This window comes from Pecten maximus, chromosome 4, assembly GCF_902652985.1.
Source record: "Pecten maximus chromosome 4, xPecMax1.1, whole genome shotgun sequence".
Classification (NCBI taxonomy): Eukaryota; Metazoa; Mollusca; class Bivalvia; order Pectinida; family Pectinidae; genus Pecten; species Pecten maximus.
In genome coordinates, this window is record NC_047018.1 from 31,130,388 (window position 1) to 31,202,476 (window position 72,089).

The following is a 72,089-nucleotide window of genomic DNA, read 5'->3' on the forward strand; positions in this document are numbered from 1 at the left end:
TCACTTAAGTTTTTCTGCCGCATACCTTTTCAAACCTTCCTTTTTAAGTGTCACAGATTTTGACTTCAAAGGCTTACTCCAAGTGACAGATATCACCTAATGTTTACTCACTGTCTGATTTGTTTTTGTGCTCTATTGATGAAAACCTTTTAATCTTTGTTTACATATAACTGGATACGTTATCCGTGAAAGTATCTTCCGTGTAGGTGACTGATGTTATAGTGGTGATATGGGTAAATTGTTTATCTATGTGGATGTTTGTGATGTATATTTCTGAAAGCTTAATGGCGTACGTGATGTCCACATGCCATTGAAGGCTATGGTTTCTTTCTGGTGTTATTCGATTGAATACATAAACATTGATATCTAACTTGGACAAAAATATTGAAGCTAGCCTTTTCAGTAAAGGGTGTAACATTCAGTGTTGTCGGTCACATCCTTTTCAAAAACTGTCTGTAAAGGCTTTCCTTATATAGCAAAATGTTAATAAAGACAATCTCATTGTACAGTAAAGTTACCTCTATATAAAAAAAAACATATCAATATCTGTCCTCAATTAATTTTGGCATGTGTTAGGTACATTTTGTATCAAAGCTTATCATACTATCTCAAACGTACTAGAGACGTGTTTGCAATATACTGTAGGACCTCTCTAGTTATTCCAGACTGTGACCTCTTTACCGTCTGGAGACGGCTAAAACAGACATTGTAGGTAAGATACGCATATTTATGTTGTTTGCATGTCAAGACCAGATATTAAATATACTTGAATGATGTACAAGAATACACGAACAAACATTAAAAATACATGAATGATTTACAAAATTACAAGATAATTTTGATGAATACAATAATAAAAGCTATAGTTAAATTTTAACGAATCTAAGTCTGCACGTTTTGTATCTTCATATGTACAACATCGATACAAATGAATATGATTTGCTACTTCGTTCTTCGACAAGCTTTTCCTTGCCAATGGCTGGTCAGCATGATCAGTACTTCATAAACAAGGAAATCCTCACTCGCCTTCCTCAGTCATTTAAGGTTTGGATTAGTACAGATTACACCCAACAAGTACATGCATATATATTCTATTTGATATTAACAGTGAAAACGTTTATATATACCATTATGCATGTTGACATGTTGTGAGCTACATATGTATATTATATTTTTAATAGTTATCACTGACATTTCCTAAAGACAATTACAAACATGAGCGTACTATATGATAGATTCTGCTAACAAACAACTAAATCACACATTGCCTATTACTGTGATATGAACAGTACTCTACATCAACAGGTTATAATTTATATTTTAAAGGGTCGAACAAAAGACACATGAATAGTTAAATATCATTTTACGGATTCATTTTATGTGGCAAAATACAAAATGTAATATATGTGTTTTCTTTTAGAACTTTTAAATTTTAATTGTTAAAATCCAGATTAGAAATCGGTACAATCAGAAACACAACAGATGTTCAAATACATCAAGGGAGATTATTAACTGTGAAAATTCATAACCTTGATCAAAACTTCTCACTTCATATATCACTGAGTTACTACATGTATAAACAAGCATTTTATTATCACTAGTGTTGACATAATGTTAGTTTTTTATCAACGGTGCTTTCTAATCACACCACTGAAATCTGGCTATATTTCGTTTCACATCCAATTGAGGCAAAAAACATAATAGGTAGATTCTTACCTGTACTTGATACAAGATAGTTTTGAACAAAGTACTCGCTGGACAAGATCTTTGTTTGGAAAAAAAGGTGAAATGTGTCAGAGTACGTCAGAAGATTTTACACAAATCATGCGGAGTACCTGCAAACCATGTAGATATAAAGTCACCAGTAGAGTTTATCCCAAAACAACCTCAAAGGATTTCACAAAAGACGAATGAGTGAGCAATAAGCCCTTAAGACATGTATTTGCTATATATAATGCATTAGTCTATAATATGAGTATTTATGCTATTTCAATAATCATATTCAAACTTGCGCATTTTACAGTAAAGCCATAAAAAAAATATTTCGGGAGACCCGCCAATTAAGAATTGGCTAAGGAAGTATCCATTATTATAACCCCAAAATACTAATATCAAATAGGGTTGGGTATCGCTTTAATGACATAACGTATATCTGAAATGTAGTCCCATCTTCACATAATATACATGTACCCGTATCAATTTTTCAGATTATCTTTAAAGCCCGTGACATCTGGTCCACTAACAAGGAAGTAGCTATTGATATGCGCAAACTGTAACATCAAGATAAATCAACATTTGCTTATAGATAACATATTTGACAACATATTTGACATTACATCCCGATCCAGCAGTATATAAATTGATTGCGGGCGCATTTTCCGATAGTGCGGCCCTTATAGACGGAAATGGAGAAAATACTAACATTCATCATCGTTTACAGCAGCATTAGGTTTTGGTATTTGCTATGGGTATGTTTTGTTTCTTATAAATTAGTATTCAGTCCAATATTTATAAATCAATTGTTTCACTCTTTTTTTTCTTTTCTTTTTCAAACAACGTTTAATAATATATTCTGTATGTCTAAATTCCTTTCTTTTGTGATTAATAATACTTATTTCATTTATTTGTTTTCACTTGTAAGTCTTTTTTCCTCTTTCGCTTTTTGTTTTACATACTTATTTCATATACAGCATGGTATTCTTACTTACGTATACACGCTGTACATGAGTAAAGCTTAATTGATGGCTTGATGTGGTATGTGTCGTACATACATACATGTATATCACTAAACTTCTTATATACGTAGAAACTAATTATGTTAGCATGAGATATACAAAAAAAAAGAATTATTGTCATTTTCAATAAGCAATAATTTAACAATACGGGTGGTATGAGATACCCGCTGTAATGTATATGACTTTTCTGTATATGACTTTTCTACGTTTACTTTTAATGATTTATGATCTACTTGAAAAATATTCCAGAATACACAGTCATGGTTAACATCTCTTTATACAGGAAGTTATCGGGAAGAAAGGACATGCGTACGTGCGTGCGTGTATCATTTCGTTTATTTATAGAAGTACCCAATGGTACCAAGATATCATAAGTGTTTGTATGATGTATTAACGGTGTTTTACAGGGATGAAATGCAGGTACACCATCAGGGAAAGCTATGGTGTAAAAATATGTAGCTCACATTGGGGAATTTGGTAAGTAACTTACCTAATATAATGTTATCATATCACACCCTTACAAAACTGCCCTACAGGTAGGGCGTAAGAATTGTACCTGCTGTCCCAATTGCATGATCGTAAGAGGCGAGTAAATTTAGGATATTATCTTTTCTCTTCTTTCTTATCAGCTTTCTTTTCCCTAATGTCTCCCTTGGCAATGCCTCACTTTTGGCCTTTAGTTGAGCGTTCGCCCCTGTGAGGAGGGCTTTGGGTTTTGTTTCCTGGCCGAGACATACCAGAGTCTTTAAAAATGGTAGTTGCTACTCCTACTAAGCGCTCAGCATATTAGGAGTCGGACGACTGGTTCGCTCGTTGACAGTATAATGTGACCGGGTTGGGTGTCCTGTTAGGTGTCTTCGGCAGTATGCTTCAGTGAGGTAGCACTACAAATCGGCAAAAGTTCCGGCCTATCACAAGGAGACTTAACACGAACATAACACAGCCTCTCAAAACACACATACACACTCACCATACGCATGCATGTCGCACGCACGGGACGTTAAACAAAGTTAACCAAACCAAACCAGACCCTTACAAAACATTATATAATAATTCTTATATACATGCCTGGAACGAAGCTAGTGACTCAATTAGAAATAGGTTGTGTTGGAGTTTTTAAAATCATATACCTACAGCATTACCTCACAAAAAGGTAAGCTTTATCCAACCGTAAGTTTTTTTTATATCTGATCTGATCTACAACTAGTCAGAAGTTTTAATTACCAAGCATTCTTTTTATGATATTCATTCAATTCAATGATATAAAAGTATAGTTTCCAAAATCTTGTTTCTTGTAGTTAATAGACAAATGTCATTGCCAATTTTCTATTACCCTGATATGTGTGATATGCAAGTATTCACTATTTAATTACATTTTTAGGGTCGATAATTTTAAGTTACATTTTCTGATGATACTATATTTACTACATTGTTATACAGTTATCTAAAACTTGTGTCGTGCTTGTATATGAAATAGATACAGGGACATATTGTAAAGCAGACATTGTCTAATTTAAAAAGGATATTATTATAATTACTATTATTATTAAAATCACAACATCAATACAGTCAATGATAGCTTAATACAGCCGGTCGCTGCCAGATCATAACGCCTTTGTCATTATATCGTGTCAATCAATTTCTTATACTTTTGAATCTTAGAAAGACAAATAACTGTATGTAGCAAAAGGAGTTATCCATACTCTATCTATCCCCAGGATACTTACCTTACTAAGGTACTCTGTACACAACAGCAGATTCTTGTTACTGACACTCACCAGATATGCATTTCAGAGTGAAAATACGGAGATAACCAACGTCATAACAAAACCGTTATATTCTAACTTAAACAAGAGGCCCAATGGGTCTGTATCGCTCACCTGGCTCTACAGCAAATTTGAAGTTGATTGAGGTCATTTCTACAGATACTATGCTGATAACCACTTTATAAATACATTTTCTAGTCCTTCATTCCAGCATACTATTGGCCTAATATCACGTCTTTGTGACACTTGGCTATCGCATAATCATAGTTAAAAGATTTTAGCCTATTTGAAATTTGTGACCTTGAATGAAAGTCAAGGTCATTCATTTGACAAACTTTGTAGCCTTTCACCCTAGCATGCTACAGGCCCAATACCAAGTCCCTCGACCTCTTGGTTATTGGGAAGAAATCGTTTTAAGGTCATAGCCTATTTGACCCATGTGACCTTGAATGAAAGTCAAGGTCATTTATTATTAGTTTACACTGATATTTGAATAAAGTTGCAATCAGCATAGTATCTGTAGAAATGACCTCAAATCAACTTCAGATTTGCTGTAGAGCCAGGTGATACAGGTCCATTGAGCCTCTTGTTTAGAAGAAGTTGTTTAAATGAAAAAGTTGACGCCGGACGGACGGACGGACGGACGGATGACGGATGCCGCATCACGGCATAAGCTCACTTGCCCTTCTGGCAGGTGAGCTAAAAAGATAAAACGAAGCCAAAATTTAATAAAAAAAAAAAACTGTCGGCTTGACAGTTTGGTTTGGTTTGGTTTGGTTTGGTTTGGTTTATTTTGTTTAACGTCCTATTAACAACTAAGGTCATTTAAGGACGGCCTTCCGTGCGTGGGACATGTATGCGTGTGGTGAGTGCGTATGTGTGTTCTGGGAGGCTGCGGTATGTTCGTGTTAAGTCTCCTTGTGATAGGCCGGAACTTTTGCCGATTTATAGTGCTTCCTCACTGAAGCATACTGCCGAAGACACCCAGCATCACACCCCACCCGGTCACATTATACTGACAACGGGCGAACCAGTCGTTCCACTCCAAATATGCTGAGCGCTAAGCAGGAGTAGCAACTACCATTTTAAAGACTCTGGTATGTCTCGGTCGGGAGACAGAACCCAAAGCCTTCCTCACAGGGGCGAACGCTCAACTAAAGTAAAAAAGTGAGGCATTGTCAAGGGAGATATTAGGGAAAAGAAAGCCGATAAGAAAGAAGAGAAAAGATAAGATCCTAAGTTAAGTCGCCTCTTACGATCATGCAATGTGGGCAGCAGATACTATTCTTACGCCCTACCTGCAGGGTTACGGCGTGGCAGTACTTTTACTTTGTCTTGATTCTTTCGAAATACAATATGGTCATATAAATGCATGGATCAAATTAAAACATAAATCAAGCAAGAAATGTAAGCATACGAGTTATGTTTTATGCGTCAGTAAGTAAAAAATAGTTTTCTTTATAAAAGGACTGATTTACAAACTTTCTTCTTTCAGTTGGAAACACAGATGGGTGACCAGGTATAGACAAGAGTATAAGTACCGCTGTTGTATTGGGTACACTGGATCCGGTTGTAATACCCGTATGTATACATTAAAACATTATAAATTAATGGACGGGTGTAATTCCATTTGTAAACTATCACATTTTACATTTTATATCGAAGATTGTTTGTCTTAAGTATCAATCATACCGTCTATATCCTAAAATATTAATTTATGTTTTCTTATCTACAACCATTTGAAAAATTTGAATCTGCAATCGTTGAATTGTTTGAAGGTTCGTTTCCATACCATATGCTTGGTGTTGATATAAACAACAAATCTAGCTAAGGAATTCAGATATCCTTCACATCATTAGATCATTGTTTGGTTTTCTGTGTCTGCCAAGACATTCTTTTCTATGCTGGATGCAGAAACTAATATATACCAATGCATACATATAAGTATATATTCGTTTATTTGAAGAAAATATTTATTGTGATATATTTGGTACATGCTTAACTTTTATATTTGTTGTGTATCCTATCTCTTCGAAATCTACTATCTACAATACCCGAAATTATATTAATAAATGTGTATCAAAAATAGAAATGATTCATTCCATAACAGTTCAATTCTAAATAACAACAGTTATAATCGTCTTGCTTCGTTTTTGTAGACCAAAGTTGTCTGAATAGTATTGCTGAGTCACTTAAGAATTACAATACTAAACTTCCATTCGATAAATTTGATGAAATTTGAATAGTATGATCGTGTTTTAGCCATCTGCTCACCTCCATGTGTTAACCAGGGACAATGTGTGTCTCCCAACCAATGCAAATGTCTTCATGGTACTATCGGAAATACCTGTTCGCAAAGTAAGTAGTTTGAGTGTAAAGATATGTCTACCACAATGCGTTGTGTTTTCCGCTCTTTGATTATTGTATAAACATGTTGACTATTAGATAAACATATCGATACATATATATGCGGTGGTACTGTGGTAAATATTATGGAACAGGCATACTATGAACAGGCATACTGGATGTTGCTAAAGAAAGTAAGAGTGACCTCGACCTTATCAAAAACACCACTGGAACTCCAATTTGTTTACCATTGTGTTAAGTTCAAAACTAATTTCTAAAGGGACGATGTCGATAACGGGCTTCCAACGGTATGGGAGCTAATACGATGAATAACATTTTAAGCTCTGGTTCGATACCGAACTGTTTTAAAAGGAATGTGACCCTTTTTTCGATCGATATTATGATGTATAGAGCTAAGTTCAACCAATATCGACCTAGGGCGGATAAGGTGGTTATCTGAGCTATTAATTATCGAGCTCAGATTGTACATTATCCTGAAACAAGATCAATGACATGGTCGTATGAGTACAGTTTTATGAAATATGAAATTGCTTTCTTTTCAGTGAAATAGATTAGTCATTGTTGTTTATTTCATACACCATATAGAAAAGTTCTATTGTAGTATATGTATGTCCTCTATATTCTCCTGCATACCCTATTTCAGAACAACACAACCACTATGTGCATTTGAGCCGAGCGGACGATAGAGCCGGCGTTTAATCAATCAAAACATTCCAAATATATACAACACAATTTCATGTATACAAACCATCGGTAAATTCTTAACTCTCTCACGCACTCCATTTACTAATAATACAATATGAAAAACCAAGCGAGCCACCCAACCTTAAAACCGTTATTTTTTTCTTTTAACGGAGAAAGGAGGTGCACCAGCTCTTATGCTTCAGGTTTCTTAATAAATGCTGGGATTTCTAACAAAACAAAATGCCTGGTATTATAATGCAAAACAAACTACGAAACGATATTACTCTTCCGTAACAATATATACAACAATATTGAATGAAAGTTTGTCACGACCTAGAAGTCTGCGGCTAGAATGACTATACAACGATATACTTCGCCCGAGCGCCTGTGTACCCTCACGTGACTATCTTACACGTACTCAGCCTCTGATTGGCTGCCCTACCTAGCACACTTTACACGCGCTAAATATCGCGCGCGAAAGACATAGCACAGTAAATTCCCGCTATTCTGCGAAACGCGGGAATTTTAAAGTCCTCTATAATCTCCTGCATACCCTATTTCAGAACAACACAACCACTATGTGCATTTGAGCCGAGCGGACGATACGATAGATTGAAAAGAACGGGAAAACGAGGCTTAACGCTATTAATATTGATTTAATACTCAAAATCTTACGTCAACGAAATTGCCTATCTATAAACCTAACTGCTGAGTAACTTGTAACCTGCGAGTCAACGAGTCTGCCACGTAACCGTCCTTAGACATATCACCCCTCCAGCGGCCATGCCTCTTCCAGCATCTCTCATTGACGTCATTATTCGCTGCTTCAGAAGCGCCACCTGCCCTGAGCGAATGCAAACCTAGATTGAGACCGCCTGCAACTTCCTTAAGCCTCTTAACTATGCATTCCCGAGCCCGCGTATAACTCAGCGCTTTATTCTTATATATTAATTTACACGTAGATTTCCCGCGCACTAAGGGCCGAAACAAAAAATAATCTGGACCGGCGTTTCCTGATAATAGCAAGTATCTCTGCGTTAGCGTAAACGGACATGCCTCTGTCACACCTTTAGCTATCACCAACTCGTTTCCAAACCTATATTGATCCGTTTTGCTTTTTCTGATCATGAGCCTAATATGAGTATCATGAAAGGAAACATCACACTCTCTCAACGCACTCAACTCGTCGTACCTTAAAAAACCTGAGAATGCAAGCACAATCATAACCAAGTCTCTAATAACCGAAAGATCGTTATTGTCCTTGTGAATCCTACAGAGCTCTATAATGTGGGTAGACGTAACACAGTCTTTCTTTACGCGCGGTGGACGTTCCTGTCGTTTTGACGCTTCTATCAGACTTTTCACGTAACCGTTCTCCGTTGGATCCGACACCCCGCTTATACTATGTGCCCATTTGATGGCATACAGGGCTGCAGCCAAAACACTGTACGAACTCCCGGCTTCCAAAAGATGTGTTAAATACAGTGACACATGTATAGGCTGTGCGGGAAGCGCACAACCCCCCCTCATGGGCAATGAAACGTTGCCATCTTGGAAAAGCACTGTAATACTTAGCCACAGTCTTATCCGCTCTAGAGTGCAGAACAAATCCCGCCATGGTCTTAGCCAGCTGCTCCATATTTTGGGAAACCGGCCCTACCGCCCGCATCTCATCCTCTATCCGGGTTTGAAGTCCTAAACCTGTGGAATGGAAACAGCCAAATATAGACCTCTAGTCAAAATCAATTTTCAATGCCAGCATACGTAAAACTTTACTTCCTCCAAAAACCCCATTATTTCCCTTTCCTTTCACCACCGATTCGTACCCTAGGAAACGATAATCGATAATGAAACGAGCGAAGCGACCCCTACTGGGTGAAACCACTGGCCAAAAGGGAGCGGAAACCCAATGTGGGATAAACAGAGTCGCCCGTGCGCGTTCATCCAAAAGTTTATTGACTACTTTAGGTATCAGCCGTGGAGGTGGCACTAACCAATTGTTATACCCTGACCACACCTGGCTTAAACCGTCTACACCCGCCGTGCCAGGGCACCACCAACAAGAATTGAACATCTCGCACTTCGCATTATACGCCGAAGCGAACCTATCAAAAGTGAACGGCCCCCATATCTCGTTCATTTCTACAAATACTTCATCACGAATACCCGTCATCGCTATCTCCTGCCTTGCTATACCGATATGCCAACTGATTCTCAGCCCGGGGTATCCACGAAGTGACCAATTCAAATCCCCCATCAACACATATGTCACGGATCTGTCTAGCTTTCACCTGTAGCTCGCTCACCCTGCTGCCATTTCGTATAATGCTTGCCACATTTTGGCTATCTGTGAACCATAATATCTTACGCCCTTCCAGGCATGGCCCTACCAGGCCTTGCATAAAATGCCTCAGCATTCTCACTACAGCCTCCAATTCCCGCCATGTGGAGCTCTCCTTTGTCTCGCTTTCTGACCATACACCAACAACCTCACTTTCATTTATCTGTAATACATAGCCACCGTAACCAATAGCCGAAGCATCGCTATAAACAGCTAAGTCATGATTGTATTTTTGACCGATCTGCCTGCCGTTCAAACTCCGGGCATTTCCGGACCAAAATCTCAACTCGTCTAGAGCCTCCTTACTGATATATATCACTGTATCCCAACCCGCTCTTGCCAACACACATGTATACATATACCTGGTCATCAAACGGACAATAGACCCCATGGCCACGTTCATAGAAATAATCTGACCCACAACGCCAGCCAGAACTCTCGCCGACACGCCTAACCTGCCTACCGATACAGAGTCTATAATTGCATGTAGTGAAACCTCCAACTTCGTCAACCTTTTCTCCGTTATGTAAACAACGCCTTCTGTCATATCCCAAAGTAAACCAAGCCACGTAGCCTCCTGAATCGGATCCCAAGAACATTTCTCTTCCGCTATCAAAAAGCCAAACCTGCTTAAATCCCTACGAATGCCAGCACTAATCAACGATGCCTGTGCTTTGTCACTGTGACCTCCCAGTCCGTCGTCCAAATACATAATGACCTTATGACCTCCTGATCGCCAGTGCTTTACAATCTCTCTTAGTACCTTTGAGAAAACGTACCCCGCCGTCGACAACTCGAACGGCAATACACGGAATACGAAATACCTCAATCTCCCGTCAAAAAACCAAGAAAACCCTAGATAAGTTTGATGTTCCGGAAAATCTCCACATGATGATACGCAGATTTCAAATCAAAAGTGAATAGGAAATCTCCTTTACCAAACATGTCCCACGCAACTGAAGCGTCCTCATATCTAAATGCGAATTTATATAAACACGGATTGACATGCCGACAGTCCAAAACCAGGCGTAACTTTTCCTTATTGCCAGCTACCGTAAGTGGATTAACAACAACTGGTTTAACATATACCTCTCGAATACAACCTTTCCTCAGCAAACTCTCTATTTCCTCCTCAACAAACTTTTTGTTATCCCTAGCTGACTTGCTATTAGATATAAAAACATCGCTAGGCAAAGAGTGTAACGGTAGGGTGTACCCTGACCTTATAATGTCTACTACAACCGGACACGCACCAATGCCTTCCCATTCATGAATCGCCTTCCTCAACCTTCCTAATGGTGACCTAACCTTTGACCCCGCAACCTCGTCCGTTGAAAGCACGTGGCTATTATGCGAACTAAGCTGCAAACAAACTGAGCTACATGCATTATCACCTGTAATATCATCGTCAACATTTACGCTTGCACTTATCTTATTATCAAGTCCTTGTGCCGACTGCAACCTCGGACATTCGGCCCTCCAGTGTCCTGGCTTCCCACAGCCGAAACACAGTCCTGGTCTCTGGAGAAGCGTAGCTTGTTTTGTCACGTGTACGTCCCGCTGCTCCGTCGCCTGCTGTCGCGGGGCTCCATACGGGTGAAAACGTCTTCCTCTGACGTTTCGCTGATTTTTTGCCTTGCGCTGTGCCCTGTTCTCCGCGCGAATAATCTTTTATCATCCTCGGAGTCTGACGCGAGCGCGTTCGACTCGTACTCCTCCACTACCTTCCAGCCCGTTTCGGAGGAATCCGCCAGCTTAATCAGCTTTTGCCTGTGACTTAAAAGCTCCATACCTTCAGATATCTTCTCTGTTGCCCGCTGTGTGAAACTATTTGAATTTGGGTTGTCCTGCAAGGCTCTCTGACCCTCTTGAAGTTTAAAAGTTACTTTAGAGTTCAACTTGTATTGCTCCTCGTTACCCTTCCGCTTGAAATTGTGTGCGTCAGTGCTCATTTCCGCTATTTTCGAAAGCTGAGCTTCCGAAAAATCAAGCTGGCTGTCCTGTAATTCCTGACGAAGGCAGCTAAACTTCGAAGAAAGCATTGCTTCCAGTTGTGACAGCATGGTCTGCTGTTGGCTTACCGGCTCCATGTCACGACCTAGAAGTCCGCGGCTAGAATAACTACACAACGATATACTTCGCCCGAGCGCCTGTGTACCCTCACGTGACTATCTTACACGTACTCAGCCTCTGATTGGCTGCCCTACCTAGCACACCTTACACGCGCTAAATATCGCGCGCGAAAGACATAGGACAGTAAATTCTCGCTATTCTGCGAAACGCGGGAATTTTAAATTAAAAGAAGAATAGTATATTTCGCCAAATATTGAAGCTTGGCCACATCAGAATTGAGTTCCTGCAGCATTGCTTTATTATGGTGCAGTGTTTTGTGAGGATTACGTCAATATAATAATTCTCAGTAATTGTTGTAGGTCAGTTAACCAATCTTTTTGAATTATGATTTGTAAATAATCAATGAGGATGTGAGGTTTGCTAAGTGGTTAGCATATCAACATTGCCCTCACCAGTGATCAAAATATCTAGATTTGCAATGGAGAATGAAATTTTAAGCCAAAGTGTCTGAGTTTTCGTTTGAACATAGAATATAGAAGTTTAATCCTGATTCAATGATATCAATTACAATATAGTTATACTGTTGTGTAAAGGTCGTGACTCACATAACTACTGACACTACATTTTGCATGGTGTTGGTACTAGTTTTCTATCTGTTTCCATAAGTTGCAAATTTGCATGACCAATGTTACGACTTACAAGCCAGTATTTTATTGTTTAATGTACTATTAACAGCTTTGACCATTTAAGGGAAGCTTTCCCTGCCATAAGGAAGGAAAGTTGTTTGGAAATAAACACGAAGTCAACTGACGAACGATCTAAGTCCCTGAGTCAAAGGGCATGGTCATTTGTGCCCAAAGATCAACAAACGAATGCATGTTCAAACCTTTTTTTTGAACGACTAATATTTATGTGACAGAAATAAGTTCCACCACATGTATTTTATATGTGTAGTATTAATTTCAAACGTCGCTTTAGCTTTTAACTAGAGTGAAATTAATAGCATGTGCATTAACCACTCGATGTATAGTAACTGTTTACACAGTCACTACTGAGATATCGCACACTGTTTTACCTTACAATTGGTAGTAGGTTTTTACGACAAGACCATTATTCAAATATCATTTTTTCAGAATGTTAAAGTACGCAAATGGCATTAAGAATAGTTCTGATTCGTTTCTTGTTCAAAAACGTTTTCTTACATATGCGTATATGTCCTCGATCATTTCTGTTGTAGTTACCTGCTCGTATTTGAAACCTTGTTTTCCTGGAATATGTCACAGCCCGTCTAACTGTCAATGTCAGAATGGATTTAGCGGAGGAACTTGCCTAACAAGTAAATGTCATTAAACAGGGTGCATTTTATATATTGCTCATCTATTTTCCGATAAACTTGATCAATCTTAATTTAATATCTAACATAAACATAGAAATTTGCACTTATCTAAACATTAATGCGATCATGAGTAATTTTACTTAAAGCCACATACTCCCAAACAACCTAAAATTCTACATGTAGTTGCACGCATGTATTAATGGCAATCTATGATACTCATTCACGTTATTCTAACATTAATATGACCACTGGTCTGGACGCTTCTTGAGACATCAGTGTATAACAATAACTGCATTTATATTTATCGCGAGATTTGTCACGGAGCCGAGAACGAGGCTATAACAACGTGCACTGCACATAAACCAAACATGGCCGTTGTTTACATATTTTTAATTTTAAAATGTAGCAATATGCATACAACAAAACATCGATAGAATTTTAGATCGGTGAAGTTGACAATGTTCAAAAGCTAACCAGCAATCCAATAGACGTCCGGCAAAATTGGAATTCGAGTCTATTCCCTTTTCTTCTCTCGCTAAGTTCCAACGAATCATTTCCTTTTTCCTAGGGAAATACTCGGGTTTTGCCGATTCCACTCACATTTGCGTCTTTTTTTTGGCAAATTCTGTCTGCGCTTTCGCAGGTCCACACTTTCGGCGTTCCGCCATTTTGTATGGACTGTTACCCCCACCGCTGCATGGTGGGACTTATTTTCAGAGAAACTTGCTCCGGCAGCCATAGTTATTATTTTTTGGAGTTCCTCGCATACTTTCAGAAATACACATTTTCTTTCAGTTTCTGATTCATGATAAACTGTGAGATATCTATCAAGTCCTAAAACTGTAAAAAGCTAAAAATGTTAACATTGATATATATTTCGTCGGGAGTATGTGGCTTTAAGAATTATCAATACATTATTTTTACATTGAAGTTGTAAATTTGAATAAGATGTTGACATTAGGTGGAATAGTATGTGATAAATAATCGACAAATCATCTGATTTGTTTTCTACATATCATAACATGTGTTACGCTATTACAACCATTCATCAGTTTGATAATTACCTCTTATTTCATCGATTAATAATTAATAGCATCACAAAGAAATAATATCGTGCTACGGCTCCACATTTTGTTGTTTTGGTGTATTTATAGCGATAATGTTTGGGGCCCTCTTATTTGTATTTTTATTTGTTTGTGTTATTTAGATATGCTTGCATAAAATTGATTGCATTTGTATGCACTTTAGTGACTATACCTTTATACGCTGTCAGGAGTGTAGCATCTTTAACTAACAGAATTTCCAAAATGTCATTTCAAGTGTAATATTATGCGCGCTAAAGGTATTCTGATTTACAAGCCGCTTCTTAATCGAATGCACGTATTTCACTAACCTTCACAGTTTTATTGCAGTGCAAGCGTCACCTACAATGTTAAGATGCAGTGCCTTTCTTCTTATGAAGGAAAGGTCTTCCGGAAAGGAAATGTACCGTTTCATGACAGACTCTTCGTCCCCAGATAACCACATGATAGATTTGATCTGGGTAAATCAGCATGACTACAACATCATAAATATCTACTTCGAAGCTGACTTCTCGCCATATATACACAACTTGCCCGATAGCCGTTATATCCAGGACTATGCATTTGGTATTGTGGATGCTAACGCACAGTTGAACTTAAACAAAATTACACGGCCAGGTAAACTAACTACGTCACTCATATTTATTTATTTAAGTAGCACCTGACCAGGTCAACGTAAATGTTGTGCACGTTACCATTAGAGCAATTGTTTTTTAAGTTATGTGAAAACAGCGATTGACGGTTTTGAATCATAATGGCAAGTAAATGAAAAAAAGTTTCAATTATTTATCAATAATTATTTTATAATACATGGGCTAGGTCAATATCAAGATAAGAATTCAAAGCATGCACTGCTTCCAAAAGTCCTGTTACAATTATTACGTAGAATACAGCGAAGTTAATCTCGAAGTCTTTATTACAATTTGTTAGAATCATAACTTCTTTGGATATTTTTTTCATGATTTCAAATGTTCATGTTCATTTTGCAACAGTGCATATGTTTTGTTACAATGTTCTGGAAATGTTCCTCTTGTTAATATCAATTTCAAACAATTACTTTTATTTGTGTCAGTAAACAAAACCCATATTATTTATTCATTTTTGAACATTATGGAAATTAGGACCCTCCATTCCCTCTACCTGCAACTTCAAAGAAGTGGGGTATTTATCAAATAATTTGCCATCGTCACTTACAAATGGACTATCTTACTGTTATTACATTTTTTTGGCTAGTCATTCGATATAAACGTTCCAAGTGTATCAGAACTTTTTGAGGGCAGTGTATATCATAAGCAAACCTGTTAATCAAGGTAATTTGTGAGAAAGAACCTTGTGTATAGTTACTTTGAAGTTTAAAACAAAAAGGTGCGTTCTTGTGAGATAGAACCTTGTTGTATTAACAATGTCAAAATTATTTACTGATACTGTGACTAATCTTAGCTTTCATTAAGGAATTGGGTACAAATTTATGTTATCATTTTTCTGCTTGGTAAAACCGAATATAGTCTTAGTCACTAGCATGTCAGTATTTAACGAGTTTTGACCAATTTGTTTGATTGTCTCGGCTTTATCAACATTGCCTTTTATTCATTTCAGTATTTGAATCTTGTCCAAGGGTCGTTCTCATACATGTTTAAGTTGAATCTTGTCTGGATATCTGCTCCAACATTTCTCAAGCAACCTCTCTAAAACTTAGTAGGCTTCATCTTCTAAAAGGCATTATCATTCAACTATTGTTGCAAAACTGTGAAACAATTTATTTCAAACATCAAATTGTACTTTGTTAGGGGCATTTTGTATGTTAATAGAACTAAGGCTTGTTTCTAATTGCCATGGCAATAAAAGTTGTCAACTAACTTGGGTTATGAACTGGAGTGTTTTTCTTTGCGCTATCTATATAAAGCTCAACGAAAAGAATCAGGGTCACGATTCAAAAACCTTTTGGTATATTCTTCTAGATGATTTTGCTTCAATTGCATGCAATAGGCCACTAGCCATGAACTTGTTCCTATGTTGTCCTCCACAAGTATCAGTATATAGTAGGTAACTTCTTTCACTGAATTATCCCAGCAACAGAGTATGTCCTTTAAGAAACAGTTAATATACCTATTTTACGAGATCTACTGACACCTAGCAATTCGTCCCAAATAAAGGATGTTCCTGTATGTAGGAAATGAAGAGAATTGAATCTTTAGCCTCTTTGTTTTCTTGAAGTTGTTCATTTCTTACAAAGAAGGGAAGACTAGTATAACAAAATAGGAAGGCCGAGTTTGGTGAACTCTTAGGGTCCTTTTCCATGTAAATCATATCTGTCTGTCTCGATTGATTTCGTAAATATCGAATGTTTAGCCCTCATCACAGAAAAACTTATTTTATATACATGCATTGCAGTAATTGTTCCCCGCTGTATTTGCTTACTGAAGGAAATAATAATGTTGTTTTGAAGATATTGTGAGATTTAAATGTTCTTAAGACTAATAATAACAAGAATACCCTCACTTTTTCCCCCTTGTACCTTTCCAGGAGTCTCTGCAAATTTATATTTTTGTTGACATTTTTCCATCGGTTTATCGATTTTGATTTGTAAGCAAGGTTTGCTGTTTTAAAATGATGAGATTAATCATAGTTGTTGACTCTGATATGAATGAATCACTATGACGCACCCTTAATACATTTACACAATATGCTGACGATAGGCCATATAAACCAAATTACCAGTCACTGTATTACTTTTAAGGTCAAAATGTGGTATCCAAAATCCAACCAAAACACTACAATTGTGAAGGCTTTCCTAGAACCTCTGATATAAAGCACAGGCTGGAATGCAACATCACGGATACAAATTTTAACTGGTTATTGGAGCATGGCGATAAGTATGATCATACTTTCCTGTATTATTAGATTATGGTTTCGCTTTGTGTCAGTATTCTTTGTTATATATATAAAAGCTCTATTTATAAACATGATTTTGAATAAAACATTCAGATAGTTCAACATTTATTGCAGATGTAACGCAAACGTTATACAAGAAAACATATATTTATATATTAATATCATAATAGTTTCGTAAACTAACATCACAAATTTTACATGACGTAATCCACGTAATACATGCTCAACGAAATATAATTTTCAAAATGAAATGCAACTTAAATTAGGGGAGCATGTAGTCATGTGAATAAGTTGGGAATCTTCTTTTTTCATGAAGAAAATTCTGCTTATCATAAGTATATTTCACATGTATGTTTCCTTTAGGTAACGTTTTCATTCTGACTTGTGACAGAGTTAATATTGAAAATGTCGGTAACAGTATATGTACTACACGGAAGGCTCTGTCTGTTACAGTACATTTGACGTTCATTTTGTCTTTTTAAATGATTACATAAAAGATATAAATGTTAATATTATTTTTCAGCTTGACTGTCACAGTAACCGCAACGAATGGTGGATACAGGCATATATTGAATCAAAACACTCATCATCTTGAGAACACAGAGCGTTTTGTAGGGAGAACATCCACGAAAAAAATGCAGTATATGTTCGACTTTCATTCACCAAGACATTGTAGCGAAAACAAGAGCTGTGTTCATAATGAATCTCCGCTTCACCTCTCTAATGACATAAGTAAGGTAAATTTGGCATGGATGAAGACATCATACACTTTCCCTCCTGCCGAATGTGTAACTGGGACAGAACAGAAAGTAAAACCTTTAATTCATGAATACTTTACATAAAGGGAGATCATTCGGAGACCAATAGGCAAACTGCAGAAAAATAACTTCTAGATTTGTAATTTCAACGAGCTAATATTAACAGTGATTAATTCAATTTTCTAATCTGCTTTCGTACGTCTTATACAATACCTCGAAGCGCTTAAGCCTTAACTTTTTTGTTTGGTTGTTTGTTTTACGCTTATAAACAGTTTAAAGTCTAACATGCACTTGCTTTGTCTTTCATTGTTATTTAGTTCAAACGGAAAGAAATAAATGCCTACAATTATTTATGTTTACTACTAATATTAAAAAAATATTTTCGTTTGTATAACGTTAGCGCAGACGTGTTCGAATTTTATTTTATATTTTTTTCTGTAGTCAACAACCTGTTCTCATTTTGAGAGTGTGCCTTATTAATTAATTGACGTTTACCCTAAAATATTCACCTGGTCGTTTCCTCCATGTAGGTTTCAATGTCTCCACTCTAATTTTTTTTCGTATTTAGTCCTCGTGTTTCTATTTTGAATAAGAATTCGTTTACATTATTATATCGGTCCACACTAATTTTGTTATAAATATTCGAACAGTAAAAAGAAAAACCGCGATTTTTTTCTTTGATAATTATAGAACATTCGAAATTAAATGAAAAATCTTTTACAATTCTTCCGTTCTTCAACAAAGATAATTCAAGGCAAAACGTTTATATATAAACATCAAATATAAACTCAAAAACCAATTGCAATTATTTGGCTACTTGTTCCTTGTTCGTTTCTTTCATATATCGCCCATTTTGCTTCACAAAACCAGATAAAAATATAATGTTTATGTATTAGTATTTCCCTGAATTTACCAATATTTTGATCTGTCGGAATATGACGACCGGAAAAAATGCAGAACTTTACCAAAGGCATCATGATTAACTTCTTATTTATTACAGATGCCAGTCACAATAACTTGGGGTGGTTGGATTGACGATCTGTCCGGTGTCAATATGTATACAGTTTACGTGTACAGACTTAAGCCAGACAGCAGGACAGGGGAGTTAACCGAATCTAACACAAATGTTTCTTTGTTCACAGAACACGTGAACATAAGCGAAACATTCCCTATTTACACGCCTGATACCATCGGTATGTATACGATTCTACTGGAGGTTGCGGATAAGGCCAGTAATAATTTGTATGCCAGACGACTATTCCTGTACGACAACTCTTCCCAGATTTCTATAAACGATAATAACATGAGCATATACGGGTCCGTTGGAGACAAACACATATGGATATCAACATTGCAAAATGAAAGTACTCTAGGTGCGCCAATTCATTTAAGTTGGGCTAACCATTTTATTAACCAGGAACATGTGAACCTGAAACTTCTTACACGAGTTTCTCCTTTTAAGTCGGATTTATTTAATGGAATTCTACATCGGTGCGTAAAACCAGGTCTGGATGACAATGAAGGTTCCCGCATGATGCAGCCTATCAACAATATACACGGAATCGTACGTGTAGAAACGGCTTTTAAGCGTGACAAAGATGGGGGAACGACCATAACTCAAACTCCTACGGATGGCTGGAAAACCGTAGCTGGGTATCTGAACGAGAGCACATCTATAAACGTCCCCCGACAGGACGGCGATTCAATACGTATATGGGTGCGTGTTTTTGATGTTGTAAACAACAGTGACACAGACGCTATACTCTTGAATGCCGACTCGTCACCACCGGTTATCGAACAGCCCATATTCCTCAAAAACATACGTAATTCAACGTTCCCATTCGCTAGTAGGTAAGTCTTACTCTAAATAAGGATGATTTTTTTTAATTTTTTGGGGGATTTTTTTTTTTTTTTTTTTTTATCATGACGTGCCTTTTTGGAGATTTATTTATTGTAATATTTGATAACAAGGCGGGAAATGAAGAAAATATTTAGGGCAACTACAATTCGCAAGGTAACAATCTTTGATAAACAAGGAAATAGATTTGAAAATCAATTCAATTGCTTTTGTTATTGTAGAATTTCGATTCTGGCGTCTGACAAACACAGTGGAATACGGCTAATCAAATGGAAATTAACTGCTAATGATTCAGAAAAAGTGTTTCATTCCGGAAGTGAGAACGGAAATATAACTGAAGTAAGGAAATTAGATTTTTGTTATTAATAATATAACTGAAGTAAGGAAAATTGATTTTTTTTATTAATATCGGCTCTTTTTGTAATGTATTCTAAGACTCCGATACCTATGATAATGATTTTGGTTTTTAGCATTTCATCTTTAAATGAATATAAGATAAAAATTGGCAAAGCGTACCACAAATAGACCACAAAAGATTACAAACATTCTAAATATAAAAGAAACAATAGTAAAGAGAATATTACGCTAATGTCAGAATATCAGTATCAAACAAAGTTTTTAAAATAGTATAGTTGACTCAGTTTAGATAATCTGAGTTTTTTTCATACAAGTGAAACCCCTTCAAAATCTATATCGAAATATCCTACATATGTACAATGTACATACTTATGACGATATAAACATGATGTTCCAGGGATACAATTAACGAGACATTTGTCTTATTAATCAAACTATTTTAGGTATGTATCAATACCTGCTACACCAGGAAATGTCGCACCAAGACACCACAGGAAAATATCAATTACGCAAATAATTCTGTTACTTATCATATCTTATTTTTCTGTTATTTAGAGAAAACCAAGTCTTCAGGAAGGGGCTTGTACTTCTGTTGGGGAATGTTTCTACTTTTATAATGAATTTGAGGTCAACAACTGCTGGTTTAAGGTGCCTAAGGACGACCTTCCAGCACAAGTAACAAACATCGACATCGAAGTTTTTAATTCTGCAATGTTAAGTTCATTTGGACGATTTCAGGTACTTATTTTTTTTAATATGCTCGCTGTTCCGTTTACAAATACAGATAATAGAACCGTGGCAGATTGACATTAAAGAGTTTTTTTAAACATGAAAGTTACATTTAACTTTATTCCTTTTTTTATTTTTCGAGGTTGACGATTTAACTTCCTTGAATGGGATGGAGGAATGTAAGTTCTTATTCTCATTTGTTAATACTCAACGAAGGATATACTTTGGTTTGGTTTGGTTTATTTAGTTTAACGTCCTAATAACAGTTAAGGTCATTTAAGACGGCCTCCCGTGCGTGCGACATGTATGTGTGTGGTGAGTGCGTATGTGTGTTTTGGGAGGCTGCGGTATGTTCGTGTTAAGTCTCCTTGTGATAGGCCGGAACTTTTGCCGATTTATAGTGCTACCTCACTGAAGCATACTGCCGAAGACACCCAGCAGCACACTCCACCCGGTCACATTATACTGACAACGGGCGAACCAGTCGTCCCACTCCAAATATGCTGAGCGCTAAGCAGGAGCAGTAACTACCATTTTTAAAGACTCTGGTATATCTCGGCCAGGGGACAGAACCCAAAGCCTTCTTCACAGGGGCGAACGCTCAACTAAAGGCCAAAAGTGAGGAATTGTCAAGGGAGACATTAGGAAGAAGAAAGTTGTAAAGAAGAGAAAAGATAATATCCCAAATTTAGTCGCTTCTTACGATCATGCAATGGGGGCAACAGGTACAATGTACATTCATAAAATCCTTATTTAATACAATATCGTGATATCGTTTCCATATAGACTATTGAGTTCGTATATACATGTATGCTCGAAATGTACATGATACTCAACCGGAATCAATTTCATGTTGTACTTGGTTACAAGTTTTACGTATTAGGGAAGCAAATTGACAAATGAAACATCTGTCAGACAAAATGTCATTTTCTAAATCAAATATTTTCAATATTTCGGAATGATGACAGATTCTGGGCCAATGCATCTTGAGGTAACTGGTACAACGTCATACAGTGCGAATTTTCAGTGGCGCCAGGGACCGAGCTGTTACGACCGAACCGATATTCTTTTAATGTACAACGTTTCTGGACAGACAAAATCAATGCATATTCACAAAGACTCGAAGTATTACACACTTGGGGACCTAGACCCGGAGACTAAATATACTGCGCAATTTGTCGTCGTGTATGGAGACGAGCGAAGTGATCCCATCAAAATTACATTCACGACAGGTAAATAATGCACGTTTCTGAAGTAAGTACAGAGCTTAGTATATACATTAATATCAAATGATTATTATTTTTATTTTTTTTGCAATATTTAAATCATTCTTTGAAATATGTTTTTCGTCTTTCAATACGCTTTATATCAATTGTTATTATTTTAGGAAAGTATGAAGGTCTGGCAGCTGGGTTTATTGCCGGAATTTCTATAGGTATGTAGTTAAAAGGGTAAATAAAATTATGCATTGTGTATATAAATATGTATCTTGTTATACGAAAATTACGTTACGCACGTATGGGCGCATTGCCCATATTTAATGGCAATTAACTTATTGTTGTATTTAACACATATGTAGCCCATATTAGGTGCAAAATATAAGTACATTTATTTAAAGTTATCATTTTGAATTAAACAGTTTATAGACGTAGCAGTTATAGTACATGCATGCATATATGTAACTACAGAATTTTATGGCTAATATTTTAACTATCTTTTCATTTGATATTTTCTATTGAACCATGCTATAATTTTTTTTTCATTTTTGTTAAGTTATATTGGTCCTCGTTGGGTTACTTATTGCCGGGATTGTGCTCTGGAGGACAGGAAGACTCAACCGCTACAAAGAGTCCATATATGGTCATATACAGCGACGAACAACCACACGCCGACGATCGAACGCCTACTCAGATTATAAAACTGCCAATAAACAAAACGATCGAAAGTCTTTTGCGGTAAATGGTCAAAATATTGCTTTAAGTCGTGTCGTGATTGCTACTTTTGTATGTTTTAAACATGGTTCACGTACAAGTCTTAATAATGATATATTAAATACTGTCTCCCTGTCCTTTTCTTACATGCTCTTTTAAAATAAATTTTAATTGTATAGTAAATAAGTGATAACCATAATAATTATACATACATGTACGTATGTGATTAGTTCAAGCATTACTGACATGTGCGGAATTCAATTTGTAAATTTGAATTGAAAACACTGGATCGTCATAATCTCAATGAAAGCAGGATCCACACTGAAAACAGGAATATGTAATGTAGCAGAAATTAGTAAATGTTTTAAAATATACATATCTTCACATTTGTTTCCAATAGAACTTGGCTTATTCGGATGTCGGAGACGATGATGTATATATGTACGGCCAAATGGTGTTTAATGAGCACCAATCATGGGAGATACAACACGACCAGGTGTCCTTAGTTGAAAAAATGACTTCGGGAAGGTTTGCCGACATCTTTAAAGCTTCACAAAACTGCAAAAAGAACAATAGAAAGATCGTAGTGGCTAAGGTGCTAAAAGGTGAGAAAGGATTATTAGTTGTTTACTAGTGATGTTATATAGGCAGGTCGTTTCGTAAAAAAAAACGTTTTTGTTGTTATTGAATCATTATCACCATGTAGAGAAGTCTTTATAGACACTTAAAAATAAAATGGTTTTGTATTGCTTAACGTCATATGGTCATTTAAGGACGCCCTCTTCTGCGAAGGCTCAACTATAGACTAAAAGTGAGGTGGTGTAAAGGGAGACATACATGTATAAGGATTGTACCTCGTTTTGACTGCGTATACGATAGTATGCCCGCAATTGGCAACAAACATATTCTTAAGTCCAAGCTTGATATTGATATCAAATCGTTGAAATACCAAACGAAGAAAATTAAACGTCGGGAGGTGTTGCGACGTTAGTAACAACGGGAGGAATGGTTGCTAATATGATATAGTTCCAGTGAATCTACGTAAATACACCAGTATAATTAACAATATTAAAAGAAACAACGCAACATTTTTGTTCCATATCCTTTAAGTTTTCATTTTAATTGATATATTCACAATCAACACTTTCCGTCTCCGATTAACTATGGTTGTCAGACACAGCGTGTATTTTACACATTTAGTACTGACGTGGTCGAATTTTCTAGGAGCTGTGTGCTTCATCCATTGTTGTTACAATCTAACCCCTATCTGTAGGGCTATCCTCACGGGGGCTAACACTCAAAAAAGTTCAAAAGTAAGTCAGTGCCATGAGAAACATTAAAAAGAGAACAGATAATATCCCAAATTTAGTCGCCTCTTATGAATCATGCAATGGGGCAGCAAAAATCTACGATGAAACAAATGCTTTGATTCTAACAATTTAAGCATATAGCATGTACAATGCCACTTGAGAAAACACAAGTACAACATTTGATTAGTATCTAATTATCACTAACATGGAAAACATCAATTGTATGTTCTATAATGTTTACGAACATTTATGTGCTTAAATTCATTGATTTCTCTCAGGACTTTCAATCCTTGGTGTTATATTTCAGAATCACATACCGAAATAGATGAATTGGTAATGAACGCCAAGATCAACTTTTTTGCGACAAAAGTCGGTTCCCATGCCAACGTGATACAGTTCATCGGAGCAGTGCTTGACAACAAACCATGTACGTCGTTGTAGTACATATGTGTGTCTATCATCGAACACGGGAGACATGATGCACTCTATAACAATAGTTGCAGCTAGGTGTACTTGTATGAAAAGCTGTGTAATAAACATTATAATGCATACATTGTTGGTGTAAACACCGCACACATCCGTATGATATTCCAGCAATGAGCACACAAACCATTGGTTTTAGATTTCATATGGTCAATAATACTGTACTGAGATGTGTAAATATACGATGAATATGATACTACGAAATGTTACAATATAGGTGTATATATATATAACACCTATGACTTAGCTATAACTTAGCAACACAAATGACGAATGAAGACAACTTATATATATGTACTCATACTCGTTTCCTCGGTGGGCCAATTCATGCTGTTGGAGTTGTGTGAGACAGGCGTGATGAGGACGTGGCTACAGCATCAGAAAAAAAATGTAACAGACAGTGAAGTAGATGCCTTGTATCGCATGACGTTTGACATAGCTAAGGGAATGAATTACCTTGCCTCCAAACAGGTATGAAATTTAGCACTGGTCCTGGTTATCAGATCAAAAATAGGTTACAAAAAATTCTACCAACCTCTGTTAATAAAGCGTATTGTGCCAGATGAAACCCGAGTGCTTAAGCGCAATGAAGTCGGTTTAACCTATATTTTTTCTAGTCTGGAAGGATCATAGTCAAGCTACGTTTATGAAAGACGAGTGCGCTATCGACAACTCTTGTAGAACAACATTATGGATTTACACATCAATTACACGTTATATATGTAAAAAGTATCGTTATGTTTCTGTGATAACATCATTTGTTCTTTTTCGACATGGAGTTGATCAGAAAAATATAAACGAATAAAAGATATCTCAATTTGCCAGTGTTTCCCTGATTTTTTCAATATATGAATTATAAGCTGAGTGTCCAAGAACACGTCAATGCTGAACCATAGCATTAAGGATAGTGACATTATCAATAGATGACTAAATACATTGGTTTACAAGATTACGATATAAGATATATATAAATTATGTTTAGATTATCCATCGTCACTTGGCTGCTAGAAATATTCTCCTCACGTCATCACTGGAGGCCAAGGTCGCAGGATTTGGACCCACGAAAGAAACCGAACAACAAGATGGTGACGCAGGAAAGGCAAGTACCATGAATACCACGATACGGCATTATATTAATTTTGAATTGTCATATTCTAGCCAAACTCAATAAAAAATCATAGTAATTTGGAGAAGGAATTTTACATTTCGCATAATACAACGTAATAGTGGAATGAATTATCGCATGTCCTTGTTCACAGTAATGTCAGGATAAGCTATTGTTTTAAATAGTTCATAAATATACTGCATAATTCTTAACAGGAAAAGGTGCCAATCAAATGGATGGCTCCAGAATGCATGACGTCATTAAAAGAGGCATCATTGAAGAGTGATGTGTGGGCCTATGGAATTGTCTTATGGGAAATATTCAGTCTTGGTAGGTATAACATGGCTAAATAGAAATAAGCTGTCTGGGTAAGTATGATATATCCATATGAAATATTCAGTCTTGGTAGTTATGATATATCCATATAAAATATTCAGTCTGGATGTTATGATATGTCCATATAAAATATTCAGTCTGGATGTTATGATATATCCATATAAAATATTCAGTCTGGATGTTATGATATATCCATATATATTCAGTCTTGGTAGGTATGACATGGCTAAATAGAAATATGCAGTCTGGGTAAGTATGATATATCCATATGAAATATTCAGTCTGAGTAGTAGTTATATATCCATATAAAATATTCAGTATGAGTAGTTACGATATATCCACATGAAATATTCAGTCTGGGTAGGTATGATATCCAGCTGCATCCATATAAAATATTCGGTCTGGATAGATATGATATATCCATATAAAATATCCGGTCTGGATAGATAAAATATATCCATATAAAATATTCAATATGGATGGAAAGGTATGATATATCATATAAAATATTCAGTCTGGGTATTTATTATATATCTCTACAAAATATTCAGTCTTGGTAGTTATGATATATCCATATAAGATATTCAGTCTGAGTAGATGTGATATATCCATATAAAATATTCAGTCTAGATAGCTATGATATATCCCTATAAGATATTCAGTCTGGGTAGATGTGATATATCCATATAAAATATTCAGTCTAGATAGTTATGATATATACACATACCATATTCAGTCTGGGTAGTTATGATATATACATATAAAATATTCGGTCTGGGTAGGTATAATATTTCTTTAGATATATTCAGTCTATGTAGGTAAGATATGGCTATGTAACAATATTCAGTCTTAATTAAGAAATGTACTTGTAGGTACTGTATGATATGGCGATATGGGAAATATTTAGCCTTGGTAGGTACGATATGACGAAATATAGGTAATAGCTGAGTATGAATTTTTCAGTAGGTATGTTGTGTCTCGCTTATTGAAGATGTTTTTGTTTTAGGTTGGGTATGGCTTTATAGAAAATAACTAATCTATGTAGGTAGGGAATTGTTTTACGGAAGTTATCTTGGAAAACGGTATATAGAAGAATACTCACTCACAGTTATTCATATTAAGATGTTGGAAATATTTAAACTTGGTAGGTCGGTTATGACTATGTAGGAATGATCTTGTGTAAGCAAACATACAGTAGAGGAAGATGAAAATAAGCAATATCGGGAATATTTATTTAGTAGGTTCAGATATAAATTATGCACAAACATCAATTAGTATATATGAATCAATGAAAAATATTTCTTCATGGGCAATATGCAATATAAATTTTCAGTTTGGTTAATGAAATATCATTTTTAGAATATCTGTTGTTTTATTTCTTTGCTTAAGCAAGCTATATATTTACAACAAAGAATACTGACGTAATAACCAAACCAAAATCGATCAAACGCGGGCAATCATTTAAACAAAGATATAGATCTGCATGGAAACTCCTTCAAAAGCACAAGGAGAATGTGACGAGGTGATCTTCTCTAGTACTCGGGAACAATATTACAAAAGGGAATGTTTATAAAATCCTTAAAATGATTGATTTGTATCCTTTGTCCCTTTTTAAATGTTTATAAAATCCTTAAAATGATTGATTTGTAGGCTTTGTCCCTTTTTGTACAGGTTAACATAGTGTCAATCAAAGTTTGCACATTTATGAATGTAAGATTATTCCCTTACAAACAGGTGACACACCATACCCAGGGTTACGTAGTATGGACGTTGCCACCAAAGTAACCAATGGCTACCGTATGAGTCGCCCAGAGTATTGCGCAGATATGTAAGTCATTTTTTTTTTGGTTGCTTATGTAACTAACCTTTTACTTTGAGATAATAATCCACAGGTTATAGTGTTTGAGATACAATGTGCAACATGTTAACTTTAAAAGTACATGTAGTTCATATTTATGTGTGATTTATATATCTCCATAGAATGCTACCAAACGCAGGTTTATATTATATTGTACAATAATATGAAGTACTAGTACAAATATCAATTATTTATATGTAGTTTGTAACTATCCCAAAAAAGATGCAAAACAATGGACACCGCTAATTTGTCTTATACAGGCATTACGAGTTAATGAAGAAATGCTGGAAAGATAAACAGTCAGCACGACCGAAATTCTCAGCAATTGTTCAGGAGATCAGCAGTACCTTCAGTTCAAGCCAGGACGACTACTATTACTACACAACTTAGTTAAAACACAAAAGGATTAGATCCAACCCTGACATAATAAACATCATAGGCTGTAGCTACAGCTGCTATTGCTAGATTTGTGTTGCCGCCACCACCATTGTCACTCTAATTAAGTCAATCGTCTCTACTTGCTACCTTTACTTCTGCAAATATATATTAAATAATCAACTAAGGCCAATATCGTATAATTCATGTATCATTTATCATTATATCAATGTATCATTTACAATATTCTTATTATCATGTACAAAGTAGATAATGGAGGAAGCTTTTACATCAGAATATGCAAATTAATGGTAAATCATTCCTGTAGTAGTTAAACAATATAATGAGTGCTCGTGATGCAGCCAGCTATGACTTTGTCGAGGATGTGAAACAAAAGACAAAACAAAATGTGAGTACATGAAAAAGATTAATCCACTGTTGGAAAAATCTCGACTATGATTTCGGATTGTTTTTGTTATCAGTGGCGTTTATTTCAATACAGCTTTTGTATAATAGAACATAATTGCTTATCTCAATCTCATTCAAACTGAACATAATATCAACAAACTAATTATGATGCACAATTAACATAAAACATATATTGTATATCAATATGATACCGATTTTAATGTACATGAGCTGACATTTATTTTCATTTTGAACATTTGCTGTTTTTCGCGAGCAATGATATATAACTTGTATTTTATTCATGATGCATATAAAACGTATAATAATTTTAATTTGTGTCAAAATGTATATTAAATATTTAAGATACGAAAGGTCATATTTATATACACGTATAATTATGTCGTATCTGTGTCGGTATATGTACTGTATAATTTTATTTATCATTTATCCGAATGTTGACATGATCGATCACGAATAGAATTGAGATTCCTTTCTAATAAATATATACCGAAACTACTTTAAGTGTTGTGATACTAGCATCCTACGAAATAATAACTGGAATACGATTTTTTTTCATAAAAAATCCTTGTCTAATGTATAGATTATTTAAGAACTTTTCTTGTTTCAGTCTACCAGCAAAAGCCTTTTTAATTAACGTTCTTTTACTGCCATACACTACGTCGTTTGGCTACCAACACCCCTCAAGTTTACAAACACATGATGAGACACAATCACGCTACCACCACCCCTACAGTATACAACACATGACGAGACACTATCACGCTACCACCACCGCTACAGTATACAACACATGACGAAACACTATCACTCTACCACCACCCCTACAGTATACAACACATGACGAGACACTATCACTCTACCTCCACCCCTACAGTATACAACATATGACGAAACACTATCACTCTACCACCACCCCTACAGTGTACAACACATGACGAAACACTATCACTCTACCACCACCCCTACAGTATACAACACATGACGAGACACTATCACTCTACCACCACCCCTACAGTATACAACACATGACGAAACACTATCACTCGACCACCAACCCTACAGTATACAACAAATGATGAGACACTATCACTCTACCACCACCCCTACAGTATACAACACATGACGAGACTATCACGCTACCACCACCCCTACAGTATACAACACATGATGAGACACTATCACGCTACCACCACCTCTCCAGTATACAACATATGACGAGACACTATCACTCTACCACCACCCCTACAGTATACAACATATGACGAGACACTATCACGCTACCACCACCCCTACAGTATACAACATATGACGAGACACTATCACGCTACCACCACCTCTCCAGTATACAACACATGACGAGACACTATCACTCTACCACCACCCCTACAGTATACAACATATGACGAGACACTATCACGCTACCACCACCTCTCCAGTATACAACATATGACGAGACACTATCACTCTACCACCACCTCTCCAGTATATAACATATGACGAGACACTATCACTCTACCACCACCCCTACAGTATACAACACATGACGAGACACTATCACTCTACACCATCCCTACAGTGTACAACACATGACGAGACACTATCATCGATATCCCTTGCTCTGAGGACATACCAGGATTAAACTTTTTCATGAGCATCCCTACCCTCATACCCCCTATCCCATTCAAAATAAAAATCAGCATAAAGATTTTCTGTCGTCACTTTATCTTTAACCAAATTCCATCCAGTACACATACCATTTTTACATACTTGCCGTATGAAAAATCTTTGTGGGACCGTCGGAGATTTAAAAAAAAACTAGACTACATGTATGTACGTGCGTTTATGTAACAAGAACGTAGAAAGGTCAACTATGTGAGGAAAACATTTTAATATATCTCAACACACACCTAGCAAATCTGTCACAAACAACAAAACACACAATGATAAAACCAAGCTAACCCCAACAAACATTATAGAACGGGAAGTATATTTCAATTCGACTGCATAAACCCCAACAAACATTATAGAACGGGAAATACGTTTCAATTCGACTGCATGAACCCCAACAAATCTCAACGTTCCGGTTAAAAAACAACTCGATCACAATAATGGGAAACCGAATCATACCAGAGTGTCATACCCTATACCGAAAAGGGTCCTTCCAACTATCACATACAAGCATTTTATATTTTCCAACCATTCACTTCGAGTTGCCTCCCTTCATCATCTCCCAGCCCATGATGATGGTCATGTTCACCATATATAAGCCAGTCCTCTATACTCTATAATACTAACTTCTCTTTTCGATAAGATCTAATCAACTACTATATAACGATGACCAATTAAATGAGTGCCACAGTATGGTATGCCTAATGAGGACACCAGGTACAATGTATTAGAACATTTTATCCTTATGAACAGTTTTAAGAACTGACACAAAATGAACGTTAAACTTGCCCATAGTCACTAACGAACCAAGTCGTGTTGTCTGAGGCATGTCCACTTTGCAGGAAAACAATCCATGTATGGTTTCTTTCGGCTAAGAGCAACCCCCCTCCCCCTCGTTTTCTATGGTCAATTATGATTTATTTTAGAATAGAGGTCCGTAAAACAAAGGGTCATGCTGACTGAACACTGACTATAGTCTGTTGGACGAAACCTTACACGGGCAATTTAGGCGGGAATCTAGTAACTGATTAAAACAACTTCCTCTTCGTACTGGCAATACAGACAACAATGGACACAGCCATTTTGTTTGTCGACATTACACTACAGCAAGTTTGATTGTATCATTACAGCAGGATTTGTTTTTGACAATACAGTAGGATTTGGTTGCATCATTAAAGCCGAATATGGTTGTATCACTACAGCAGGAGTTGGCTGTATCTTTGCAGCATGATTTGGATGTATCATTACAGCAAGAGCCGGTTGTATCAATAGCAGGATTTGGTTTAATCATTAAAGCAAGATTTCGTTGTATCAGTACAACAAGGAAGAGTTGTATCATTAAAGCCGAATTTGTTTGTATCATTACAGCAGAATATAGTTATATCGTTATATTTACAGCAGGATTTGGTTCTATCGTTACATCAGGAGCCGGTCGTATCATTATAGTCAGACTTGATTCTATCATTACATCTGGATTTGGTCGCATCATTACACCAGAATTTGGTTTTATCGAGACTGCAGGGTTTGGTTGTGTGTATCGTTTCAGCAGAATATAGTTACATCGTTAAGGCATTATTTTGTTGCATCATTACAGCAGTACATGATTGTAAGACTACAGTTGGATTAAGAATTTTCATTACGATAGGATTCGGTTGATCATTACGTCAGTATTTACGGTATTTCTCTTGATTTAGATACATGTATATTGATTGCCTTTTATTCTTTTCAGCCAATAAATAATTGCATATATGTGATTGCTATATTTTCAAATTCAGATCATCGTTAGGCATTTCGCCAAAAAGGATTATTTATTTGGGAAAGAATCCTAGGTTTGCTTGTGGATTTAAGTTAACTTCCTGGAAAGGAGATAAAGTATCAAAATAACTTAATAGACCAGCGACTAGTTAATGTTGTTAACAGCACTGCATCGATCGCTTGCTCGATGTAAGAGACGCGTTTTGATTGGCTAAAATTCTAGTTTTATTGAAACCCCTATAACTCTTTAGCCACTACAAGCTGACGACTATTCAAAACTAGCAAGATTTCATTTGAGGTTGTGATACAAAGATATATTATTTTGATTAATTGTTTACCGTAGTGTTGCTGATATATACATCTTACGTTACATGTTATCTATAAAAACATATCGATTGTAGATCTGACAGTATGCAAGATTTAACTTCCTGTCTGGCAAAAACGTGATAACTTATAAGAAGACTCTGTGACAACGGAGCTATGTTAAAATGCTCTGTCACTACACGATCCAGCAATTTATAAATCGGTTCGTGCCTAAAGTAGAGATTTACGGACTATTTTTGTCAGATTGTGCAGAAATTATAACAAATTACAAAACATTCTTTCATGCGAGCAAATATGCGAAAGTAAATCATTTCGAATTTCCAATATGTAAGAATATTTACACACACAATAGCTTCTGCGATTATACCTGATATAAAGATAATACTTTTTTAATCAATTTCTGGAAAACTCGATCTTCGTGAGACATTTAATTACATAAGCAAAGCTTATTTTTTAAATATACAAATGTACATGTTACAAATAGCTTTCCCTCTTGGTGGACTGTTAAGGTCATCTGACCCGAATGGAAAGGGTGATTTATTGCCATCGTGATTCGTCGTCGTATGTCTTTTTCCACAGGCTGTCATTTCATGGCCTCTGATAAGTCAAAAATTAAAAAATTGTCTAATTTCAATTACATTTGGTAAGTAGGTGTATCGTGGGACAAAGATCATGTTGGTAACTCTTTCATATTTTAACAACAGCTGTGATATTTCCTGTCCTATGGTTGGAAGATATTTTAAATTGTTCCAATTTGGTATACCGAGGTAGATCGAGAAACATATGAAACGGTACCAATTAAGCCTTGTTACATATTTTTGTATGTCAAGTGAATTGCAAACAGTAGTAGAAGTCAAATAACCGTTAAAACCTCTGGGCTGCCTTTATTTTAATATCATTTCAATATATTTACATCTCACGGTTTTTTAGCTTAGTAAACTCTGATTGCGTTAAAATTAGCGAAAACGCAGTGAAAAAAGGCTAAGCGGAGGAATAAGTGCCGGAATCGGTAACATAATCATGACGTCGTCTCTTTGTGACGTTACCGGAACGTAAACTAGACTGTGCCATTTTCAAGGGACTGATCGACGCAATTTTAGTGTCTTCTCCAGTTACCCGATGATCTCTGTACAAAAATCCAATACTAAGTGAGTATTTTGTCAAAAACTAAACTGAAGATTGCCGAAATGAGTGAATATTTATCTTCTCCGGGAGGTAAGCTAACATCAAATGACTGACGCGTACAGCTCGTATCCATTATTAGACCACGTCATTACTAAATCTGTGTCAATACACGATGACAAACATAGTTATTCCAAGACGGAAATTGTGAAATATGAATATATTAACTAATTGAAAACGTATAATGTATTAAACGGTTGTCGTAACTACCAACGTCGTAACACAATGGAATACAGACATTTTCAATATACAGCGCTAAGGCGCTATATAGAATGTCTGAATCAAATTGCGTTCATATCACCATAAACGCGATAAAAAAATACCTTTCAATGCCTACATAAATCTGACTTAGCTCGGCTGGAAACAAATTCTTTCAATTCAAATAATTGTTTGTCTACAATAATACCGGGTATATCAAAATAACAAAAAGCAGGTAATTCTAGTAAGGTGCATAGTTTATGTAACTTTGGGACTAGATCAGAGAAAAATAGTAGGAAGTGAAATAATAACATCAAAGCCTCACCGCTGGAACGTTACCTGTGAAATAATCCAAAACAAATTGGTAAGTACAGTATAACTTCTGATAAGAAAGCTTTAAACCGTAAAAGGTTATCATCTATTGATCGAAGTTTAACATATAAAACTTGACTACTACCAGTCGGTACACCAGATACCCACCATAATGGACATTAGAGTTATTATACTTCTCGCGACGGCAGATTTTATTTTCGAAAGATGTTACGGGTAAGTATTGTTTCGTTGTGATGAATATTCTTTAAGTTAATGATATTGATAAATATTGACAAATGAAATTGTATTAACCGATATAGGTCAAGAAACATACAATTGTTCATTCACATATTAAGCTGCATTATATATTTCTTGTTTTGGTTGTACTCGATACATGCCAAAATGAACAATTCTGACTTAAACTACGAATGTTATAGAACTGTACATTAATCGAATGCTTCGATAGATGTACCTAGTTTTATAAATTAATTGCAAATGTAGTCTCTCGTTCTGGTCACGTAGCTATACGTGGTTAGTAAGAACTAGTGCATGGGGCCAAATAGTTACCGCGGGCAAAACTGAATCCAGCTATCACAACGAGTAGAACTATCGACGAAAAGCTTTTATTAAACGCTTATCTTAATACAATTATTATAATGATTTATGCATTTTTAGGTCACCTGAGACAAAGTCTCAAGTGACCTATTCTAATCGCCTTTTGTCCGTCGTCGTGCGTCGTCCGTCGTGCGTCCGTAAACAATTTACATTTACGACTTCTTCTTCAAAACCGCTACACCAAATTCAATGAAATTTGGCAGGGAGCTTCTATGGATGAAGGTCAACCGAAATTGTGAATTATATGGTCCCCACTCCCAAGGGGCCTGAGGGATGGGGCCAAAAAGGGTCAAATTGACTAAAACTTCAAAAATATTTTTCTCTACTCTCAGATATGGTGGAATCAAATACTCTTCATAGATGGAAGGATCTTATGGTGCTTTACCAAAATTGTGAATTTCATGACCCTGGGGTCTCACGTTTGCCCCTGGGGAGGGGGTAAACTTTCCTATAGTTTTGTAGGGAAATCACATTTTTGACTATGATTTGTTGGATTTCTATTGGAATTCATTCTAAAATGGTTTAACATTATCAGCATGGGATAACAGTTTGATGGTATGCACATGTTGGCCCTGACTGACCCCCAGGGGCTGATGGGCGGGGCCAAAAAGAGTCAAATTGACTGAAATTTCAAAAATCTTCTTCTCAATACCCATATAAGGTAGAATCAAATACTTTTCATAGATGGAAGGGTCTTATGGTGCTTTACCAAAATTGTGAATTTCATGACCCTTTGGTCTCACGTTTGCCCCTGGGGAGGGGGTAAACTTTACAATAGTTTATATAGGGAAATTACATTTTTGACTATGATTTGTTGGATTTCTATTGGAATTCATTCCAAACTGGTTAACATTATCAGCATGGGATAACAGTTTGATGGTATGCACATGTTGGCCCTGACTGACCCCCAGGGGCTGATGGGCGGGGGCCAAAAAGGGTGAAATTGACCGAAATTTCAAAAATCTTCCTCTCAATACCCATATAAGATAGAATCAAATACTTTTCATAGATGGAAGGGTCTTATGGTGCTTTACCAAAATTGTGAGTTTCATTACCCTGGGATCTCACGTTCGCCCCTGGGGACGGGGTAGACTTTACAATAGTTTATATAGGGAAATCACATTTTTGACAATCATTTAATTGTTTTATTCATTCTAACTTTCTTAACATTATCAGCATTGGATGACAGCTTATTGCTATGCACATGTTGGCCCTGACAGACCCCCAGGGACTGATGGGTGGGGCTAAAAAGGGTCAATTATATTAACTGAAATATTTCAAATCTCAGGTGACCGTTAAGGCCCATGGGCCTCTTGTTTTCAATTACAGGTGCAGCATTAATTCAAATGCGTTCAAAATCAAAATCAAAATAAAATTGAATTCAAAGTCAAGATTGCATTTTATAACCACATGTTAAGTATACGTAGATGATGCATACTAAGTTTCAAGAAAATTGCAAAGTCCTGTCATCATTTTCTCGATACTAAAATCTGATTAGTTTGAACAAAGATTAACGTCCCGTGAGCACCAGTCAGCGTCATACATGGAAGTGCGTCAAAGAAAGGAAAACAGAAATAATGAAAGTACAGATAAAAAGAAACGGGAAGGAAAGAAGATACAAAGATCTAATAAATTGTCATGTGAGCAGAAGATCATGTTTAGTCTTCTCAATGTTCCCAAGGACACTTCCAATTCGTAGAGGGAGGGGAGTTATATTGCACGCGTGGATGCGCGTGCTTACATAACGGGAGCGCATCAACCAATCAACCATTGTTTTTATTTTAACGATTTATTTTAATGGTACAAATGTACATTTGGTCCTGATATTTACTGGAATCAATGTAGGGGCGCTGCAGTCATACTAGCGGTCCTGCAGTAGTATAGGTGATGTTTTGATATATGTATCATTGTAACTGTGTAATTCAAACGTACAAATACATAATTGAATGTGGCCAATTTTACCATCTATGCAACACCTCATTTTATAAGTACCTAGCACATGTTTTATTTCACCTACCAATAGTATGACAATACAACACACCAGCATGTAACATGACTGTTTTGATACACAGTTTGAATGTCTTACATTCAATAGTCCAATTTAAGTCGAACTGTGGTACTGGACACTATACATTGGGGGTATCAAACAGTATACTCTGATATCATGTTTATTATATTTTATAGTATAATGGTATTGTATCGGTGTGAGGGAAATAACACTTTTATTGTCCCCCGAGTCATGAACTATTTCCCGTGGCGAAGCCGAGTGAAATAGTTAACGTCAAGGGGGACAATAAAAGTGTTATTTCCCGAAATACTCATACAATAACTGTTTTATTATACCGAAATTTAAATGATCATATTTCCCTCAAGGCTTAATGCTAGTAAATACAGTAAAGGCTGTTTCAATGATCAAATTTTAATAATGTTAATTGAAAAGCAACAAAAACAGACTGTATAAGCTAATAACAATAGTACAAACAAACTATATGGAAATTTGATATCAATAGTATACATATCATCTTTTAAACTACTTTTCGTGTGCTGTCCGTTTATTTCATTCCTTGTTTCGTTCAATTATATTGATATGCACAGTACAATTATTGAAATGGAAGTTCTTTGTTTGCTGTCTAGTAGCACTGGTTGTAGTTACACTACTGGTATTCATTTGATATGATGAAATATCACAAGAAGTTTGTCAATATCAAACCCATCATCCCAAAAATCAGGAAGTGGTACAATATCATTTGATACAGTAGATGTATTTGATGTTGGGAAGCATGTATACAAAGAATCAATGGTGATACTAGAATAGAGAGATGTTTTCGCACATTTCCCTGGCACTTATGTTTTCGCTGAGTATGTCAGAAATTTCTCTTTGTTTTGTCATTGCTCAGTCGAGCAGTATGCGCTCTGATTGAATTTTCAGATTTATGTAAACTTATGCCCAAGATGTGGCGGGCATCAACTACTTGTGGCAAAGCGTTCTTATACATGTAGCTCGTATACACTGATTTGTAGATTGGTACAGTGATTTGGCAAGCAGACATGCATCTTTGTTTAATTTACTGATGAAATTGTTCTCCCAAAAGGCTAATTTTTATACTAAACATTCATCTCTGTACAGAAAAAATTCTTTGGCCTTTGCCAAAAGTTTACATTTTCTGGATGGAGCTTCTCCATGTACTTCTCAAATGTTGAAACGCGACATCTATATATCAACTGTATCAACTACAGTCTTAAATCTTGTCAGTGTAGGATAAAGTTGTAATACCATTGTAGACAGCAATTTGTTTTCATTCATTACTGAAATTAAGTAGCATTTCGTCGTCTTTCATCTCTTAGGTCATCACCTCGATGATTTTTGGTGTCCTACTTCTGAAGATGTGCCCTTAAGCTTCCTCTCTTACAAAAGTAGTAAAAAACCTTTTGAAGTTTCTGTAGAAAAAAAAACAACATCACTTTCATACAGTTTTTTTTATATCCCATTGATCGATTGATTTTTTGTGTGAAGTCTCGGCAATACCGGCTTTTTTCAACTGTATCAACACAGATCTTAACATCTCGTTCACCTTTTTGAATGATTCACCATTAATGATATGCTCATCCCGTTTGTTCAAGGAGTGTTTTTGACGTACGTAACGTATGGTAATCATCGATTTCTTTGTGTAGTTTTTTTATTTTGTATAAAATCTACACGAAATTTCCAATACGTCATTCCACGAGCCTTATTCACTGCAGTTCTAATCACATGCTGTGTGTTTGGACTGTCTTTCTCCGACACAATCCTTTCTAAGGCTTCTTCGTCCAGGTTGTAAAATCGTGATGATGAAACCATGTATGTGTAGCATTCACCGGGCGAGTTGTCAACAAACTGTGAGACTCAAACTGTGTCTGCTTCGTCGTGGTCGCCAAATGTTTTCCAAATGTGCTTTCTGATTGCATCGTTATACAAGAGGTGGCCGTAGAGACGCTCCAAAGGGACATGCCAACTGCATTGTCCAATCAGAATGAACGAAGGGGAAAAAAACTGAAAATATGAATGCGCTCATTCCTTTTGACTATTAACCTGGTAAATAACATTTTGGAGGAGGTGGTTCAAACAGCATTTGTATTGTCTACTTTTTATATAGTGTACAACAAGAAAAGGTGTAATAGCAAAATATACCGATGTAGCTCAATCTCTTAGAATATAGAATAGAATTCATTGTCAACAGCTCACAAATGTACGCCAAATTGTAACGCTATTTATTCTATATTTCATTATGACGTCATGTAACATGACGGAGCTATATGCAATTCTTAATTTTCACCGTTGTCGTTGGGAAGCAGTGTTCTGAGTGGTCAAATAAGAAAAAGAACAGAATGAATCATAGAATGAATAATTTATGATATTTCACTGGTAAAATGTAATAAATCTTGTTTGCAGTGATACGACATTCCTATGGATACTTATGTTATCTTTATATGTCTTCTGATATTAGGAAACAATCAAATGAAGATAATGGCTTGAAAATCTGTCTGTAGTTATCGATTATGGTAATATTAAAACGTAAGGAGATATTTGTAGCAAGCTATACAATGTTATCATTATAACAACATACATTGTAGCGATAGTATGTCCATAAAGATTTCATCAGGTAACCAAGATTCCAAGTAAAAATAGCGAAAGATTTATAATCCAACTAAACTGTTGCCATTGTGCTCCCGTTACTAATGAACAGTAAAAAAACTTGTTCCCTAATTTTTCCTTACATTATAAGCTCCAACTTATCTTACTTCATTTAGCAGAACACATCACCATAGGTCAACGTGCGGTATGGGAGTAAGTTAAGGGTGCCTCTTTCAGACCGTGCCTTTTGTTGATATCCCATGGAGGCTGTTTGTAAGTTTCTTGTTTTTTATTCAATATTTGGCTTCCGCTTTTTGGGTTTTTTTTCATACGTCATCTTTTCTATGAACCAGTATATCTAGTGATGCTATTGGTTATAATACTTTCGGGCTATGGTATATTTTTCGACAGATCGACATGCTCCTACGTCTATACTTCATCATACAGTACATCGGTATGTGATTCACATTGGTGGGGGAAATGGTAAGTTTTCTTTAGTTTAGTTCTGTCTGTTCTATTTATGTTCTCTTTTATTTTAGATTGTAACAAAAATGATAAAGACAATCATGGCACAAGGTTACGCATTCATTTCCATTATAAATGGCTTTTTAGCATCAATATCGCCCTTCTATTATGCAATAAAAAAATGATCTAATCACATCTATATTGCCTAATTGTCAATATACCGCTTCTCCTTGTAATGAAATACCTGAAGGCTACAGGAAATTGCGAAATATCTTAACAATTCTACCATATTCCAAATAAATCAATACTTAATATTCAAATATATTACCTATTTGAAAGAAATCCAATGTTGCTTTATAGCTGGCATCAAAAGCATGTGACCAGATATAGACGAAGAACGGGATATAGGTGCTGCCATGGTTACCACGGTTCCAGGTGTAATACACGTACGTAGAATTATGTTTTATACCATTTCATTCTGTTCTACCTTTATGCAACTTTCCACATGTGTTGAGTTCATTCTGAAGACCATTCAGATTTTATCTGGAAGGCGCCGTTTAGCTCTTAGATAATTGGTCGTTACATTCTTCACGGCCGGTCAGCATTGTAAAGGCCATTAATGTCTAAAAAGGCGAGTAAAAATTGGCTTGAAACGAAACAATATCAAACACACAAGATGTGTTAAGATATAAGGTATATGGGTACACTCACATATATAGTTTAAAATAAAAACTGTGGCTATGTTAACTTATATCTTTGGTACAGATCAACAACGTTTAGATAGTTCAAAATGTTGCTTATGTAAACAGTTTTGAAAAGAAGTTGGTCTTATCGATTGTAGGTCCAAGCACTCCAATGACAAATATTTACATTCTGACTGTTGATTCTGTATATTACCTTACCAAATGAAAACACCAAATAAATTATGAATACAGTATGGAAACATTGTTTTACGTGCTGATTTTACACACATTCTTACATTAGACAAAATATTAATACGCCTCAGAAATATTCCCCGTTTCATTTCCGTAAATTGTGTGTTCATTCTGTTCCATCTATTCACATAAAATAAATTTTATCTAACACGAATAATTGTATCATATGCTATTTGATGTCTTTTTGTTTTGACTCAAAAGCAAAAAAAAAAAAATTAAAAACAGACCAAAATAACATGATAACATCTGAAAACTGTGGAGCGGAAGGACACGGTAAACGATGGTACATTGGCGGGATCACCGGCTGTTAATCAAATAAGCATCTGTTCGTATATAGTTATCAAAAGTTAAAAATTTAAAAACGTCTTTTTTCTCAAATCATTCTAATGTAGATATGTCAATTAATGCGCACCTCGCAAGAAGATAGCTGCTGCTATTCATAGCCGCCATGAAAAAAATCTATTTAATCCATATGTATTTAACGGTAAATTGTTCATTGCATGGGGCCGCGGTGGCCGAGTGGTTAAGGTGTCCCGACACTTTATCACTAGCCCTCCACCTCTGGGTTGCGAGTTCGAAGGCTACGTGGGGCAGTTGCCAGGTACTGACCGTAGGCCGGTGGTTTTTCTCCGGGTACTCCGGCTTTCCTCCACCTCCAAAACCTGGCACGTCCTTAAATGACCCTGGCTGTTAATAGGACGTTAAACAAAAACAAACCAAACAAACCAAAGTTCATTGCATGTAATGCACCGAAGCTGGTTCACGTGCTTTAATAAGTAAGAATGCATTATCCATGAATGATACATCCTAAGATGGACAATGACAGTATTTAAAGTATTTAAATCAGTTCAATGTTAAATTTAGCAAACTTCTCATCTAGAAGGGACCCCTTAAATGATCAATACCTGAAAATAAAATTGAACAAACAAAATTCAACAATCATACTTCTTTATGCATGTCGTAAACCGACGTGACTTAGAAGAGTTGAACAATGCTAGCCCTTTCTCGTTTGTTTTCAATCCGAGAAAATAATCACCAAACATTATTTTTGTATTTGTTGAAAGTGGGGCTTTTTTTTTTTTACTATTTCAGCGATATGTATCCCTGCGTGCGAAAATCACAAGATATGTGTATCCCCAAACCACTGCGAATACCCGGCGGGAACTGCCAGACCAACATGTGAAAAAAGTATGTATTACTGCTTAAGGATATTTGTCAGCCAATGTGATATATGCAAAAGATACAATGAACGCTTTGCTCAATACTAATCGATATATAACAAAAATAACCCAAAACATAACATGATTACAATGACATTTTTTTACAGTTACAGTTGTTTTAAAAACTGTCATAATTATTATATGAAATTAGTTTCTTTTGTCTGCCAAATACGTATTTTCACTTGCTTCAGCATTTATATAATATGTACATTAAAAAATGATATGGCCCACACCTCGCCCTTTTGAATTAATTCCAAAGATGCGACAACCAATCCACTTGATGACCATAAATAGGTAAGTATTTTGATTTAGTTACAAATTATTTCAAATCAAATTTCAATGTGCATCGCTGTTATTTTGTAGTTTGATGTAAGGTTTGTTTTCGGTAAGTAAGTTGTAAACAATACAGATACCTACAACAAGAACGTTGACATGCTCATGTGTTACGTCTTGATTTCCTTCTGTGGTGGTTGAAAAGATCATTAATTGCTCTAACTGGTATTGTGCATTTACATATCCTATACCACTGAACCGGTTCTGTGTTAAAAGTATTGAACAGTACTACTGCTGAGCCGGTAATGTGTTAAAGATATGTAACAGTACTATCGCTGAGCCGGTTCTGTGGTAAAGGTATGTATGGGTACTACCGTTGAACCGGTTATGTGTTAAAGGTATATACCAGATACATCACTATTGTTCCGTAATGTTGATGATCCGAATGGAACATTTGATTTTCCGGAATACCTCCTAATTAAAATTCTAATTTTGCTTTCCAGCATCTTAGTCATACACATACCAGAGTAGCCTCCCCTTTGCCCAATAAAACCCCTCTACACATCTAATACAATAATCTCATGCTTCCCAATAAGGACCGGAAACCGTCTTTTTAGATCAATCGGAATATATTTTAGGATAGAGGATCAGCCCTTATGCCAACAGAAAAGAAATTTAGAGGTGTAAAGTATACACACTAAAACACTCTTTTCTTACTGACGCTGCAGACAGAACATTTTCGGTCAGAATGGATAGCTGACAATTAAGCTTAAAGATAAAGCTTAATTGGTTATTGAAATTTCCATATTTCTTATTTCTATTTCAAGATGTCACCCTTGCTTTCCACTACTTACGATGTTAACATATCCTCGTTAATTCAATATTCAAGGATTTTCATCCATTATCACGGTTTTCGAGACAAATGTAATAGACTTCATTTCTGACAGATTTTGGTCAAACTTTACGCTAAGGTCAAAAATGGTATACGTATGGCATCGTTGTGATTCATGCTTCCAAGGTCAAGGCCAAAGTCACACTTGTTGTATACGATATAAACACTTGGAAACGTCATTCTTTTACGGGTTTTGTCAAACTTTATGGAAAGGTCACATGGCAGCGGGAACAATGTCCCACAAAAATGTTAGGGCTTCTATTTTGTCCGTGTTTTATTGATTTTAAATTAGAATTACAGTCCCTTTATTATCCCGGTACATTTTTGTTGGTTGTTTTGGTTTATATATATTGTTCTGTTAGCTAAGGAAGAACACATTGTAAACAAAGCTTCGCCTCACTTTGACACGGAAGTTTACAGAAAAGGCAACTGGATGATGGGGAAAAACTACAGTTACGTAGATTGGGAATCCTAAAATACATTGTAATCAGACAAGCATAAGTATCCTATCAAAGTCTAGAGACAATGTTACCTTAATTTACAGTTACCATTATCGTAACGAAGTGAATACAAAGATAATGGAATAGCTGTAATACATGCCTCTTACACATGACATATCAAAAATAATTAAACATCTAGCATAGATTGGACAGAAGATCTAGTATCTCCTGAGACATATCCTGGTGGAAACGCCGATATCCCTTTAGCCAATTCAGGCTAATGGCTAATCAAAACTAGCAAAATTTCAATTAAGGTGGTGATACCAAGATATATGATTTTGATTAATTATAAATTTTAACGTTGTGTTGCTGATATATAAATTATACGTTACATGATATATATAAATCAACAACATATCGATTTTAGATCTGACAGGATGCAAGATTAAACTTCCTGGCCGGCAAAAACGCGATAAATTATATGAAGCCTCTGTGACAACGAAACTATGCTAAATGGCCTGTCCCTCGAGCTGCATACCATATATCTACTGTCAATTTGAAATATCACGTACACACATGTAAAGCGATCATATGTAGGATCGGAAATGTATTAATACTCTTTGATACGATCCAGTAAAGAAACAGTACTGCTAATGTCTGTTAAGAGATATGAACGATCTATCATGATACAGAAGTTCACCACCATTATTCTTTTTGCGACAACATGCGTAGATTCAACTCCACATTTCCAATATTCTAGAAACACTGCATACCTAAAATGATATGCGTAGCTAAATATATAATGTCGATCTGTAAACACATTTTCTGAAATAGATTATTCATTCGATGTTCGTGAAATAGTGAAAAATAAGCAGAACTGGAGTCACAAACAGACCAGCTTCAAAATCCTGGCGAAATGTTAAAGAAAATCTCTGATATGAAACCGACTTGGGGGAGGAGGGAAGGGCAGCTAAGAACAAAGTATTTCATTTTAAATAATTAATATTAACATCGATCCTGGATGTATTAAATGTAAACCATAGCAGGTAATTTTCCAAGGTACTTTCCCTTGTGTATCGATTACGTTGGGAAGTGAAAGCAAAAATGATAACATAACAGTATCACATCTGGAACGGTATATCGAGAACTCTTCAAATCATGCCTCTCTTTTCGTATTCTGTATTGATCAAAGTCTATATATTGGGAATAATAGTATACCTTCTGATAAGAAAGGTTGAAATCGTAAAAGGTCATCATTTATTGATCGCAGTTGAACATAAATAGCTTAAACTATAGAAGTGGCTCCTACTTGTCGGTACACTAGGTACTCACTATATTGGAAATAGAGTTATTATACTTCTCGTGACGGGAGATGTTTTTGAAAAAAAATTGTTAAGGGTAAGTTTTGGTTAAAAGTGTTAACTAAGTCTAACATTTTAACGATATTAAATAACAATAAATACTTATTATGAACTGATATATATGTATCCATCCAATATACATGTATATAATACTGTATAATTTATCAATACGTTGTATTTATTTGTTTCTGTTTCAGTGGACAAGTGCATATCAACGGCAGTAATTCGATGCCTGATTTATATCTCATAGTAGCATTAACGTAATAATGCTATCTGGAAACCTCCATAGCGATATCATACAGTAATATCTATGACCAACTATTATCCTAGCGATTCCATCTTAATATAATCTTGACTGGTGCGAGACAGATCCGACAGATGTGTTCTGAGGATTATATCTGCTAATCCTTTAATTTTAGTGCAATTTATTTCATTTCTTTGCAAAGGATTGAACCTCGTTAACCTTTGAGCCACTGAGATATGACATGGTAAAAATTATAAACTGTTCATCATATCAGCATGTGGATTTTTTTTTTGCTTTTCATTTAAAAGTCAGTTTCTTTGTTTTCATTCCCCAAACGAAATTAGATATTTTTCTTACAATATAGGAATCTTATCAGGTGAGTTTGTATATGTCAATATTGTAATCAATATAGCCCGGACCATTTTTCATTGTCTGTACAAGTCAGAAATTGATTGTGAGCCTTCAATAAGGACAATGGTGCAATATAATGGCTTTTTAAAAGTTTTTTTATTTTGTCTGAGTTATGTAATAACAAGTAGTAATGCTCGCAAAAATAAAATCTTCTATAGTCGTTTCATAAAAACTCGTTTAAAATTATATATACAGGTCCGGTGACATAAGAATCAAACGGATATCAGTATTTTTTAGTATGATTTTCGATATTGTGAAACAATGCTTTGAAAAACAGCAGTTAAAAAAAACTGGAGCAGTCAGTCGAATAATGACAATGTTGAAAAATAGAAATATAATGTAGCAAGAGAAAGCTTTCATTTATTCCATTGTGTAGATTACAATTACAATAAGTATGCCTTTTTTAGAATTCAACACTGACAATGAAGATTGATAGAAAAAAACTATGTTGGAACAAGCATAGAATTTTCATATACAGTACATGTATAAAGAGATCCTGTATAACCAAATCGCTGTAAAATAGGGTAACAGTCTATAGTAACAGTCTATGGTAACAGTCTATAGTAACTATGGTAACAGTCTATGGTAACAGTCTATGGTAACAGTCTATGGTAACAGTCTATGGTAACAGTCTATGGTAACAGTCTATAGTAACTATGGTAATAGTCTATGGTAACAGTCTATGGTAACAGTCTATGGTAACAGTATATGGTAACAGTCTATGGTAACAGTCTATGGTAACAGTCAATATACTAACTTTGGTTATCATCATATGTTTTCTCCAAATAATACTTAACAGGCATGTTTACGTTCAAAACTGTTTCTACAACTCTTACTTGTATTGTCGACGGCAAAGGTTTTCCTGGATTTGGTATGATGTATCGCAAACGACCCATAGTTCGACGTTTAAAAGCATTGTCTTTGATTTCGAATATTTTTCCTGTGTATTTGTTGACATGTTTAACCGAGGTTAGTTTTCGTTTATTTAATGATAATACACAACTATAACATCAATAGCACCAAATAGTACATACATCAGGGAAGTATCACTCAACTGCCTTGACCTACCATCCAATGGCATCTACACCCGAACACACTTACTACACCCAAACAAACTTGCTACACCCGAACACACTTACTACACCCAAACACACTTACTACACCCGAACACACTTACTACACCCGAACACACTTACTACATCCGAACACACTTACTACACCCAAACACACTTACTACACCCGAACACACTTACTACACCCAAACACACTTACTACACCCAAACACACTTACTACACCCAAACACACTTACTACACCCGAACACACTTACTACACACGAACACACTTACTACACCCAAACACACTTACTACACCCGTCCTTAAATGACCTTAGCTGTTAATAGGACGTTAAACAAAATAAACCAAACCAAACCAAACTACACCCGAACACACTTACTACACTCAAACACACTTACTACACTCAAACACAATTACTACTCCCAAACACACTTACTACACCCAAACACACTTACTACACCCAAACACACTTACTACACCCAAACACACTTAATACACCCGAACACACTTAATACACCCGAACACACTTACTACACCCAAACACACTTACTACACCCAAACACACTTACTACACCTGAACACACTTACTACACCCAAACACACTTACTACTCCCGAACACACTTACTACACCCAAACATACTTACTACACCCAAACACACTTACTACACCCAAACACACTTACTACTCCCGAACACACTTACTACTCCCGAACACACTTACTACACCCGAACACAATTGCTAGTCACATATATGAATTGCTGCACCCGAACACACTTACTACACCCAAACACACTTACTACTCCCGAACACACTTACTACACCCAAACACACTTACTACACCCAAACACACTTACTACACCCAAACACACTTACTACACCCAAACACACTTACTACTCCCGAACACACTTACTACACCCGAACACAATTGCTAGTCACATATATGAATTGCTGCACCCGAACACACTTACTACACCCGAACACACTTACTACTCCCGAACACACTTACTACACCCGAACACACTTACTACACCCGAACACACTTACTACACCCGAACACACTTGCTACACTCACAGATATGAATTGCTGCACCCGAACACACTTACTACACCCGGACACACTTGCTGCAGTCACAGATATGAATTGCTGCACCCGAACACACTTGCTACAGTCACAGATATGAATTGCTGCACCCGAACACACTTACTACACCCGAACACACTTACTACACCCGGACACACTTGCTGCAGTCACAGATATGAATTGCTGCACCCGAACACACTTGCTACAGTCACAGATATGAATTGCTGCACCCGAACACACTTGCTACAGTCACAGATATGAATTGCTGCACCCGAACACACTTACTACACCCGAACACACTTACTACACCCGAACACACTTACTACACCCGAACACACTTACTACTCCCGAACACACTTACTCCGCCCGAACACAATTGCTAGTAACATATATGAATTGCTGCACCCGAACACACTTACTACACCCGGACACACTTGCTGCAGTCACAGATATGAATTACGACTCGTGTACAATCACAACAGTGAACATAAATTTACATCAAATCACAATTTCAGTATAAGATGTTCAAACATTATCATTCACCCTCCCAAACTAGATCAAGACTTTGAGGGTTACATATCTTAAATCCTGGACACATACATGCACTGCATATCAATGATGTCTTTCAAAATACCTTCATGGATACAAAGATTCATATTTTTAATAAAGAAACACAACTCCCAAAATCCACCCACATTACAATACAATAAATACATTATAAATCTACTAAGGAGAAGTATGGTTTATTTCTGTTTAGGTCGACTTGTGTCTATACTCCGTATATAAAAACAAAGGAAGGTGATAGACATATTTTATCGGGATACTGGTAAGTTTTGATTTATTCTACTTTACTTTCAACGTTCTAATCAAGTTTAGATTGTAACTACAAAAAGACAAATCTTCACAGAATATACTGAGATTGCTGTCCATCTAAGATCGGTGTAAGCTATTTTGCATCAACCCCACATTTTTAGTAAGCAATCTTAAACTTGTTCAATATAATCAACTCCTATGGCCATGTAAAATATACAGGTAGTTTATAAGCCATGTTGAAATGAAAGATATTTCAAACTTTTTGCCTGCTTTGAATGGTAAATTAACAAACATGATAAAAATGAAAACTCGTTTTTGTAGCATGCATCATAGGTATAGGACCAGGTATAGACTCGGGACGAGATATAGGTGCTGCCGTGGCTACCAAGGCTCCAAATGTAATATGCGTATGTAGACTATGTTTTACTCAATCTATTAAATACAATTTTCCTTTCAATGTATTAATTTCTGTTGTCCCTGATGTCTTATACGTGACCTTTGTAAAACTCAAATAAAGCCACACTGTTACATTTATTTTAAGACATGTATTATTAGTTATTATCAGTTATTTTGAGGAATAAATCTCTGAACCCAATATTTATCAAATACCATTATTAGAATACCATTTCAGACTAATGGTTTATTGGAAAGGTCATTTCTCCCAATCGGCTGTCAAGCTTAGTGCTATTTGAAATGAAGGGAGGTAACTCTTACAGATGACACAGTGGGGGGGGGGGGGGGGGGGGGGGGGGGGTTGCTGAATACAGCAGGTCAGACTTTTTAAAATTTTGCTGTCATCCTGATCCTGCGTCTGCAGCCTTCTAATGTACTACTTCATCATGATCATCGTATCATGGGGTCATTCGGCATTTAGCGTGCTGTCTTAAATTAACCAGAATATATGACAATGTAAAAATCTGCCCCGGGGGCAGCCATAGTCGTGTACAAGTTAGCCTCTTATATATTTGTATATGTATGTGAATTTGGATAGAAGGAACAATGTTTACCCATTCCCCTCCGAGATTCAGTTACAAAATCGGCAAACCGTGTGTTTGAATTTCTAGAAAATGGTACATGTATATGTATTTTACTATTCAAGGGTTTGTGCCCATGCATGTAAAAATCACGGGAGATGTGCATCCCCAAACTACTGCACATACCTGTTGAAAAAGTATGGTGTTTTTTAAGTCAATCCATACACTTTTTTAATTAGGAGGACAAGCATAATTACATTGCTCAATTATAATCGATACATGTTGATGAAAACATGATTACAGTAAATATGATGATTTTGAGAACATTTGGAAAAATTACACATAAAATTCCGTATTTCTTATCACATTATATCATAATTATTATGTAAAATAAACATCTACATAGGTAAACAATCCTTGAAGTCAATACTTTCGTATTCTATACAGCTTTTACTTGGTTCTACGCTTAAATTACAATGTATATGTAAAATATATTTGTTTGAATGGCCATCACTTCGCCCTATGGAATTAGTTAAATGTAATTAAAGGAATACTATTTATGCATGTTGTAAACGGTTGTGAATTAGGAAAGTAGAAGTAATGCTGCCCTTTAGTCGTCTTGTTTCAACCCCCCAACCCCCCAACCCCCCGAATGTGGATATATTTTGTCCCTCTGTATTGACGATGGAGTATATTTTGTCTTGTATATTGGCGATGGTATATTTTGTCTTGTGTATTGACGATGTGGTATATTTTGTCCTGTTTATTGACGATGTGGTATATTTTGTCCCTCTGTATTGAAGATGCGGTATAGTTTGTCCTGTGTATTGACGATGCGGTATATTTTGTCGTGTGTATTCACGATGCGGTATATTTTGTCCTGTGTATTCACGATGCGGTATATTTTGTCCTATGTATTGACGATGTGGTATATTTTGTCCCTCTGTATTGAAGATGCGGTATAGTTTGTCCTGTGTATTGACGATGTGGTATATTTTGTCCTGTGTATTCACGATGCGGTATATTTTGTCCTGTGTATTGACGATGTGGTATATTTTGTCCCTCTGTATTGAAGATGCGGTATAGTTTGTCCTGTGTATTGACGATGTGGTATATTTTGTCCTGTGAATTCACGATGCGGTATATTTTGTCCTGTGTATTGTCGATGCAGTATATTTTGTCTTGTGTATTGACGACGTGGTATATTTTGTCGCTCTGTATTGACGATGCAGTATATTATGTCCTTTGTATTGACGATGCAGTATATTTTGTCCTCTGTATTGAAGATGCGGTATAGTTTGTCCTGTGTATTGACGATGTGGTATATTTTGTCCTGTGAATTCACGATGCGGTATATTTTGTCCTGTGTATTGACGATGCAGTATATTTTGTCCTGTGTATTGTCGATGCAGTATATTTTGTCTTGTGTATTGACGACGTGGTATATTTTGTCGCTCTGTATTGACGATGCAGTATATTTTGTCCTGTGTATTGACGATGCAGTATATTTTGTCCTGTGTATTGACGATGCGGTATGTTTTGTCCATCTGTTTTGACGATGCAGTGTATTTTATCCTGTGTGATTGATGATGCAGTATATTTTGTCCTGTGTATTGACGATGCAGTACATTTTGTCCTGTATATTCACGATGCAGTATATTTTGTCCTATGTATTGAGAATGCAGTATATTTTGTCCTATGTATTGAGAATGCAGTATATTTTGTCCTATGTATTGAGAATGCAGTATATTTTGTCCGGCGATTGACGATGCGGTATATTTTGTCCTGTGTATTCACGATGCAGTATATTTTGTCCTGTGTGATTGGACTAGTTCCTCAATGTATGGACGACCGGATAACACATACAATTTAAGCACATTTCGATGAAAAATTTCAGAGCAAGATATTGCACAGCCAGAGAAATGAATTAATCTACATCATACAGCTATTGCGTCTTACTAGGTCTCGGCGTTGAGGGCCGAAAGTATGTACTCTTTCCAATGGTATTTCCAAAACCAGTTCTACCGGTTGTATGCTTGTCGCCTCTGCAGTTTCCTCGCAGAACAACATAAGTGTTTGGTTCAATCACATATCTGTACATGCAAGTTTAGCTGCGCTAACCTTGGAAATATGTCAAACATAGAATAGTTATCATCGTTTACTACATATGAGACTGCAATATAAACTATTACATACATTACTGTTGTATATTTAAACTTATATTTAAATCAGGGATGTCATGTTCTCAAAATAAGAACTACGGTGGTGACAAATGAACCATTAGGCCTATCAACAATAAAAAAAAGTATCGAACATTTCTGACATCATATCGATCATCGGAACAAAATACAGGAAGCGCGTGTAAATAAAAAAAGTTCCTTTACACATATACATGTATTATCCATCTTATTAATCATTATCAATCGTGTGCAGAGGAGTTGTATTTTAAGTTTATTGTAAGGGAACAGGAGAAAAGAATTTTTTTATTCACGATCAGAGTAATGTACTGGTATACTATGGATCTAAGTGTGTATTTACATGTACGCGTACTTAGGCGCTAATAACTGCTTGAGTGTAATTTAGCAGCGCTAACGACTGCTTGAAGACAATTTAGCAGCGCTAACGACTGCTTGAGTGTAATTTAGCAGCGCTAAAGACTGCTTGGGTACAATTTAGCAGCGCTAACGACTGCTTGAGTACAATTTAGCAGCGCTAACGACTGCTTGGGTACAATTTAGCAGCGCTAACTACTGTTTGGGTGTAATTTAGCAGCGCTAACGACTGTTTGAATGTGATTTAGCAGCGCTAACTACTGTTAGAGTGTAATTTAGCAGCGCTAACGACTGCTTGAGTCTAATTTAGCCGCGCTAACGACTGTTTGAGTGTAATTTAGCCGCGCTAACGACTGTTTGAGTGTAATTTAGCCACGCTAACGACTGTTTGAGTGTAATTTAGCCGCGCTAACGACTGTTTGAGTGTAATTTAGCCGCGCTCACGACTGTTTGAGTGTAATTTAGCTGCGCTAACGACTGCTTTAGTGTAATTTAGTCGCGCTAACGACTGCTTTAGTGTAATTTACGATGTTAAAAACAATGACTTATCACAGTCGACGTCCTCACACTGCTAACAGTATCTTATCTAGGAGCTTGAGGTACAGACACAAAATAATGAAGATGCACTATATTCATAAACAAGGTTCGACCCATTTTAGCACCTTTCTCTTCGTTACGTGAACATGTGATATCTTTGGGACATAAAATCCATTGTGGCCTTATCAGCTGACGCTAATCAAATGGCGTGTTCCAATATTCTAACACTATGATTTGATTTATTACGATACGTATTTCAGCTTATAACAGCATGTTGCGCTATTTATAAGAGCCGGAAGTGTGGCTATGATAAAACAGTATAATTGTGTTGAGATAAATGGTGTTATCTTAAAGGTGCTCTTTTTAATTTGCTTCTTTGAATAAATGCGTTATCACTCAAGAGGGGCGTCTTATAGTGAGATCTAACTTCCAGATACCGTCCGTTTTATGTGACGTTATTATACAACACAGAGACAAACAATGCGTGTTCGATCGCTTATCTATTATTTTTATTTCATTGTCTTTCTGTGAAAACACTACCTACCTTACTATACATTAGCGATTAAGATCAACAGTCTGTAAGACTATAAATGTATTACATTGCATGTTGTCTACATCTGTAAAATAGTTTGGAATTTTAACATATATACTGTTGATGGCAAAATTAATCCTTCGCGTGATATGATAATCTTAAAGTACATTTACTTAAGTACGTAACGTCCGAGAAAAACCGCCCATCAATTTACAATTGTATATTACATTTCAAAGGCGCGAATGTCTATATCATAATGCCATTTCGATTTGTTATGCAATCGAGTTGTAAAGTACATTTTGAATCAATATTAATAAAATAACTTTTACTTCCCATCCCCTGCTTCCATGATAATTCTCCTCTCTAGATCTAACATCTCTGTTAGATTTTCATGTAACGTAGTGAGAATGACCCTCTTGATTTTAATTAGATTGCTGCAAAAGACTTGACTCTGGGATTTTTTTTTTTTTTTTTTTACATCTTTCACAGAATCAAAAAAAAAAATAACTAGTAACTGTGGCCGTTATGAAACAAACATTGTAATGTATGTCTGTTTAGGTCAGATTGGCCGAACACTCACAGAATAATTATGCACTGATAAGCTAAGTTTATTTCTGGTTCAGGACTTTTTAAAGTTCATTATACCAGACTCAAAATAATACATAATACAGATTGATACAGTATTTCTGTCCGGTCTAATGTGCATTGTTTTTATGAGTTAATTAATTAGTTTGATAACATATTTTTCATATGTATAAATAAATATAGTATATCCAAGCAGTGGGACAATATTATTTTCGACATCTGTAGAACCATCGTGAAGGTTTTCAGGCGTTAGATATGATATAAATTATAAGAGCGAAGCTCTTCGGGCAGCGAAGCTCTTTACCGTTAACGTGCACGTATGTACAATATTCTAGTCCAACTTCGCATAACGTCCTGCAGAAAAATTTCTGCCGGAAACGGAAACAGTAACAGTAAGGAGCCCGGTGCAGATGTCTGCAGAAACTGTTAACATAAAAAGTCTATATAACGTACAATCCAGTTGGTGTGTTCATAATGCTGACTAATTATTTTAAGAAAAAAATATCTCTTATAGCGTGAGAATAAAATATAGCTCGAGTTATGGTTTCGAGGACGGAACTGGGAACATTCGGCATATTACGGAAGATTGCCGGAAATTAACCGAGATGTTGCGATTGCAATTGATTGTGGACGGAAAGTACCGACAGTTCCCGGTCGCAGAATCGGTATGTGGAAAATTACCGATAGTTAACGACTGTTAAAGGTCATGCCATAAAAGGTCACATTTCACGGGTCGTCTGCTTCAACTATCAACAAAGCTGCACGTCAACACAACCAAGATTCAAGACACACAATTGGTAAATTGGTTGATCTGGTTATTCCTCCCCCAACAAATTAGTTTTTATTTTGCACTTAAAATCTAATTTTGAATTTGAGACATGTAGAAATCTAGATCAAAAAAGATATTATTGAAACTGTTTTATCACTGCCAGTGCAACATTAAGTATTATTGGAACTGCATTTTTTTTCTCTCATTTAAATAATATTAAAAAAAAAATAAAGATAAGCTATTATTTTCCTAAAGTAAAATAATTTGCAGCACAGTTAACATTTTTCTGCAAAATACTGGTAGATCTAGAGAGACATATGTATAGATAATATAAATTAATAACCTTAGGCCAGGGACATATACTATTATGATATGTCCCTGCTTAGGCCTACTGTAGAGATTCTACTGTATATGTAGTGCCTACTCTAAACTGGTATATGCTTTAAAAGCTACTGGAAAAGAATTGGTATTATTCAATTTATTGCAACATAGATAAAAAAAAGTTAAGGCTGTTCTATATATTCTTTAATCTATTTCAAATTCCACATACAGGACGCATATGCTATTCATTAATGGTTGGGCTACACTTTCTGAAGTGAAAGCAGCAGCAATCTATTTGGACGGAATCAATGGAAATAATCGGCATGTATTCAATATGTCATGTTTTGATCCTTCGACTACAAGTGGCCATATACCTACAGTGGAACTGCTGTTAGAAAATTCTCATTTTAAGTATATAAACTTGAAATTATACAATAAATCATTCAAACTCAATTGGTAATGACATAGACATATGTCTCTGGTAGTGATGACACATACCAGAGACTTGTATATCAGGTATGGTCAACCCCAAACAGAAAACACAAAAAAAAAAAAAATCAAATGGGTTTTGAAAGTCAGCACAAAGCAATGGAGATAATCAATTCAAACACTCCTGCAAATTCAAAAAATCCTTTGCATGTTGATATTGACCATACATACTACATACAACCCAGGAAATGAAGCATTTCACAAGTTTCTGAGAAAATAGCATCTTCAGAAAAGTCTTTCTGGTTACCGGTAATTAATTACTTTCTCGTAATTAAACGGCGAAACGTTTATCACAATATTTTTATGTTGTACGTTGGTCTAGCTAGCTTCGCTCTTTTCAGGCATTGCCTGTTTCATATTATATTTCCCGCTTTAGATATTATATACGGAATTCCAAGCTTTTCACTGACCAAGATTAACAAGCGTGATAGTGATCATCTTCCGGATCAACAAACCGACTTCGACCTAGGCTAGCCTGTGTGTATAATCTAATACTCTGTTATGTACAATACACTGATGTTGGTTAAAGAAACCAACTTACAGAAAATGCTGTCACTGTCATGTACATTTATGTAATTATTTTGAAAAACGCCATGCTGACCTGAATCAAACGGTCGATGTTCTCACTGTACATGTGTAACTGATAATTATAACTATATAAGAGTGCTTTACTGCTTCGGTAGCCTAATTCTTGAGACTCGTATCAATAGTCATAATACAAAGCTACAACGAGGAAAACTTGCAAATATTCTTTTTTTAACACACAGTCACTAGATTGAATTGTTTTCCCTTAGATGCATAACAATGCGCTACGCTCGAGGTCTTAAATGAACACATTCCATACACGGTCCTTGAACAGGTTGCATTGGGGAATACTGAATAGCATAGTATAATATGCAACCTTGCTAAGTAGGAGTTATACTCTACCTTAGTATATAGTTCCTATCAACAACAGCCAGGGTCATTTTGAGACGGGGCCTCCTTGAATACCTTGTAGCTACCTCGCTATATATGAGAGACCATTCACATGATATACAGATCTAGACAAATTGTGGGAATTCAAGATTCTTGCCCATAGACACATTGTTACAAGATTGGTCTAAGACCTTGGCTTCCTGGGAAACACAATTTATGTGGGTATTAAAGGTCAAACCACACACTTTTAATTTTCACATGTTGTATTCTTTAATTATGCTTTGTCTACTGAAATATTGTACAGTAGCCCCTCTGACTGGTCCAAATTCACCTTTAGCCTAATGTAGAGTGTCATAAGAGACCACTGGTTTGAGACCCAGCATTGGTAGAATGTTTTTTCATTAATCTATTCTGTTACACTTGTTTAGTGTAGATAAAACTGTTGTCCGGATATGCTTGTCTTGTCAGGTTTTCTTTATATTGAGAATACAGTGGTTATAACTGCAAAACTTCTGTTTTAGGATATAATCAGAATGGTTAACACATCTGCTCTGTGGTTTGTGGTGGTCGCCGCAATGTGGGGAGGCACCAATCCTCTAATCAAGAGGGGAAGCAAGGGTGTGGAAAATGTCAAAGAACATAACAGGATTCAACAGTTTTTATCTGAACTAAAATTTCTCTTCTTTAACTGGAAGGTATGTATTATCAAAAAAGTGTACACTGTAGATACCTGTACAGTCAGATTTTGAATATTCTTTTCAGAATTTGAAAGTCCTTTTCATTTATCAATTGATCAATAAATTATTATTAATATGATTATGTACTTTTCTAAAATGATATGAATTGTGAAAATTGATGATGCTTTTTTTTATCTCTTCTTTGTTTTACATTATGTTCCAATCAGATGTAGGGCAGTATAATCTATGTGAACCCCACTGACTAGTTTTTTTTTATTTGTTGTATTTGTTACAGTATTTGATTCCGTTCAGTATCAACCAAGGAGGATCTGTGGTATACTATCTAACACTAGCCACTGCAGGTACAGTAAACGAAACCATATACTTTTAAAATATTTATGCCCTCGTCATGTTATGGAGGGCATATAATGTTACCCCTATCTGTCCTGTCTCGCCTCATCCATCTATTCTGCTCAGAATCAATGACATAATTGTCTCGAGGACAGCACAGCAAGTTTGATTCATATTTAAACCTCAGTATCATAATATCAAGTTCTCCACTGCCTGTTCACAGTCTGGTGGTCATTGGTTTAGGTTAAAATGGCCATTGATCTCTGACCCCATCTGTATGGGAAGCATTGTTGCATAGAAACAGCAGCATTCTTGTATTTCAGATATTTTCTTGGTTACAGTTGTCTCATGCCTTATCAGTGAACAGCCTTCATACATGTAGTCATTGAAAGTTTGGGTGCTTGAGGATGTTCCACACCAGTCAACATTTTTGACTGTCTACCGACTTGATAAGTTTTTATAGAAATTTTCCTGAAAAAAAAAACAGTAAAAAATACTTAATTTACATTGACATTGAGAGTCAGGTAACACTTACTTTTAGTTACTGTTGATCAAGGTTGGACGGTCCATTTTCAACTGTATGACAATATCTGAACAGTTGGAACACTAATAGTCCTGGGAAAGCAATAAATGTTTTACAGAATTTGGTCAATGTTGTATAAATGAACAGATAACATTAGTCCCCTAGAGAATGGGGTGAAGTGGCTGATTGGCTAATTTTCACTGTACCAGTCAAATTCATCTGAACATCACACATATGTTACTAAATTGCTTATGCAAATAAATTGTTTTTGTTGAAAGTGTTTGACTAATTAGATGGTTGAGATGCTTGCCTTATCTGATTCTTGTTTGGTGTCATTGAGGCTTCAGTTAAGCAGAATATAATATAAGTAAAAATATATACAGGTGAAAAAAATCTGCTTGTCATATGTATCTAGTAACCCAAGGTCTTATCTCTTACGTCAAGGTCAAAGAGCATATGTGTCCATGCAACTTGCACATTTTGTACACTTTTTTCATTCATCCATCTTTTGATATATATATTTCTCATGTCACAGTTGTAATTTCTTTATCAATTTATTAAACTTTAATTGAATAAAATGACATTAAGATGGACATTAAATCAGAGATGTATCTAGTTTGCACTACATTGAGGAATTTTTTGGGTCTTAATTTGCACTGGAAGAGCTCAATATGACCGAAGGTCATGGCACGGCGTCCGTCGTCCGTCCGTCCGTCGTCCGTCAACATTTGTTTCAAATCGCTACTAGTCAAAAAGTTTAGTTTTTATTGGATTTTGCCCAAATTTGTTAAAAAAAACATCCTTGGCATAGGGGATCAGATTTTGCATAAATGGTGACTCTGACCCCTAAGGGGCCGGAGGGGCGGGGCCGGAGGGGCGGGGCCCAATAGGGGAAATTGAGGCAATTCCTTTAAATTGCTACTAGTCATAAAGTTATGAATGGATTTGAACCCAATTTGGTCAGAAACATTCTTGGGGGAAGGGGATCAGATTTTGCATAAATGGTGACTCTGACCCCCAAGGGGCCCAAGGGGCGGAGCCCAATAGGGGAAATAGAGGTAATTTCTTTAAATCTCTACTTGTCATAAAGTTATGAATGGACTTGATCCCAATTTGGTCAGAAACATTCTTGGGGGAAGGGGATCAGATTTTGCATAAATGGTGACTCTGACCCCCAAGGGGCCCAAGGGGCGGAGCCCAATAGGGGAAATAGAGGTAAAGCCTTTAAATCTCTACTAGTCATAAAGTTATGAATGGATTTGAACCCAATTTGGTCAGAAACATTCTTTAGGGAAGGGGAATCAGATTTTGCATAAATGGTGACTCTGACCACCAATGGGTGGGGCCCAATAGCGGAAATAGAGGTTAAATCGCTACTAGTCATAAAGTTATGAATGGATTTGAACCCAATTTAGTCAGAAACATCCTTGGGGCAAGGGGATCAGATTTTGCATAAATGGTGACTCTGACCCCCAAGGGGCCAAAGGGGCGGGGCCCGAATAGGGGAAATTGAGGCAATTCCTTTAAATCGCTACTTGTCATAAAGTTATGAATGGATTTTAACCCAATTTGGTCAGAAATATCCTTGGGGAAAGGGGATCCCCTTTTGCATAAATGGTGACTCTGACCCCAAAGGGGCCTAAGGGGCAGGGCCCAATAGGGGAAATAGAGGTAAAGCCTTTAAATCACTACTAGTCATAAAGTTATGAATGGATTTTAACCCAATTTGGTCAGAAACATTCTTTGGGGAAGGGGAACAGATTTTGCATAAATGGTGACTCTGACCCCCAAGGGGCCAAAGGGGCGGGGCCCAATAGTGGAAATAGATGTAATTCCTTTAAATCGCTACTAGTCATAAAGTTATGAATGGATTTGAACCCAATTTGGTCAGAAACATTCTTAGGGGAAGAGGAACAGATTTTGCATTAATAATGACTTTGACCCCCCAAGGGACCAAAGGGGCGGGGCTCCATATGGGAAATAATGGTAATTCCTTTAAAATCGCTTCTAGTCATAAAGTTATGAATGCATGTTGTAAACTTACAGAGTCTGAACTTCATTATTTCTTTAAAGCAGTTGGGATCCCCACACTATAACCATATATAGGCATTGTTTGAGGTTGACACACAAAACGAATTGAACATGAACATTATTTTGACATTTGGTCAAATCCAACCAGGTGAGCGATACAGGCCCCATGGGCCTCTTGTTTTTTTTTTTTTTCTTTCAGATTTATCTTTGGCAGTTCCCATCACAAATTCCTTGACATTTATATTCACATCCATTTCGGGGACATTATTGGGGGAGAAGCCTCCATCATTTGGTAAGTTATGTCTGAACCAATAGTTAGCCATGTTTTGGATAAAATGCTCACATTGTAGAGTTTAAGCTTACCTTTAAAAGGGCTATACAGTGCATTGCCTAGCAGGTAATTCCTTTCAACGTTATGAAATATAGCAAATTGATATATACATAATGTATATAAAATTTTGACTATGATAGTTGCATATTTGTACCAAAACAAAACTTAAGTCAACAAGATGAAATTTAAATGAAAAAAATTATTAGATGCATTGTGTATAATTGTACTTCACAAGAATTAACTTTGAAGTAAACCTGGAGTAGTTTGGGATTGTTATTATAAAGTAAGATTAACAGGCAATAATTAGTATTTGTTATAAGAAGAAAAACTTTTTACCAAAGTGGCTTCACTTATAAATGTTTGCAATATTGTGTGAAAATGGAACTGAAAATGTCGTAAAACAGAATAATTTCAAGTTAAATATGACAGTACTTTAATGTGTACAATGTGCATTGTAATTTGTGAGATACTTTCACATACTTATCCAGGAAATCAAAATGGAAATTACTTTATTACCATTTACCTGTCATGAAGAAAGCACTACACCTTGTATGAGTAAGTCTAAGGTTAATTGTCTGTTGTTTCCATGTAGAAACCTGTGTGGGGATGGCCTTAGTGGTGTGTGGGGTATCACTTTGTGTGTTTGACAAAGTATGATTGAAGGAAGATCAGATCACCTGATGTCCAACTCTTCATCAGGTAAATCATTTCATTTCTATTGAAAGATACTGTTACATTTTATATAACGATACATTTATACGTACATAAAGTAAATATGATAAATTAAAATTCACTTTATAATTTCCAATTTTAGGTAAGAATTTTTCCAAAACACCTGTACAGCTAGTGCATTTAAAATTTGAATTCCTGTAATTTTGTATAGAAATATATAATACTGTATCATAACCACAATTCAACACTTCTAAGTTGGATTTATAACAATGTTTGAAAAGAAATCATAATTCTTAAAAATGTTCTACCAGTATAACATTTCTTGTTGCCATTTCCTCTGCATGTATTTCCACACAACTGACATCCATTGCTAAGAATTTGAGTGATGAACATGTGTTTGTATATGTCCCTTGTTATAATTTTTGGAACCTGTGATGATTAAGTTGATTACACTCTTTATTAGTCCCTTACCGGTGAAAGGGGTGTTGAGAGCGCTATATATAGTTTCCTCTCTGCTGAAAGGCCGTGAGCCTGAACAGTGGATGTGAAACCTGTTAGATAAATAAATTAATAGTCTGTTGTGTATATATGTAACACCACTGACAGCACCCTAGTTGTTTTATTAATTGGGGGATTTCGATCAAACTTCACAAAAATTCAAAGGACAATGATATGGGGGTGGGGGATGGGTTATTTTGTTTAAGAATCACAGAACATTGAAAATTACAGGTGTTCTCACTGTCTGACCTGTAGCTACAAGTATGATGTATGAAATACGATATGTATTGCTTCCTTGGGTAAAGGATAATCTTATAAATAGCCTTGACCCTTTTTTACTTCAGTAATTGGCAAATACTTTGAAGCACAGAATAATGTTAATATACAAGGATGTTTAAGTGAAAATTTCAAATATTGTACAAGTGTTATTTGGAGAGTTGTCTCCCTTCTTATATGGATCCCTTGTAATTCCAGAAAATGTGCAGTGACACAAACAGGAGTTCTGCCTGTTTACTGTCAACACCAATGAGAGTGCCATGCTCTGAATCTCTGCAACATCAGTTTGTCATGTGACAGAAGACAGTGGCAATATGGACAAACTTGGATCACATGTTGAAATGTACTACAAGTTTGATTCCATTTGTATTTAGAAGCATATGTTGTTACTAGAAACACATCTTCCAACCTGTGTAGTAATTGGAACCAAGCTGATGCTATTGCCTCTTTAACATTGTCTCATAGGCAAAGGACAGTGACCAGTCATATGTAAGACAAAACATCAATAATATGGCAATTAATATATTCAACTTGATGCAATACGTATAATTACTGGCTTAAGAAAAGGAACTAGTCATTCAGTATTATATTATGAAACTGGTATTGTACCTCTCATTGCTAGAAGACATCTACATCAAAATATTACTTTTTATGATATTTTTAACAATAACTGTCCGCATCATATCACTGACTTACTACGACCTTTTATTAACACCAATGATGTCTATAATTTTCGCCATGCTAGATTGTTTAATATTCCTGCCTTGAGAACTCAACTATACAGCAATAGTTTGTTTCCGTCCTTGATGTCTGAATGGAACAGTCCATCCTGTCGGTTTCCCTCTATGTCTTCCGTACGTGAAATAAAAAAGGAATGCTTACAAGCTGGTATTACAGATAATTTCCCACTGTGTTCTGAAACATTTAAATATTCTGGCGGAAGAAAAATCAATATTATAATGTGTCGGTTAAGAAATTCCGCTAGTAATCTAAACTCTGATTTATTTTATTCTCACTTATGTGATAGTCCTGCCTGCCAGTGTGGTTTTCCGATTGAAGATTCCTATCACTATTTTCTTTATTGTCCTCTCTATACTAATCAAAGAATTCGCTTAAGTAACTCCATTGCTGTATTAGATGTTAACATTCCTCTTTCTATTGAAACTTTCCTCTATGGATATAATAGTCATGTTTTTAATTCAAATGATATGTTATTGAAGATCGTAAAGGAATACATTAGAGATACCAAACACTTTATATAAGATATTAATAACTAATTATAATTAATTGAGTTGATTTTAGATTTATTAATTAAGATGTGAAAAATTATTAATCTAAGAGGCATTTTGACATGTCTAACATACGCTTCGTGATTTATTTATATTCAACTTGCGAGACTCTCCGAAATTGTCTGTTTAATCACTATTATCTTTGCTTTACTACATATATTTTCTAGTTGTGGATTTTATGTATTGTACTGTTATCAATGTAATTATCGGGAGAGGGCTAATATAGGCATTGCCTGTTGCCCAATTCCCTTTGAATTAACATCTTCAATAAAATATTCTGAAATGAAATGAAATATGGCAGAGTTTCAGAATCCAGATAAAGCATGACTTCAGCAGCCCAGCTTCTATAGGTGGATTGACTGTCGTGAGATTCACAAATAACAAGACTCTAACAACTTTCCACTATAACAAGGAGAAAATACAGATTGATTATTTGTTATTTATATAGAAATAATGAATAACTGTGTTCATGAATATTCATTCACATGTGCATGAACAAAATCCCTGTGATTACATTGGACATTTGGATATTGAGGAATTGAGATCAATATGTAATGTTCAAATACTGTTTAGTAAATACTTCAGGATCAATTCAAAAGTATTCATACGTTATTAATGTTTCATTGACAGGAGATAAGACCAGTCTTCATATCAAAACACTTTAATTGGAAAAAAAATGAGTGTACATGAAATATGACTTCCGACAAATCTAACTTACATAGTGTTATAATGTTACCCAATGAACATTTCTGAAAAACAAAATTTTAAAATTTATTATAGCCTTAAAAATGGAAAAAAAATTCGGCTCATGCCTACAGCACTCGCATTACCCAGGTATCACTAAATTACAAGACCACCACCACCACCACCACCCCTTGTTTTACTATAAATAATATATCCTGATTAGCATAAATAACTTATTTTGTACTACATGAATTATCATGGGGATGTTGATTTTGACGACTTCCTACGCCACTGCATCCTATTAAATAGTCTCATTGAGATAGCATGCCAGTGAGTTGGCTCCCTTGGCAGTGGGTCAGAATGACTAAGTCCTTATTAAAACATTCAACCTTCTTCTGATAAACCAACAAAATCTAGAATTAAGATATGGCTGGTAGGTTCCTGGGGTGGATGCCCACCGATGTTTGCGAAAGGAAATGAGCTTGACACATTCAAGTTCACAGGGGTCAAATCTGTTAAAACACTCAATTTCTTCTAGTTAACCAAAACGCCCTAAAATCAAAATATTCGGCTGGAGGGTATCTTAGATGATACTCAACAAAATTTGTGAAAAAAATTACCATGACCAATATAAATTCAAGGAGGTCACAGAGGTCAAATTAAGTTTGTTTGATTTACCAAAGGGCAGAGCATTCTCAAAGAAGTGAATACCAAGCAAGTCCCTTAAAGCAAATTCTCTGTTTAAAAAGACGTAGAAACCCCATATTGGGCCAGTAGCTTCAGGACTCAACAGCTTTTTCTCTTAAACCTAAATGAGGTTATGGCATTCTGTCCTTCCTTTGATGGAACTAACCAAAGTTTTGTGAACAAAAAAGACATTATCCATAGTCATATTCTAGGTCTTAAGTTTACTTGTTTAAACACTAAACTTCTTTTTGATAATGAAAGTCCTAGAATAATCTCCATTGGTTAGTTGTGCCTTGTGATGAACCTTGACCCAGATTCATGTTCCTCTTGGTTAAAATGTTTAAAAGATTTCTTCTGATTAAGTATATTGCCAAGAAGTACATTTTGCTATAAGATTCCTAAATGAAACCCAACAAAATTTGCCAAAAATAATTATGATGACCAATATTCCAAGGTCACCCGGGGCAGTTCTGTTAAAACAAGCAAACAACCACTTTTGATTAACCAGAAAACCTAGATATATGATAACAAGCTCAACAAAATTTGTGAATAGCGATTGGCATGGCCCATGCTAAAACACTCGAACATATTCTGTTGATGAATCACCTAGAATTATCATATTTGGCTGGAAGCTTGGTGGCACGAAACCAACCACAAAGTTTGCCAAAAGAAAGCATCATTACTCCTATGACAAACAGTGTCGCAGAAAATAGTTTTTATTGAAAAATGCCTTGAATTATGTCTTAACGAGTTCTGGTGAATAAAATGGTCTAGAGTCAAGGTTGGATTTCTGTGTGTAGATAATTTGATAGTCAATGTATGAAATGGCTCAGGTCCATCAAGAATGATTTATCAGTTTTATGAGCTCACCTGCCCAAAGGGCAAGTGAGCTTATGCCATGGCTCCGCATCTGTTGTCCACCCATCCGTGGGGCATCAATTTTTCCATTTAAACAAGTTCTCTATAACCAAGAGACCCAGTGACCTAATATTGGGCATGTAGAGCATACTGAGAAGAAGGGCTACCAAGTTTGGTCCAATAAATGACCTTAACCTACATCCAAGGTCACAGGGGTCCAATAGGCTAAAACCTTTAAACTACTTCTTCTTTACATATTCTTTATATTAAACCTGTAGCATGCATGGATGAACGGCTGCCAAGTCTCTTCAAATGAATGACTTAACTTACATTCAAGGTCACAGTGGTCAAATAGGCTAAAATATTTAATTGACTTCCCAATAACCATGATGCCAAGAGATCTGATGTTTGGCGTGTAGCATGCTGGAGTGAAGTGCTATGGAGTTTGTTGAAATGAATGACCTTCACTTGCAAGGCTACAGGGGTCAAATAAGGTAGAATTGTTATACAATTTCCTCTTAATAACCACTATGCCCTAAGACCTATTACTTGGCCTCGTAGCATGCTGGCGTGAAGGGCTACCAAGTTTGTTCAATTGAATGGCCTTGGCCTACATTAAAGGTCACAGTGATCAAATAGACTATAATCTGTAAGCAACTTCTCAATAACCAAGAAGCACAGGGAATTTTTATTGTGTCTGTAGCATGCTGGGATAAAATACTACCAAGTTTGTTCAAATCAATGTCTTTGACCATGCTGGACCTTACAGGAGTCAAAAAGGCTAAAATATCTGGCTGACTTCTCAATAAACCAGTGGCCCAGATACCGGATTTTCAGTCTGTAGCATGCCGGGGTGCAGGGCTACCACGTAGTAGTTATTTGTTATAGTGTACAGGCCTAGGGACAGACTCCGTTTAGTAGTTATGTGTGATAGACTCCGTTTAGTAGTTATGTGTGATAGACTCCGTTTAGTAGTTATTTGTGATAGTGTGCAGGGATAGACTCCGTTTAGTAGTTATTTGTGATAGTGTACAGGGATAGACTCCGTTTAGTAGTTATTTGTGATAGTGTACAGAGATAGACTCCGTTTAGTAGTTATTTGTGATAGTGTACAGGGAGAGACTCCGTTTAGTAGTTATGTGTGATAGTGTACAGGGATAGACTCCGTTTAGTAGTTATGTGTGATAGTGTACAGGGATAGACTCCGTTTAGTAGTTATTTGTGATAGTATACAGGGATAGACTCCGTTTAGTAGTTATTTGTGATAGACTCCGTTTAGTAGTTATTTGTGATAGTGTACAGGGATAGACTCCGTTTAGTAGTTATTTGTGATAGTGTACAGGGATAGACTCCGTTTAGTAGTTATTTGTGATAGTGTACAGGGATAGACTCCGTTTAGTAGTTATTTGTGATAGTGTACAGGGATAGACTCCGTTTAGTAGTTATTTGTGATAGACTCCGTTTAGTAGTTATGTGTGATAGTATACAGGGAGAGACTCCGTTTAGTAGTTATTTGTGATAGTGTACAGGGATAGACTCCGTTTAGTAGTTATTTGTGATAGACTCCGTTTAGTAGTTATTTGTGATAGTATACAGGGATAGACTCCGTTTAGTAGTTATTTGTGATAGTGTACAGGGATAGACTCCGTTTAGTAGTTATTTGTGATAGACTCCGTTTAGTAGTTATGTGTGATAGTATACAGGGAGAGACTCCGTTTAGTAGTTATTTGTGATAGTATACAGGGATAGACTCCGTTTAGTAGTTATTTGTGATAGTATACAGGGAGAGACTCCGTTTAGTAGTTATTTGTGATAGTGTACAGGGAGAGACTCCGTTTAGTAGTTATTTGTGATAGTGTACAGGGATAGACTCCGTTTAGTAGTTATTTGTGATAGTGTACAGAGAGAGACTCCGTTTAGTAGTTATTTGTGATAGTGTACAGGGATAGACTCCGTTTAGTAGTTATTTGTGATAGTGTACAGGGATAGGCTCCGTTTAGTAGGTATGTGTGATAGTGTACAGGGATAGGCTCCGTTTAGTAGTGTAGTTATTTGTGATAGACTCCGTTTAGTAGTTATTTGTGATAGTGTACAGTGATAGACCCCGTTTAGTACTGTAGTTATTTGTGATAGTGTACAGGGATAGACTCCGTTTAGTAGTTATGTGTGATAGTATACAGGATAGACTCCGTTTAGTAGTTATTTGTGATAGACTCCGTTTAGTAGTTATTTGTGATAGTATACAGGGAGAGACTCCGTTTAGTAGTTATTTGTGATAGTATACAGGGATAGACCCCGTTTAGTACTGTAGTTATTTGTGATAGTGTACAGGGAGAGACTCCGTTTAGTAGTTATGTGTGATAGTGTACAGTGATAGACTCCGTTTAGTAGTTATTTGTGATAGACTCCGTTTAGTAGTTATTTGTGATAGACTCCGTTTAGTAGTTATTTGTGATAGTGTACAGGCAAAGGCTTTTCTTTTTCGGGTAGTTGTGAAAATATATATGGACAGACTTTTATGAGTGATTTGTATTGTTCCGATATTAGAGTCGCCTTCCCGTTTTGAAGGTCCAGTTTGTAAAGATATAAGGCAGCGTTATACGGAGTTAAGAATAAAAACAAGTCGATTGTCTTGTTCAATACATAGCTTTAATCGAGAAGGGCATTTTTTGATTACACGTTTTGAGGGTAAATCGATATTGGCAGACGATGACTTGTAAAAGATTATGAATGCACATCGATGTATGTTTGAAGAAATAAACCTACCAGTACTGTAATTATAATGATTCAACATAGATTCCCACTTTTATATATAACGACATTTAGGATTTTTAACTCTTTGTTGTCACACAGAGTTCAGGTGTGTGGTGTGTATTGAAGAGGTTTGTTTGTCCGTTATAAAGAGAAATATGGCATACTGATGTTTACTATACACACAAACAAACCAAACAGCTATATGGTATATTAGATAGCCCGGGGTATCCTATAACCCGAACAGGTGAGATAATATACCTTAACTGGATGATATATTGATTGTTTTAAATACACGTATTGATCAATTCGAGATAATGTCTTCAATCGTATTTGAATTCATGACCCGGTTAATAGTTATTTATACTGCCAAGTTCGATAAACACCCCCGAATCGCTGACTCGCGGAAATACCTTTATACAACTTGTCATGGGTTTTACAATAGTTGAAATTCCATGTTTTATGTCCCTGCTGTCAGATATAAGTACAACTACAGCGTTAATGTATACAGATCTAGGGTACAGAACCATATATACATGTTTTAGATGTTTAAACATTCATAAATGTTCGATGCTCGGTGACTTAAAACCCCGCCAAGCTAAGTCTGGTTAACATGGCACATATGATATATCCCTGCATTTTTTACTGCAATATATAAAATATATGTATTATTGTCTTGAGAGTGGGTATCATGTTTAAATCTTATGTTGGATTTCGTACATTTAATGTTGTTTCATAATGTAAGCAACTTATCCACGACTTTATTTCGAGTATTGTCCTGTATTATGAAAACTTTGCTTTGTCCGCAAAATAATTACTAAGAGTATGATGAATTTAAAACGATTGCAAAAAAAATGATGCAAAAGTGTGTCACAGTTGACATGCTTTACGTCACACAATTAGATAACATATCTTAAATTATATAACCGCATGTGTATAATGTGAAAAGAAAAAAAAGTATGAAACGTTCTTATACCTTGAATATTACGCGATAGATGCGCTTTGGTAAGTTGTCGGTTCGATGATAATGGGTTGGTGGAAAACAGCCACCTGCAATGTCTCCTTACTTACGATTTCGGCAGACAAAACAATGTAATGTAATGTATTTTTGAAATTCATGTCGTTTCCCTGAAAACTTGACATGTTATTCACGTGAATATCGTAAATCACATGACTTTTGATATGAAGTACAACATAAAGTAAACTACTACATCATAGACCGTTTTATCCTTCTAGGTCTCATCGGTGATGTCAAAAGTGAATATTACCCTGTTTTAATGATATAATATTCATCCGTTTACAACGATTTCCCCCTGGTAGGGTCACTGTCAAGTCATGTGAGTGTTTTGTTGTCGTGTCGTGGGTCCGTGTAATGTGTCAACACATTATTGTGTACCGACAGGCAAGTATTGATGGTTCCTAAATTGTAAGGCGAAATATATATTATAGGCGCCAGTAAAACTATTAATAGTATATGTTATTATGATGGTTTTTTGTAATAGAAATAATCAGGAAAACGTGTTATCTGTGTGCTCACACTATACATGGAAATATACAAAAAAAAAACATTTTAACACTGTGAGATTTGAATCTTTTTTTAGCGTGAAACATCCCTTGGCGATGAAATCTGATTTTGTATAAATAGCAGGTGTGATCCCGTGAGAACAGAGGGTCAAGCTGTACAATATAAAACACTGGTGGGAGTTATTAAATCCTTAATGACTTTGAAGTGCGGGTAAAGGTTTTTTTCGTCAGTTCGGAGCATACTTCGATCACGGATCAAAACCGTGCAACGATGGGACGGAAGGCTGTCAGACAGTCTGACTGTAATAAATACTAGACTTCGGTAAATAGTAAATTATTCTTCTTTCTACCACAGTTGGTGGGTGTTATTCAATTCCCAAGGCATGAAATAATCATTACAACTGTTGATTGATTGATTGATGGGGCTTAACGTCCTTGTTCCGGTTATAACCGAGCCTAGGACACTAAGGGGAAAGGGGTGGGTCGGGGCACTAATAGGGAGCAATTTCGCATTTCGTCATCGCCAAATGATCTAATATGGGAGGGACAGACGATCCATTACAACTGTTGAATATAATTTAGTTTATATACCACACTTGGGATAAACTCTAGATGCGTTTTGATTGGTTGACACAGTGACCTTTGAACGGTTTTTAGCTCACCTGGACCGAAGGTCCGGTGAGCTTATGTCATGGCGCAGCGTCCGTCGTCCGTCGTCCGTCCGTCCGTCCGTCCGTCAACATTTGCTTCAAATCGCTACTAGTCAAAAAGTTCTTATTGGATTTTGACCAAATTTGGCCAGAAACATTCTTGGGGGAAGTGGAACAGATTTTGCATAAATGGTGACTCTGACCCCCAAGGGGCCAAAGGGGCGGGGCCCAATAGGGCAAATAGAGGAAATTCTTTTAAATCGCTACTAGTCATAAAGTTATGAATGGATTTGAACCCAATTTGGTCAGAAACATCCTCGGGGGAAGGGGAACAGATTTTTCATAAATGGTGGCTCTGACCCTAGAGGGGCCTGAGGGGCGGGGCCCAATAGGGGAAATTGAGGCAATTCCTTTAAATCGCTACTAGTCATAAAGTTATGAATAAATTTGAACTTAATTTGGTCAGAAACATCCTTGAGGGAAGGGGAACAGATTTTGCATAAATGGTGGCTCTGACCCCAAAGGGGCCAAAGGGGCGGGGCCCAATAGGGGAAATAGAGTTATTCCTTTAAATCGCTACTAGTCATAACGTTATGAATGGATTTGAACCCAATTTGGTCAGAAACATCCTTGAGGGAAGGGGAACAGATTTTGCATAAATGGTGGCTCTGACCCCAGAGGGGCCTGAGGGGCGGGGCCCAATAGGGGAAATTGAGGCAATTCCTTTAAATCGCTACTAGTCATAAAGTTATGAATAAATTTGAACCCAATTTGGTCAGAAACATCCTTGGGGGAAGGGGAACAGATTTTGCATAAATGGTGGCTCTGACCCCAAAGGGGCCAAAGGGGCGGGGCCCAATAGGGGAAATAGAGTTATTCCTTTGAATCGCTACTAGTCATTAAGTTATGAATGGATTTAAACCCAATTTGGTCAGAAACATCCTTGAGGGAAGGGGAACAGATTTTGCATAAATGGTGGCTCTGACCCCAAAGGGGCGGGGCCCAATAGAGGAAATAGAGGTAATTCCTTTAAATCGCTACTATTCATAAAGTTATGAATGGATTTGAACCCAATTTGGTCAGAAACATCCTTGGGGGAAGGGGAACAGATTTTGCATAAATGGTGGCTCTGACCCCAAAGGGGTGGGGCCCAATAGGGGAAATAGAGGTAATTCCTTTAAATCGCTACTAGTCATACAGTTATGAATGGATTTGAACCCAATTTGGTCATAAACATCCTTGGGGGAAGGGGAACAGATTTTGCATAAATGGTGGCTCTGACCCCAAAGGGGCGGGGCCCAATAGAGGAAATAGAGGTAATTCCTTTAAATCGCTACTAGTCATAAAGTTATGAATGGATTTGAACCCAATTTGGTCATAAACATCCTTGGGGGAAGGGGAACAGATTTTGCATAAATGGTGGCTCTGACCCCAAAGGGACGGGGCCCAATAGGGGAAATAGAGGTAATTCCTTTAAATCGCTACTAGTCATACAGTTATGAATGGATTTGAACCCAATTTGGTCATAAACATCCTTGGGGGAAGGGGAACAGATTTTGCATAAATGGTGGCTCTGACCCCAAAGGGGCCAAAGGGGCGGGGCCCAATAGGGGAAATAGAGTTCTTCCTTTAAATCGCTACTAGTCATAAAGTTATGAATGCACGTTCTAAAAACAATTCTTGAGGTTTTTCAGACCTTAGAGAGTCTGGACTTCATTAATCTTTAAAGCAGTTCGGATTCCCACACTATAACCATATATAGCATTGTTAGAGATTTACAAATAAAACAAATTGAATATGAACATTATTTTGACATTTGGTCTAATCCAACCAGGTGCGCGATACAGGCCCCATGGGCCTCTTGTTTTTTCAATCACGTGGTTCAATGCAATTTGATTGGCTAACACTTGAAGGCCGCTTCACGATGTC

General features: G+C 36.2%; 2 protein-coding genes across 3 annotated transcripts; both read left to right on the top strand.

Moving 5' to 3' along the window:
• Positions 1-5,148: 5,148 nt before the first annotated feature.
• LOC117326497 lies at positions 5,149-29,078 on the top strand. Its single transcript, XM_033883249.1, has 21 exons — positions 5,149-5,195; positions 5,997-6,082; positions 6,764-6,859; positions 14,715-15,002; positions 17,122-17,257; positions 17,800-18,013; positions 19,035-19,885; positions 20,114-20,231; positions 20,805-20,987; positions 21,121-21,157; positions 21,947-22,210; positions 22,366-22,413; positions 22,752-22,933; positions 23,310-23,514; positions 24,527-24,646; positions 25,019-25,173; positions 25,685-25,827; positions 25,962-25,965; positions 26,023-26,137; positions 27,878-27,971; positions 28,262-29,078. Exons 1-21 carry the CDS (start codon positions 5,149-5,151, stop codon positions 28,389-28,391), a joined length of 3,516 nt encoding a protein of 1,171 aa, XP_033739140.1. The 3' UTR covers positions 28,392-29,078.
• A 26,776-nt stretch (positions 29,079-55,854) lies between these two features.
• On the top strand, positions 55,855-63,299 carry LOC117325819 (transmembrane protein 234-like). 2 transcript variants are annotated; one of them, XM_033882304.1, is made up of 6 exons: positions 55,855-55,920; positions 56,880-57,053; positions 57,331-57,397; positions 60,140-60,232; positions 60,864-60,970; positions 61,916-63,299. In XM_033882304.1, exons 2-5 carry the CDS (start codon positions 56,892-56,894, stop codon positions 60,926-60,928), a joined length of 387 nt encoding a protein of 128 aa, XP_033738195.1. In that variant the 5' UTR covers positions 55,855-55,920; positions 56,880-56,891; the 3' UTR covers positions 60,929-60,970; positions 61,916-63,299. The 2 variants fall into 2 exon arrangements, with proteins under 2 accessions (XP_033738195.1, XP_033738194.1); XM_033882303.1 differs by having other exon boundaries at positions 55,895-56,015.
• Positions 63,300-72,089: the final 8,790 nt, after the last annotated feature.

What these genes read in the sequence shown, in the direction of transcription:
- LOC117326497 (XM_033883249.1), top strand. Translation starts at nt 5,149, where the DNA reads ATGACGGATGCCGCATCACGGCATAAGCTCACTTGCCCTTCTGGCAG. An exon ending in CGGAAATACCTGTTCGCAAA is followed by an intron (nt 6,860 to 14,714) that starts GTAAGTAGTTTG and finishes GTTTTATTGCAG; the next exon opens with TGCAAGCGTCACCTACAATG. An exon ending in AGAACGGAAATATAACTGAA is followed by an intron (nt 20,232 to 20,804) that starts GTAAGGAAATTA and finishes TCTGTTATTTAG; the next exon opens with AGAAAACCAAGTCTTCAGGA.
- LOC117325819 (XM_033882303.1), top strand. An exon ending in TTCTCTTCTTTAACTGGAAG is followed by an intron (nt 57,054 to 57,330) that starts GTATGTATTATC and finishes TATTTGTTACAG; the next exon opens with TATTTGATTCCGTTCAGTAT. An exon ending in TCTAACACTAGCCACTGCAG is followed by an intron (nt 57,398 to 60,139) that starts GTACAGTAAACG and finishes TTTTTCTTTCAG; the next exon opens with ATTTATCTTTGGCAGTTCCC.